This window comes from Chenopodium album, chromosome 18 (genome assembly GCF_948465745.1).
Source record: "Chenopodium album chromosome 18, dcCheAlbu1.1, whole genome shotgun sequence".
In the NCBI taxonomy this organism is placed as follows: Eukaryota; Viridiplantae; Streptophyta; class Magnoliopsida; order Caryophyllales; family Amaranthaceae; genus Chenopodium; species Chenopodium album.
This window is the reverse complement of record NC_137851.1, coordinates 45,368,312-45,440,400: the sequence shown is the minus strand read 5'-3', so window position 1 is coordinate 45,440,400 and position 72,089 is coordinate 45,368,312. Positions and strand designations below refer to the sequence as shown.

The window sequence follows — 72,089 nt, the reverse complement described above, 5'->3', positions numbered from 1 at the left end:
TGGAAATTATGTGAGGCAACGTGCTAGCAAACTTTCACGTGCAAATTGTGCACTTTTGGAGCCAGTTAAAATCAGGTGGGATTAGGTTATTAAGCATATGCTTTTTGTTATTAGGTTCTTGCATGTTAACAACTTATGGTTGTGAAATTAATAAGGTGTTTGACAGTAGTGCAAATAAGGCATGTAAGAGCAGTGGCCAAGCTAAGGCAAGGTTAAACACAAATCCAAAACAAGCTTCTCTAAAGAAACACAGTAAGCATGTTGTTCTCATTCTGTTTTTCAATTTGATGTGAGCTAGAAGTTGTGTTTAACTTTTTCTTTTTAAATGTATGATTGATTGTTGCTGTTACGTATTCAGAGGAACCAAATGGACTGTCAAGTATAAATTCAGAAGGTGAGGCATAGAAAATAGTTATTTCATAAAAAGAGATATGTTTGGCAAAAATCATTAGATCATTGTTTGGGAGTTGCCGTTGCAATGTGTATTGCTGATTCTAATGCTTTGTCAGGGTTTATTATAGATATGTTTGAAAATAGTGCAATTTATGTGAGGCAGCGTGCCAGCAAGCGTTCACGTGCAGTTTGAGCACTTTCAGATCCAAATAAATTCAGGTTGGAATAGATTATTAAGAGTGTGTTTTCAGGTCTTGGTTGTTAGCATATTAATAGTTCATGGTTTTGAATTAAGTGCCATTTGTTGATAATGGTGCAAACCAAGCACGTAAGATCAGTGGTAAGACTAAGGGAATGCCAAAGACAATTCATAAACAACTTTCTCCGAAAAAAGATATCATTGTGATTTTGAATATGTTATGATCTGTTTGTGGTATTTAACCCTTTTTTTAACAACAGAGGGAACAATTGTTGCCGTTACTTATTTAGAGCGGATAGAAAGACTTTCAAGAATAAATTCAATTAGGTTGGGATAGCTTCCTTTTGTGTTGGCTTTCTTTGTAGGATATAATCATGCTTTGCTTTATTTCTTTGTGTTATGTTTGTGTGTTCAGTGAAGAAGGTGAAAGTAGTGCGCAGGGTGCGCGTAGGAATAGCAAGAAGAAATCACAACCCAAGGCAAAGGTATCAAAACCTCCGGCTCCAAAAAAGAAGGGTAATCATAGGTTAATTAATTATTCCTATTACTGTTCCATGTTTATTAGATAGTTTGTGATTTTAAAAGTGATGCTAAGCAGCAAAACCAGCTGCTATTATTAGTCAGCCACTTCCACCAACTCCTTTACGGCTGGAGCCTGCACATTACTATCTTAAGTGCGGAGCCAAGAAGTTTCAATATGAATGGCTCCATTTTTGTTGTGGAAATGGAAGTATTCGGATTGCAACAAATGACTTGCCTGCTGAACTTCATTGACTCTTTACATCTCAAGATGAGGATGCATTGCATTTTAGACAGTATTCTCGGATGTACAACAATTTATTTGCATTTTGCTCTCTTGGAGGCGATTATAATGCGAAGACTTACAAGGGAATTTATGTTTTCTTACTGCATGGTCAGATTTATCACAACTTGCCTGATTTATTACCAGAAAATGAAAAGCCCAAGTACTTGCAGCTTTATTTTTATGATGCACAGTTTGAGGCTACACACAGAACAAAAAATTTTCATGGGGTTAGAAGAGACATAGTAGACATTTTGATGCGAGTCACAAGTGCAAACCCTTATGCTCGGTTTTTTTAGATCATTAAGAGAGCTGACCATAACTCATGCTACACAAATACCTATTAATTAAAGCACAGTATTAGATCAGCGAGTGTATAATGCACCATCAACTGATGAAGTGGCGGCTATATGGCCGGACAACATGTCTTCCAGTGATTACAGTAGTCTATATATTGTTGTAGCAGGCAAATCCAGTAACAGACATCGGATATATCACTATTATGGATGTTATGATCCCTTACAATATCCTCTTTTATTTCCATATGATGAGTGTGTGGTACCTGGTTTTTAGTGGACAAAGATTAGTTTATAAAAGGTTCCACTTAAGTGTCTAATAAGACTTATAAGTAAAGACTTAGAGTCGCCACCTTATTTTTATCCGAATAAGGACGGATTTTAAAACAGTCAATAAAAAAAATCAACTGTTAACTCCATAAAAAGAAATAAGGCATAGGGTTCGGGGTTTAGGTTAAGAGAATCGAACATCTGGAACTCGTCTTCCCTTCCGTTCTAAGGAACGGGCTCTTACTATTGCGTTGTTAAGAATCAAGTTTTAAGACATGTAAACCACATTAAAAAAAATTAATATAAGGTAGGTTTGAGCACCAAAGTTGCACTACGTACCGATCATAGCGAGATTTTGAATTCACTCACGGATCAAAACCTTCGTAGTTCGGACAGATGCCATGATTTAAATAACCAATTCCATTGGGTTTTTAATTTAGGTATTTGACATAAACGTTATTTTTTTGTAAGTGGGATCTTAGTGATCTTTGACGGATTCACTCATAAAAGTAAAATGAACCACCTTGGTTGAGGAAAATCACCCCGATTAGTGATCACCAAAAATGTCTTTTGAAGAAGACAATTCAACAAATGCGTCCCAATTGACGACTTTTTTAGTGGGTCAAGGTATTTTTTGGAGTGAAACTGTAAGGGTTCACTATATAATCTCACTTTGGGTTTCAAATTCACTCGAAGGTAATTTTTGTAAGGTTTTAAGGGTTATGTGTTTAGGCTTAATGGAATTGACCAAATAAAACACGACACCTGTCAAGGCCTTACTTCCAAATAAAAGGGAACAATAAACTATTTAATTATATTCGATTTTCAATTAATCCATCGGGTAATTATAATGGGATATAAGCTTATTTTTATGGAGATGGATAATTGTTACAACCTTATACAACTAAATAATTAATCTTAACCTCATGTTTGGAAATGAGGCCATAACCTTATATTAACTATCATTAATTATTAGAAATAAACAAGCAAAGTTATGATTCATTCTTGTGTCACAAAAGGGTTTGAAATAAAAGAGTTCACGAAATTATAAAAGAAAATAATGTTTGTTAAAACTTTATTTCTAAAGTCATCTTAAAATAAAATAAAAGATTCTTAAAATAACACTTAGAATTAAAGCTGGTTAAAACTCTTATTTCTAAAGTCATTTTTAAAATAAGATTAAAGACATTTTAATTAAAACTCCATGAATTAAGAAGTATATAGTGTAATATAGGTTTCATACCACCATTAGTTCTTTAAAAATAAATTAATACAATTTTTAAAAAGCAATTAAGAGAAAAACGTGCATATTTCATATCTTTGATATCTTGAACTAAAAAATCATTAAAAATCATAGAAAAATCGAAAAAATTATTGTGAGATATGGTTGGAAAGCTCTTGAAAAGTTCTAGCACTTGAGATAAATAAATGGAACTGATTCTAGTCGTAAGGGTTTTTTTACAGGCCATCTTTGGGTCGTGGTAAGTAATTCTTTACTCTTGAACAACCTTTGCTTAAACCCTTAATTCCTTAGGTCTTTAAGTTCACTTTAAGAAATAAATAATTCTTTAAAATATATATTAGGCAATCACATGAATGTATTAACCTTTCATATTTAAAATGCATTGTAAAGAGATGCAATGCAAAATGCAATTAACCCCCCACTTTATAACCTATCACCTCACCAATAGGCTTGGCTTTCTAATGTGGAGTAATGAGAGATTTAGGGCTAATTTAGCACCTAATATTGTCATTACCCCTATTGGTGACATCACATGAAACAAACACATTAGTTAGCATAATAATAATAATTAAGGAAATTAAGAAAGGAATAAAGATAATACCTCGAACTAGATGTAGCAATTTTTTGGATAACCCTTCTTACTTATCAAGGATGAAAGGATGATCACTCCTTAATTAAAGTGCAATAAAAGAGACTAAGTGATTTTTTTTGGAATTTTGAGATATTAAAGGGAATTAATGCAAAAATAAAGCTAAAGAACTTTTTTTTGATTTTTGATTAGAGAAAATAAACTTAAAAAATAAAGCTAAATCTTGAGAAAAAACCTCTTTTTTTTTGGTTTTTAATATAGACTTACTAATATTTTTTAATAAGGATAATAAAAAAAATAATGCTTGAACTTGAAATATTTTTGTGTTGTTTTTTTTTTTTTTTATAGAAATTAAAGATGATAACAACTCTTAAATAAAAATAACAATATCAACTTAATTATAAGATGCTTTTAATAAGCTAATAATTTAAAAATTAAGCTAAATTAGAGAGATTTTAACTAAAGCAAAGATTAGAGGAGAAAATTTTTTAGAGAGAATTTTTAGAGAGAGAATTTGTAGGATTTTTTGGTGTGTCTAAAACTTGAGAATTAGGGGGTATTTATAGAAAAATAAAGGGGTTAATTTGTAAATAAAAAAAGTAAATAAATTAAAAATCAAGGATTATTTTGGTAAATATAAAGATTTTGGTAATAATGAGAATCCTTGATATTAAATTCTTTCGTTTTATATGCAACAAACTTACTTAATCTGTTTTGCAACACTTAAACTGATAAAATAAAGAAAACCGTAATAAAATCAACTCTAATATTCACATAAAAAGGTTCTAAAATGCCATGGTATTACAAAAAAAGAAAATATATGATTAAGTTATGTCACAACTCAGTAATACTCACATGATATACGATAGCAGAGTGCCTAAATTTATTTAGTAACTATTATACTTACCAGGGTATTAAAACAACACTTATAAAATAAATATCAGCTCTGAGAAGTCATCTATGAAAGTTACACAAAGACATTAGGTTACAATACTAATAGGATTGGACAAAATATTTCAGAGCTTATAAAAAAAGTAAAAACAATAACCCCTGACCTTATTAGACAGTACATATAAATTTACCCAAGAACATCTAAACATACCGCAAAACCTTAAAAGTGCGAGCATTACAAATAATAACCCTTACTAAAAGTATAAAGTAAGGTAAATCATATAAAATCATAAGATTGACATGGTCAAAGTGAAAATACACCATGTAAAATCATACAATATTAAGTCATACGACATAAATTTCAGGTAGTCAAGAGTAAACTATATTCCCTTGATCGAATGACCTTAAAAAAAGGTGAACCCTTATCTTGCTTTACTCTACATAAAACACAAATTTATATTTATCATAGTCGTAAAAAAAAAAAGATACAAAACTAGATCAAAACAACAGGAAAACAAATAAAACAGAAGACCAAATTCACGTCGGCAACGTAAATTAACGTAATGGAAATTACTATTTGGAATAGTGTCAAATAGTGTTTTGAATAGTGAAATGCAATACATGACACGTCTGGAATCCAGCTGTCCCAATTAGCGTCAGATAAATATTGATTCAATTGGTCCAAATTGAAATTTATTGGATACAATATTAACTGCAGGGGATAAAAACAGGTGACGTTATTTAACTATTGACAATTGCTTATCAAATCTGACGAAAGAATACACAAACTAGACTGAGTAAACAAACAAAAAAAAAATTAAAAAAATAAAAAAATAAAAAAATAAAAAAATAAAAAAAAAAGAAAGAAAAAGGAAACAAACGTGAATGTCAGAACTATTAAGATACCAAAATGAAGATAATCATGCAACATCATTCACAGAAACTCAATACACGATCCGAATTTTCAGCTGTCTTTACTATTCATACATACTTCATTACTACGCGTTGTATTAACAAGTGTTTCCCGTTTATTCTCGTCCATACAATACTCAATTATCCTTAGATAAATATCGATGGGTTTGGTCCGAACTTATATTTATCGGATCAAGTATTATCTGCGGGACAAAAAGACAAAGACATTATAACAAGCGTACATAAAAGGAGGTCCCTTTAGCACTACAACATATAGTACCCATTTAGGTGTGGGGATGTTTGTCATTTCCTATGTTGGTTGGGCATGAGTCTTTAGAGTAGTGGACTTTATAGCTTAGGTAAATTGGTCATATAATAGAGTAGTGCACAAATCGCAAAAATCACTAGATAAAATAAAAAGAATAAAATTTACTCTAATAGTCTAAGTGAACATACGATATACTTATTGTACTCTAAAGGAGTAAACAACGCTTGTTTATAAAGAAAATGACATATTCCCCTGGCGAGACAAAAAATATTGTACTTTATACTATACGATTATTATACATATACATATAAATATACGGTCTAAAATACTTACTTTTTACTATAAAAAGAAATTACCCTTATCCAAAATCTCCACTCACCACTTAATTCTTATCTTCTTCCATCTTCCTCCTTACCCGAAAAAACCAAACAAAAAAAAACACTATTAAACTCGGCCACCATGTTTCAAGAAAACCAGGAAGATCAACCTGTCTTCACCTTTGAGGAAGACATGAGGATGATAAGGGTGTACTTCATGTACATTGTGGGGCTAGTGGTCCTCCTAATGGCTGTATTAATTTACTTGTTAATCCACAAGTAAAGCCCGAAATTACTTCGGTGGAGTAGGGTAAAAATACATGTAGTGTTAGCTGTACTTCTATATTTTGTAATTTAGTAGTTTAGAAGTACAAATTGTAACATGTATTTTGGAAATTATAAATAAAAATCATTATTATTACTTGTTTTCTTCGTTTTAACTAATAAAACAAACGTCATTAAGTTTATAAAATATATTTAGCAAAATAATAATAATTATTTGCAAAAAAGATAACTATAATAATAAAAGATAATTAATTACAAAAGTAAGATCAAAATTTGGTGTCTACAGAGTGTGGGTGGAGTCAAGGTATGCGGAAGATTTATAGGAGTTCACAGCAGGAAGCCTTAATGGATGTTAGCCCTATTGCTTCCTGTGTTGTTCATTCAGAGGAGGGTTTCATAGAAGAAGAAGCAAAACGTAAGTATTTAGTCGCAGGCAAATTGCTTTCCTAATTGAATATACTATAGTTGCAGTGCTGCATTTAAAGCCTTATTTTACATCCTAATTTTGCAAACAAGTGCAGTAGACTCTTCAGGGAGCTCTAAAAGGCATATTTCTCCAAGAGAATATTATGCCTACAAGCTACAGATTAGGCCAGGGAATATGCTTCTCCGTGGAAGCCGATGCTTTCAACAATACATTGTTGATATGTATGTCAAAATCGAAAACACAAGGCTTGATTTTTTCAGAAGAAACCAGCAAATGATACGAGTAGATTTGTATCAGGGGATTTTAGATATTGTTAAAGATGGGGAGAAAAGTGCTAGCAATATTGGTCGGCGAGTTATTTTGCCCCCAACCTTTATAGGTGGACCTCGTGATATGAAGAGGCGATACTTAAATGCTATGGCTCTTGTGCAGCGATTTGGCAAGCCATATCTCTTTTTTACTATGACATGTAATGCTAGATGGCGAAATAATAGTTGAGCTTGCTGAGGGAGAAGTTGCAGCTGATCGTCTAGATGTTATTGCTAGTGTGTTTAGAGCCAAGTTAATTGCTTTGAAAAAACAAATAATGGAAGATTTGGAAAGGTGGCAGCCATAGTTTATGTTATTGAATTCCACAAAAGAGGTTTGCCACATGCTCATTTTCTCATTATTTTAGAACATGGGTATAAACTTTCAGGTCCTTCAGATTATGATAAGTTTGTCAGTGCAGAAATTCCTTCAGCCGATTCTCTAGAATTGTGCAAAATCATTTTAAGACACATGATGCATGATCCTTGTGGTAGTTTAAACCCTGATTGTGGATGCATGAAAAAGAAAAATTGGAGAAGAGACCACTACTATTGAAGATGGGTTCCTATTGTATAAGAGGCGGAACACAGGAGAACATGTAAGGATACGTGGTGCTACCCTTGATAACCGATGGGTTATTCCTTATAATCCATACTTATCATTGTTGTTTGACTGTCATTTAAATGTTGAAGTGTGTTCTACTATTCAGGAAGTGAAATACCTTTATAAATATGTTTACAAGGGCCATGATAGTGTTTCTTTTAATATTGTTGGAGAAAATAATCAGGGTGTTGATGAGATTGAGAATTTTCAAGCTGGTCGATGGGTTTCTCCTTGTGAAGCAACTTGGAGAATATTTGGGTTTGATCTGTTTGAAATGACTCCTTCTGTTATGGTGTTGCCAGTGCACTTGCCCAATATGCAGATTATTTACCTAAGGTCTAATGAAAATCTTGATTCAGTAATTCAGAATGACAAAAGAAGCAAAATTGCTTTAGCAGAATTTTTTAGCTTAAACGCACGCATTCCTGGGGGTACAGGTCTCCGGTATACTGAAATGATTTCAAATTACAGGTAAGATAGTAATCATAAGGTCTGGATTAAAAGAAGTTACAAAAAAAATGTTAAACGGATGGCCTTTGTGGTTCCTGCAGAAGAAGAACGTTTCTTTTTGTATTTGTTACTTGGTAAGGTTGTGAGTCCTGCGTCATTTGAACATTTGAGGACTGTTAATGGATTTGGTACTCTACTTTTCAAGAAGCTGCAATCAAACAAGGTCTGTTTCAGGAAGACAATGCCACTAATGCCTATATGGAAGAGGCAGCAGAGGCACAAATGCCATCAGCAATGCGCCAACTATTTGCAACACTGCTCATATTTTGTCAGCCATGTAATCCGGATGTGCTTTGGGTTCGCTTTTATAGTTCCTTGTCTGAAGATTTCAAGCATAAATATCCTAATTGCCAGTCTAAGGTTATGAAATTAATTGTGAGGGAGGTAGAAAGCAGCCTAGAATCTATGGGGAAGTCATTGGAAAATTTTGGGTTGGGCCATTTGATAGATGAAACAGATGATAGAATTCGTGTTACAAAGGATATTGCAGATGCTCTAAAGGCACCCATTCCTCCAGAATGTCTTGATTGTCAAGGCAAGCTAAATGCAGCTCAGGCAAGTGCATTCAACAACATCATGTGCTATATCCAAGATGGCAAACCTGGGTGGTTTTTTGTGGATGGGCCAGGTGGAATTGGGAAAATTTTCTTGTATAATGCCTTGTATGCTGAGGTGCGCTTATCAAGGAAAATAGTCTTGCCAACAGCAACATCAGGAATAACAGCTTCTAACATTCCTTCTGGCAAGACAGCACATTCTAGATTTAAAATACCATTGGATTCGAAGATATCCCTTGCCTGTGATGTTCCTAAGCAGGAAAACTTGGCTGCTTTAATAAAAGAAACTGCTCTTATAATTGGGATGAAGCTTCTATGGAGCGAGAGAGAATATTGAATCTTTAGATCTATTGCTACGGGATCTCTATGATCATGACAAGCCTTTTGGTGGAAAGGTTATTGTTTATTGAGGAGATTTTAGGCAGGTCTTGCCTATCCTGCCTCGTCGAATGCAAAGAGAGGCTGTTGGTGTAAGTGTAGTTAGCTCCTACATTTGGCCTCTTTTGATTAAATTCCGATTGATAGAAAACATTAGAGCCAAAGAAGACCCTGTGTATTCATCTTTCCTTCTTGCTCTTGGTAATGGGCAGTTACATTCAATTGAAAATTCTTATGTTCAGCTGCCACAACATATTATTAGATATTATGCTCTGGATGAGGATCCTGTTTCTATATTGGCTGCAACAATATTTCCTGAAATTAATGTTCTAGGGTTTGATAGCAGCATATTTAATGAACGAGCAATCATTACACCTATGAATGAAGATGTTGATATCATAAATGATCATATGATTGGCATGTTTCCTGGTATATCTAATACGTATGAAAGTTATGACTCGGTGCTTGATGATAGCTGCACACTATACCCTACCGAGTTCTTGAATTCACTCTTCTCGGGGGGCATGAGTCCTCACAAACTTGAGTTGAAAATAGGCAGCCCTGTTATTTTATTGCGCAATCTAGCACCCTCTAAAGGCATGTGTAATGGAACTCGCCTTATTTGTAGGCGGTTCCTTCCTAATTCTATTATATGTGAGATATTGTCAGGGCATTATAAAGGCACATTCTATTTTGTACCTCGGGTGAATTTAAGGCCTTCGGCTTCTTCTTAGTATCCCTTTCAGTTTGAACGTAAGCAGTTTCCACTGAAATTAAGCTTTGCTATGACAATAAACAAGTCTCAAGGTCAGACACTGAATCGAGTATTAGTATACCTTCCACACCCATGCTTCCCATGCTTCTCTCATGGAAGCTATATGTTGCTCTATATGTGCCAAGAGATCTAACATGGTTACCGTGTATACACCTCGACCGCCAACTGCTGTTCGTGAATCAAGTGTTAAGAATATTGTGTCATATGATGTGCTTCGACTAGCTAATATCATTTAAATGTTATCTACTAGGTAAACTTAAGTTTATTACACTACTTTAAAATGCATAAATTGAAGCGGTTTACTTTGTTTATTATTATTTTATTTGATATATTGATTTAATTTTACTTTGTGTTTTTGCAGCCATTTTGAAAGGTCGGCTTGTAAAAGTTTCCTATTTCGTCAAGACATTGGCTTGAACAAGTTATAATTGTGATGCTTGAATTTCCTTTAGAAAAATGTTACATATTTTAGAGATATGTACATTAGCTAGAATAGCTAGGTTACTTAAATATGCCACCTCTTAAGATAATGTGTACATGCTTTCTAACTTTTCTCATTATATATAAATCTAAATTGAAAGGTTAATATCCTATTTAGCTAGCTTAGTTTAATACACTACTGTGTATTCACAACATTAAATTACAAATAGTACTTTATAGTAAATAATTAGCCTGAATAAGTGATGCATTTCTATGTTGTTTTGTAATGAAAAAATGAAAAAAAAGCAGGAAAAAAAAAGAAATACTGTATTTTCATATGTCAATACAAAAGTCAAAGTCACATTAGTCATATGGCTCAATTAAATTATTTACAGCTGGGCTACTTGTATCATTATACGTCTTGAACTATGAGAAACTTACTATTATCTAGGTAAAATGTATACATTCTTATATCCAGTGGACATTGCACAACTTTACTTTTCTAGCCAGTCAAAATGCTACAGCTATAGAAATAATCCAGTTTTAAGGTTTTTCTTGTTCTATATAAAGATTACTTCCCTCAGCTAAAACGTGCACGTGAATTCTGTTTTAAAGTTGAATTTCTTTGAAGATTATTCTCCCTGATTTCCAACTACTAAGGTAAGTGCATTAATGGTTGTATTCTTATATTCTGAAGTTACTGATTTACTGCTAATTTGTATTTATTAGCATGTTGTGTATATCTTATTTACTGTCATATTTTGATTTGTGTGGTTGTTGATGTGCCTTATAATATGAAACATATTTGTAAATTAGTATGTGACTGCTTACTTATCACTATAATGCAGCTTACCTACACTTTCTATATCAGTTTGCATATAATAACATGTCATATTTAATGTACTTCAGTACAGTAGATCTATTTGGAGGCTTCCTATGTTGTTGGCTATTATAGGGTCAATGCACTTATGGTTGCCTATATTGTATTAAATGCATTATGCATCTTGTTTATAAATACTCACTTTAAGAAAACTTTTTAGTAGTTTATGATGTTGTTGTCTTAGACTTATAAGCAATGCATCTATGTGTTCCTTACTGATTTACCATGACCCGTGTACCATTAAACAGTGACAACTATCTTCTAATACTTTTTTTTACATGCTTATGTATTAGATGAAGCCTCAATATGTTCCTTTAGACAAGCTAACTCCCAAAACCAAGAAATATAAGATCAAAGTTAAAGTCATGGAAAAGTCTCCTGTAAAATACCCAGAAAATAAAAAGGCTTACCAGAAACTTGTCTTTGAAGATGATGAGGTATATTGCTATGATGATTCAGTGCTTATTTTAACAGTTAAAACTAAATTCAATCTGATATTATTCTTGCTATACATATAGGATAACAAAATCAGAGGCACTTTATTTGATGATGAAATTGAGAATTTTCAGAATATATTGGAACATGAGAAGGAGTATATTATAGCACATGCACCGATAAGAAACACTAATGCAATGTATCGCCACTAGGAAGGTGACTACTATTTGTCGTTTGGAGGATCAACTGCAATTCAGTCATTGAATCTTAATACTGGTCCTGTTTTGCCAAACTACATTCCTATTGCTGAAGTTCCACCAATAAGTAGTGCTGATGATCGTTTTGGTAATGTTTGCTTTGTGATTTTGCATATATCTAACACATTTTATCATTTTCAAATCTTCATTAACTTGGTGATTATTACTGCAGACATCCTTAGAGTTGTTGTGTACTTAGAAGACATAAGAAAGAAAAAAACCATCAGCGGCTATAAATTTGATGTGCGCGATGTTATTGTTGTAGATGATAGTGTGCAAAAGTTAGTTGACATTGATACATACATACATACATACATATACATACATACATACACACACACACACACACACACACACACACACACACACACACACACACACACACACACACACACAGATATATATATATATATATATATATATATATATATATATATATATATATATATATATATATATATATATATATATATATATATATTTATTAAATGGCTTTTATTTTATCATGGCTTTTATTTCATCGCGTATTAAAATAATTACTTGCCACATCTACAAGCTTGGTGATGGGCTTGTGATTTCTTTGTATGGAGATCTTGCTACTAAAAACTGTGATCGACTATCAGCTTGGTGTGAATCTTTCATAATAATCAGGTTCCGGCACTTGCAGCCAGCTACTCATACTGGTTTTGATTCTCTTTGCTCATTATTGTACTGGTTATTCTACTAATTTCATACCTTAACACATATTTTATGACTCAGGCTTCTCATTGGCATCCTTTATGTCAACAACTATTTGATCCTAATCCTACTGGCCCAGAAGTTAATGCATTAAAGGCTTGGTGAGCTATTATACTTTACATCTTTAAGTATACTTTATTTGGCTACTTAATTCTTAGTAGTTACATATCTCGTCCAGGATATTAGAGAACCGGGATCGGCTTTCTGATCATATGGGCCATTAGCTGACTATCAGGAAGGCTAGCAGCTTAACTGTTATGATGACTGTTAAACATCTGAATAAGAAAACAGTAATTATTCATTGCTTTTTTTTGTTTAGAGCATCCTAATATACAATAGATCATTTTCACACATGTTTATTCTCTTGCAGTCTACTATAGCCACCGCATATGAGCGCCATTGGATTGAGATTACAATTCCAGATGCTAAATAGGAAGATGTTAATGCCTACATTAGATGCAGTGGATGTAGAAAACGCTGTGATAATGTGGAGATTGTGAAATTCTATTACGACGTATGCAATGCTCAGTGCACTGCAGAAAAGAGGTACATGTTTCCAAGCATAAGGCATTTGTTCTGCAATCTTTCATATTAGTAGCTAAATATGTTTCTTTTCAGAGTTAGTGTTAGCTTCACTGCAATTGATGACACTGGTAGTGTCCGCTTGACTGCATATGGAAAGCAATGTGAAACATTGCTTGGCCTTAAAGACACAGAACTCATACAAAAGAAGGTAAAGTCTTCTAATTAATGCTTAAGCATGTGCCAGCTACCTTGCATTGCAATTGTAATTAACTTTGCAGATCATCTCTAATCTATTATACTGTTTTTGCTATGTAGATGACAGAGTGGCCTGAATTTGAAAATATAGCTTCTGGATTAAAAGAAAAACCACTTAAGCTTGAAGTAGGCCCAACTGGTGCAATTAAGAAGGTTGACTATCTAAAGTGGGTTGTGAAATCAGTTTCTACTGAGTGAAGTTGTAACTGCTTATGCTTCGGGCTTCTGGTAGGAACACAGTTTCTTAGGTACGACTACATAGTCATTTTGGATGTGTTCCTACTGGACACCTTTTGCAAAAATGCTATATTCCTAGCACCTGTTTCATGTCTTTAAATCTTTCTTCAGTGTCATGTAATTCTGAGCTACACTAACATTGCTACTATGTTATATTTTAAAACTTGGTATGTAGTTTCTGCATGCTTATAAGTATCTGATCTTAATGTTATTATGGTTATTGTGTACTAAATGATATGAGTTTGGAGTAGTATATATCAGCATTTTTAATATTTATTTATATTATGTGTCTTTAACAATGCTATTTGAATTCATATAACTTAACTCCTCTCTTGATTAAGGAAAGCCAGTTATGCATTACTTTTATAGTAAATTTATCGCTTATTGTTATTTACAAAGTGCTGATAATACTTCCATTGTTATATAGTAAGAATGTAAATTCATCAAATACCAGCTCATTACCAATGTCTTTGAAACTAATATGCTTATAATGTGCTGCAAGACTTGCTTATAATTATCCATTACAACATACTATCCTAAATAATTTACGAATACTACAAATTGACTTAGCTGATCATCACATTCCATAACATGTAAACATAACACTGTTTTGATGTCACCTTAATATACTCACATATTCTAATTTAAATGTTAAACAAGATCTTTGTCTATTGATTTAATCATTTCAATGATTTTCATGAAATCTCTCATTGTTAAATCTATAGGAACTCATATACTTAATTAGAGATATGGTACAACAACTTTTTAAGAACCAGTAGCCAACACTTGCTGCTTTATGATCTTCATCTCTGTCACCTTTAGCAAGCACATCAGCTTCATTGTGATTAGTTGTTAATTGTCCCTCAACATTTTTAGTTGACATAGCTTCCTCAGTCATTTTACCTCTGCATATTGGGAATTGATTTGAATTACACAAAAGAGCAGTCTTATCAGAATTTTCTATAAACTTTCCTTCTTCTTTTTTCCTTCTTTTAACCTCCTTGATTCAGATATCTCATTTTCTACTACATGCAACTGCATCTTTATATTGACTATTTTTGTTTTTTGACATCTAATCAAAAACCCCTTGCATCAGATAATTGGCCTTGAAAATGAGTTTCTTTATATTTAAGTTCTTGTAGCCTATCTTTTACATTGCGCTTACAGCATGAAAGATGCTTCCTAAGGCATGGGAATTGATTTTCTTCTGCCATCTTAAGATGTAGAGCTAGGATAGCAAATAAGTTATTCAGTATGCTTTTGTAAAACCAACCAAGAAAGGCCAATTTAAACCAAATGAAGCTATAGAAAAAAGTTAACACTTGCTGGAAAAGCATCACACAGTAGTTAAGATTTTCCACACATTTAATATCTACAAAAATACAACCACACCAGCTTATTATCTAGAAGATAAAACACAGGCTCTCAATTGCATACTTATTATCAATCACAGTCTCTGTACATTTCTCTGTATCCTAGTAACACACAATTTAGACAACACTTACAGATGTTTACACTCCACAGAAAAGCAAAACCATACCAGCTGATTATACAGAAAACCAAAGCCAACATCTTAACTTTATTAGCTTTATTGGCTACAATTTCAGTATATTTCCTACCAACCCAAAAGGTTACTTAACATGTAATATACTGATATTAAATTATGCAATGCATTAAAACAATTCAAAATATAAAGAATATATCATTATACATAACTTAGAGTTACTCAAACTTTGTAGATAATGTTAACATATCTGAATGACCTAGCCAATTTCATGTACAAGCAAGCCTTCAATAATCTAAACTTCCTACCTTTGTTTGTGGCTTCTTAGAAAGCAAATCATTGAAGCAAGAAAATGGCATGTTTCATTGATAAGCTAATCATTATCGTTCAAACTCTATATGTTCCTTATTTCATTATAGTAATGCATTATTCCACGATGACGAAGAACCAATTCATATAATAATAGCAATATTAAGATAGACAATATCATATCCATCTAATACATATATAGCCACAATTATTGAATCTGGTAACATTAACCTATGCACAAATTTACATCTGCCTAATCATCCTAGCTGAATTTTTGTGATTATCTCAAAAGTTTAATCTTTTGTCTTAATTTATTGTTTCTTATTATCATTACTAACACTTTTTGATTAAGTTTTCAGTTTTGTTTATTTCAAAAATAAGCTCAGAACATAGAATATCATAGTCATTTCAAAAGCATAATTTTATACAAATGCAGCATAATTTCAAAAGCATAATTAAGTCAAACTTAACTAACTATCTGACTTAATCTTGGAGCTTCTCACAAGCATACTCATTTTAGTAACAATGTGTCATGCACTATTTTGTGCCTAATTACATATGCTTAGTTTGTATATTTTAATTATCATTGATCAGGCCCTGGGAAACTACTTATTATTGTGCATCTTATCTTATCAAAAAGGTGCAGTCTTATTGTGAATATCTCCTTTGTGCTGGTAATGTCAATGCTTCAAAGAAAGTTCATGTTGTCTGACAAAAAGTAGTGCTTCTTAAGGTATCTATTGATGAAATATTAGGGATATATATCTGTGAAACAAAGCTGCTATTGCTAAGCTACTTTGGACTTTAGCTTACAAGAAGGATAGGCTTTAGGTTAGATAGGTTGATAGATATTGTGTAAAAGAAAGGAACATCACATTATGCATGTTCCTAAGTCTTGTTCTTGGGCTTTTAGGGAGATCTTTCAGTGAGTTCTTAATTGGAAAGCTGTACCAGTACTAGCTAATTACTTACACAAAGCTCAATACTTGGTATAAATGCATCACATTCCAAACAAGAGTTGCAAGATTTTATAAGATACACAAAAGCAATACCACTACAATTTATTATCCACTAAACCAAACACAACATCCCAACTCCAGTTACTTAATCAGCTACAATCTAATTATATGAAAAGCACATTACATTACATGAAAAGCATTCATAAATCCTCAGAAAAATTACATGAAAAGCACAATATTAAACAATAGTGTTTCATGTAATGATGGAATTAGCTTTTCATGTAATAATAAAATTTTCTGAGCATTATATAATATACTCTTTAAATTGATTTTAGATACTAAGCATTCATAAAGTACATGAAAAGCACAATATTAAACAAACTAACAATTTAAACCAGCACAATCATATAATCTTCAAAATTATAGAATTCTTAACAAAATATATACGTAATCCACCAAGATCCATATCATTACAGCCTACTTAATTATATAATTTGGTTCCTTAGTCAAAAAAGCTTACATCAAAATAATTAAAGAGCAAATCTATCAGTACTTTCAAAACTAAATGGCCCCTTAATTGATATACTAATTAGCCACTATATAACCTAATTAGATTAACTAATCAGAATTAAAGCCATAGGCACCACTGTCAGATTGAGAAACTTCAGGAGAGTGATAGTGGTATGGATAACCAATATCTTCTTCTGAGTTATCATACCACGAATCCTCAAACTGCTCATTTCCTTCGTCTTCCTTCTCCTCCGAGTCCCTCCCTTGGTCAGGTCCGGGTTGCTCCTGCCTCTGCTGCACCAAATTAGCGTTTTCTACAGCAATTTCAAGTTGTTGATGCACTTGTTCAGCCTGAACAACAGCCGTTGAATGAATGACCTCTTTCACCTCAGCATCCTCGTCGTTAATCTCCATATCAGCCTCGCCCCCTTCAACACCAACACCCAAAACTTCTTTTCCTTTACTAGCTTCACCCCTGCTTTTAGATGACTCGCCTTTAAAGCGTACAATTCTCCTCATTCTGATTGGTTCCTCGTCACTGTCACTATCCACTTGAATAGCAGAATCACAATTATTACAGCCAACTTGAGGCCTCTTCCCAGTGCTTTTGCTCTCATCAGCCTTATCACACTCTGCTAATTTCTTATCTATCTTATCCATTTCTTTCAGCAGCATGTCCATCTTCTTAGTTACATCTAAACGGATTTCAACGAATGCTGAAAATCGATCCTGGACATTTTGTTTTGTTTTTTGTAAGAAAGCCCAGTACCAAACTGAAAATGAAGGCTGGTCACCATTTCCGGCCATGGTAAAACTTAGGTTAGCAGCGTTGGATGAAGACGAAAGGGGTTTTGATTTTGCAAGAAAATTACAGAGGAAATTTTGGGATTGTCTCAATTAAAAGATACTTTCTTTTTTATACAAATCAAACCGTCATATTTCCTTTCATGTCTTTTCGAATGTATCTGATGGCATGCAGAAGATGAAGAGTTACACTCTTTCACACAACGCACGTTTTCCTAGGACGTTACTTCAATTTGTAAAATCTAATGATTCAATTTTTGTTATATGTAGTACTACATAAGAAAACACATTTCTTTCTTATTAGTTTAGTACAAAGTACAAACTATACTAAACCGTGTGCTAATTTAACATGTTAATTTAATTCGTTTCTTTTGTTTTTTGAACAAAAAAAGGCGATCATATTGAATAACAAAATGAGTATTTAAGCTGTCTAACTCTTTTAAAGTACCGTATTCCAAATTACGAAAAGAAAATTGTTAATTTCACCCAAAACAAATACATTATTAATAAAGCATGATAAATTTTGTAGTGTACAAAAAAAAGAACAACAAACACACACACACACTCACCAAAAAAAAAAAAAAAAAACAAACTCAAAAACAAAAAATATATATCTAATATGTTACACACAATCTTTTTAAATTTTAGTAATAAATTATATTTGTTTAATAATTATTTTTTATATTTAAAATCATCTTGTGACGTTTATTGAATGGAGTAATTATTTTTATCTTCCTTATTAAAAAATATTTTTCTATTTGTATGACAAGCATGACATGTCTTATGTCACTATTAAATATGGGCCTAATGAAATCACTACTTATCCTACTTTGACTAACATTTATTTACCTAGCTAGACTCAATTTAGATCATTGGGATTAATTAGAAATGCTATAACGTAAAAGTATTTATTGGGCCTAATTATAACAATTTAGTTTTAAAGTATTTATTCAGTTTTAAAATACTTTTATTATTACTTTGCGTAGGTCGGTTTTTTTATTTTTATTTTTTTTTTGTGCTGTGAAAGGCTTAGGTACGTATTTCTAATTAGGCCCAATTAATTCATAAGCCCAATGAAGAAAAATACCAAACAATAATATTATTAATATTAATTAGATATACTATGACGGTTGTCATAAATAAAGACCTCCTTAATTTGTATCATTGGGTAATAAAAAAATTGTAAAAACCCTCTCAATTATAGCTTTGCAACGGATAAATTAGTAAATCTTAATTTTATTAAGGAAACATTATTCTTGTTTTTTTTTTATAGTAGAAAAATACTTTTAAAGTACTAATCCTCAAAAATAATCTTCAAAACTTATAAGACTATATTTCAATAGCATTATTTAAAATAGGCTAATTATAATAGCATGATATTCATTTGTGCTTTTGAATAGTGTGACTAAATGTACATTGTTATAAGTATTACCTGCTAAATACATAAGGACATTTGTAGAAAGTATTATGGATAAATGTAGTAAAGCAAAATCAAATACTTTTCTATAAAAAAACACAAATCCTAGCTCACCATTTAATTTTTTGCAATTAGGCTTTCATGGATAAATGCATAATTTCAAAGTCTATAGATAAGTAATAATATGAGTAGCACAACACATTAGTTCACACCAACTAAACATTCAAGACACAAATTTTACAATCATGACATTTTACAGCTAAATTATGCTAAGCTAAACAAGTGAATTAGGAAAGCTAGATGGACCTTACAACAATTAAAGCAACACATTACATAGTTAAGATAAATATATCCTACACAAGTACTACCACCTTAGATCGAACCACCATAGAAGGCATCACTTCCAGGTGAGTATGATGGACTGGAATGGTGATGAATTTCAGTACCAAGAAGGCTAGGCTTGGGAGTATAGGTGCTGGTTCCTCCCTCCTATTTCTGTTTTGCTTCATTTGCAGCAAGGTTAATGGAACACCCTCTCTTACGACTAGGTTGCTTATCTTCTGGTTCACCAAAACAAAGGGCAGCAACAACAGCTTCTAGCTCGCCTACTTTCTGTTCAAGATAACTAACACGCTCCTCCACCACTTCCGACTGGTATCCTTGGTTCTCTTACACTAAACACTACTATCAACCTTCTCTTTACCCTTACTTGCCATAATCACACAGTTACTTCCTGCACAACAAAGTAATATTTTGGAGAATGAATGCAAGTAAATGGATGCAAGTAAATATGAAATTTCTAGCACTTCACCTGTCTTTAATATAAGCCAAGAGTGTTACAATATAATACCTGGAGGTTAATTGGATGTGTCTTAAAATAACTCTCACATTAACATAATATTAAGAAGCTCTTTATAAACACTCATGGACAATAGTTTGCACTCTTTCAGTACATAAGTGACATCACTTTACAGCTCATATATATATAGCATATAAGTCATTCATAAGCTTTTCATTGTGAAGCTTATCTAGCTATACATAAGATGCTTTGGCAACACATCACCAGGGCACATTCTATCTGAAGTAGCTTTAGCACTATACATTATAAAGGTACTAAGCATACAATATAATTGATTCCAAGCACTATGATTAGATTAGACAAGGTAATGAATAAAACTAAGGAAAAATTGACATTTACTACCAGCGAAAGTACCTCGTGTACATTTGCTACCCGTTTAATTTTTTATTTTATTTTGCTACCACCTAAAATCAAATAATTAAAATTTCACTACCACTTTAAGGAATCCGTTAAGTTTCTTCAAAAAAAAAAAAAAAATAATAAAAAAAAATTTAAAATTAAAAAAAAAGTAACTCAGCCACCCTTCCCCTCAACTGCCGCCCCCTTCCCTCCCCCCTGCCGCCGGCGCGAACCCACCCCTTCCCTTTCCCCCACCCCTACGCAGCCAACGAACCCCCCTTCCCCTTCCCCATTCTCGCTGCCCCGACCCCCACCCCGAACCAAAACCACCCCTTTCCCTTTCCCCCTGCCGGAATCTGCCCCCCCAGCCCCGTTCCCCCCACCGAAATCGACCCCCTCCACTTCCCCTATCGTTTTCGGCCTTCCCTAGCCCTAAAACACCATAAGCGAACCCTAAATTCGTTTTGGGTGGTTTTGGGGTGGTGGTTTAGGGTTAAGGAAGGCCGAAAACGGTAGGGGAAGGGGGAGGGGGGCCGATTTCGGTGGGGGGAACGGGGCTGGGGGCGGATTCAGATGGGGGAAGGGGAAAGGGGTGGTTTTGGTTCGGGGTGGGGATCGGGGCAGCGAGAACGGGGAAAGGGGAAGGGGGGCTGCATAGGGGTGAGGGAAAGGGAGGGGTGGGTTCGCGCCGACGCTGACAGGGGGAGGGGTGGCAGTGAGGTGGAGGGGTGGCAGTTGAGGGGAGGGGTGGAGGTGTTGAGGGGAGGGTGGTGGAGGGGTGGCTGCAAGGTGGTTAAACGGTGGCAAAACCCAACTAACGGAAATAGTAACAGCGTAAGTCAGTTGGTAATGAAATAAATATTTTAGAGATTTTGGTGGTAGCAAAATAAAATAAAAAATTAAACGGGTAGCAAATGTAACACGAGGTATTTTCGCTAGTAGCAAATGTCAATTTTCCCTAAAACTATGCACCATTGTAAATCTGAAATGTAAGAAATTATTTAATTTAAAACAGCATAGCAACTCATACAACCATAAAGAAACTGCAAATAGAAGAACTTATATTGAATTCTACCCATCATACTACTCTTATTGTGTCCTCAAAGCTTAAACAACAGAATATCTAGAATCACTCACACTGACACTAGATCTATATCAAACACTGCAGGATGTCCTTCTCGATACTTAATCAATGCACCTTCGTCTTTCTGAACATTGTACCGAGAAGTAAATTCTTTAACACCACTTTGTAATTCACACTTAGTAATGAGCCCATCCTTCTTCACAACTTTCAGATTAGCATCAAATTGATCATCAAAGTTCTGAAGCAATACATTAGTTGAATCACCAAATTCACTTAACCAATTCTTAGCAAAGTCAACAGGGACATTCTGCAAACAATGAAACCAAAGTAAATAGAGTTATTTCATTACAAAAAAGGGTTTACACCATACAGCATATACTTCAACACAATTAATACTTAATAGTAACACATACAATTGCTCTTTTCTTAAGGTAAGCTGCAGTGCAAATAAATTTGAAATGTGGCTCATGACAGCTACGTGCAAGGTCATTAATCCATTCATTTGTCTCAATCATGTTTGTTGAACTGCCATGGTAAGCAGGTCTGTGCCCACGTCTCTTACTTGAACTACACTTATCCTTACCAATTCCAAATCCTTGTGCTTTTTTGCTTCCTGTTAGGCTTAAAATCTGGATGGTGAAAGAGTTGTTCCATGTATATGTAAACTTTAAACCATCCCTAGCGCTTATTTTATTATCTCTAACAAACTCAATCCAGCCACCCTCTAAAACAGTTATCCATTCATCTCCTTCTTCTTCATATGCCATAGTAGCTTCCCAAATTCTAGAATAACCATGCACTAGCAGATCCACACCTTGGAAGCCATCATATAAAATGTCTCTAAATTTATCAGGAATGCGTTGTAAATGAATATGCATTGGCAACATACAGTCCCAACATATTAAGTCAGTAGCAAACAAACAAAAGCAAAACAGAAAATAACCTTACCAAACCACATAAATTAGCTACATTTGTTACAAGCATATCAATAACAATAATTCAATAAATTAACAACTCATACCAGTTTCTCTTCTTGATGGGCCTCATAACGGATCTAATATATATGCATATACTTAGCTTCTTATCACAATTCAGTAGCTCATTTGTATTTGATATCAAAGAGTGCTATATATACAACAAAAACAGCGTCAGAAATTCCTATTACACTAAATGCAATTAAATATAGGTTTGACAATAAAAGATTTGCATAAGATTCTATTTTCAGAAACTGAAACAAATCTCAGTTTCAATATTCTTTCCCAACTGTCATCATAATCATAATGACAAGTCAAATAAGTTTCAACTGATCATAATGATCCATCTTATACCACATTAGCTTATATCCCTCTTCATGCACTACAGTCACTTTCCAATACCATACAAATATAGCAATATTTAATTCAAAATCTACTGAGCAGAATCATCAATGTATAAGTTTAATAAAATCAACCTTAAAATAGTACATGACATAGTTACTAAGTGAATTGACTTTAAAGTAAGACTCTAAACAAGCAATTTTAGTCAATTCATGCTTAATACATACTTGTTTTAATTGTGTACTGCAAACAATAAGTTTAGTTATTTGTGCAATAATTAGCACTAAATCCACAAAATTATTAGGCTCATGTATGCCATGCAAACCGAATAGATACATAATAATGTCTAGCAATTGATGCCTAAGTCAAATTGTCTTAGTCAATAATATTTCACACACGTTTACTTAGAGCAATTAAGGCATAAGTCAAATTGTCTTAGTTAATAATATTTCACACATGTTTACTTAGACATAATTAATTTCAAAAATTTAATGTTCTTCGAATTATACATTATGCATTTTAAAAATATCACTACATAAGATTCTTTGGTCAAGAATATTAATAAAATATGTTAATGAAATTCTTAATTCATAATAATAGCATTTCACACATATTTATTTAGACATCACTAATTCCTAAAACTAAAAGTTCCTCAAATTATACTTAGTCAATATTTCGCATGCTTTTTAACAATATCACTACATAAGATTCTTTGGTAAAAAATCTCAAAAAGAATTTCCTTCCTCATATTCAATAATACTAATCATGATAAGTGGATCAAAATAATACATATATAATAACTTAATTACATGAAACCTAATCTTCTTTTAAGAACTTCTCAATCATGTGTCGTGTAAATAATATTTTATCATAAAATAGATATATCTTATACATTTCTTATAATAATTTATAAATTCATACAAAGAGTTTAAAAAGCTAAATCAAGTAATTTATTTATACAACTCGCTAATAGATCGATAAATTCTATTCACAACATGGTGCGCGCGCAACGCGCGCATGCAACCGCACTAGTATATATATAATTGAGATCATGTGAGAACCAAGGTGAATAATATGAAGTTATGAACTAGGAACTAATCTCAGCCATTGATCGCACTCTACTAATGGCTCACATTGCACTCGCTCTCATTAATGACATTCTCGTAATTTTGTTGTTTTCAAACTTTTTTCCAGATCTTTTAACTTTTAAGGTAATTTCATTTACTTTAAGACTGATTTTATTTACTAAATTTTCATTTACTTTTGAGAAATGAAACTAGAAACTACTTTATAAAATTAAAATATTATAAAAATGTCATTAATGATACGGGAAGCATATGAGCTATCCGATTAACATGATCTAAGGGCCTAGATTAGTTCCTAGTTCTTATTTTAGCCTTGGTTATATATATATATATATATATATATATATATATATATATTGTTCCTTGTAAATGCTCATCTTCGTATCCAATTCTTGAAGTGGCGCATCAAGAGTTTTTATCGTGAAGATGGTTACTTATTATTTTTGTTTTCATTGCTTAAAAAAGTTTTGGGCTTAGTCTTGTTGGCCCATGTAATGTACTAGCGTGCTCTGAATTCAAGTGGAAGCAAAAGACAAGTCGTGTCGAACATGTGTCGATCATTCAAAAATGGAGACCATGGCCTGACCCACGTGATGTGCCAGTTAGCTCCTTCATTTATTTTTATATATTTGGTATGCTAGTTTTAAAAGGGGCTAATAAGTGGACTAGTTTGTCTGGCTAGATTCATGTTAACTTTTGAAAATGATGTCCATGTACAGCCCATGATTCATTAGGAGAAATTCTAGGACTCTAACTGTTAAAGTCATCTAGGACTCTAACAAGGCCAAAAATGTCCTTTTCAAAAAATGTCCTTTTCAATTTTTTGTTCCGTTTAGAACAAAAATTAATTTCTTAAAAAAGAAATTATGGCAAATTGAGTTCTTTTTTCTGCTATTTTCTCAAATGAAGTTCTCAACATGTGACAAATTTTGGCGTCAAAACATGGCGGGAACAAAACATTGGTGATGTTCTTGTTCTATCTTTTGCCGTTGATGGTATTTTTATGATGCCAACAAACTTCTTGATGGTATTCTTTTAGATACCAACAACCCTTGATGAGTTGATGGTATTCTCCAACAATTCTTGATGGTATTGTTTTAGATACCAACAACCCTTGATGGTATTCTCCAACAATCCTTGATGGTATTCCTTTTTTCTATTTGTCATTGATGGTATTCTTTTAGATACCAAGTATAATAATTTTGATTTCTATTTGTTGGATAATATAAATCATGGAACAACGAACTTCTTGATGGTATTCTTTTAGATACCAACAGCCCTTGATGAGTTGATGGTATTCTCCAACAAATTTTGATTTTATTGTTTTAGATATTAAAAGCTCTTGATGGTATCCTTGATGGTATAACTTTTTTTCTATTTGTCGTTGATGGTATTCTTGTAGATACCAATTACAATAAACTTTGGCGCCAATTTCCCACGCATGCTTTGGACTCCATTTGAGGAAATGGAGAACAAAGAACACTACCCTGAAAGAGTTTCCAATTTGATAATTTTTTTTTTAAAAAAAAAGCAAAATCTTGGGGTGGAGCTAGGAAGAGCTATCCATTTCACCTTTTCGCATTATCATAGAGCTGTCCTTGCATTGTCGTCTTTTTCTCAGCTTTTCAGTTAATTTTTTTTTTAATTTAGCAATGAGATGTACAGTAAAATTACCACAATACCCCTGTTAGAGTCATACACGACTCTAATAGTTAGAGTCCTAAAACTCCTTGAAAGTCCTTGCGTTGACTCCTTGCTTCGGTAAAATGACATGGGATGACACTTCATTCTATTTTTCAATTTTTTGCTTAAGAGAGATAAAGAGTCAGGTGACATGTGTAGAATTATAATTTTGTGTACTCCTAATCTCTTATACAGAAGTTAACACAACCAATAAAGGAGCTAGTTTTAAGATCCCTAACCCTTATTTTCTTTATATATATAATGGCTAAATATTGGATTTCTAGGCTGCTATCAGTTTGGAGCAAGGTACATTCTGTACATATTTAAACTTTATGCATTATTGAATGTTGACACGACATTTTTACGTATGCATATAAGGTGTTCGCTAAAATGCTTGTTTGGTGATGCAAAATATTGATCAAACATTCAGAATATCAGCAAAACATGAGCAGTTGAGCTGAAGATAAATGTTTCTTTCATGACTTTCGATTTTCATCTATTAGTCCATTTGATTGTATTTACTACAAGTAGCTAATTTCCTACAAAATGAAGTCGTGATCAATACATGGTTGTACTTTAGACACTGATTCTATATACTGTAATAATGACTATGCTAAATTAGAGAGGAAATAGAAGTGAATGACTTGATTCGCATTGATGGCTTCAACCCCAATATATACAATACAAGTTAACCCTAATATGATAGGATTAGGAAACTAGGAAAATAAGGAAAAGATATTAACTAGCCTCCAAAAGATACTAACAAAATATTTCCTAAAATATATCCTCAATACCCCCCCTCTCAAGTTGGAGCATGGGGATCGAAAATGCCCAACTTGGAAAGAAGATGATCAAACTGAGTCTTCCCAAGTGCCTTAGTAAAAATATCTTCCAATTGCTCCTTAGTGGAAACATAAGATGGAGCAATCAAGCCCTCTGTAATTGCATCACGAACAATATGACAATCAATCTCAATGTGCTTCGTACGTTCATGAAAAACTGGATTTCTGGTTATATGTAAAGCAGATTGACTATCACAGAACAACTTGATCGCCTTAGAGTGTTGGACACCCAAACTCAAAAGCAAGGCCTTCAACCACTTCAACTCATGTGTGGTTGAAGCCATGCAGCGATACTCAGCCTCAGAAGAAGATGTGGAAACTGTGGGTTGTTTCTTGGTCTTCCAAGAAATAGGGGATTTACCAAGAAACACAAGCCAACCTGTCAATGAACGACGAGTAAGAGGACATGCCGCCCAATCTGAATCACACCAACCCTGCAAAGTTAGGTCACTATCTGCACTCAACAAAATACCCTGTCCCGGGGTACCCTTTAAATAACGAACTACCCTCAGAGCCACCTCCCAGTGCTCAATGCGAGGCTCTTGCATATATTGCGAGAGAATATGCACAGAATACGCCAAATCTGGTCTAGTAACCAAGAGATAAATTAACCGTCCTACCAGTCTGCGATAAGACTCAGGATTAGCAAGTAACTCACCACTAGCAAGGCTAAGCTTGTGATTTTGCTCAATCGAAAAATCACTTGGTTTCGCACCTAATAACCTTGCTTCAGAAATAATATCCAAGGTGTATTTTCGTTGACACAAAAACAAACCCGATTTACTATGAGCAACTTCAATGCCCAAAAAAATTTTCAAAGGACCAAGGTCCTTCATTTTGAAACAATCACCAAGATAAGCCTTGAATACATTCATTGCAGCGGAATCATTCCCAGAAATAATAAGATCATCAACATAAACTAAGACATTAAGCTGCACATTGCCATTAGTATATGTAAAAAGAGAATAATCAGAGTAAGACTGAATAAAACCGTACCCTTTCAAAGCCGTAGACAGTTTTTCTAACCAACACCTCGGAGCTTGTTTTAACCCATACAAAGACTTCCTCAAGCGACACACCAAACTCGGATCTGAGCTCTCAAAACCTGGAGGTAATTTCATGTACACCTCTCATCAAGATCACCATGTAAAAAAGCATCATGAACATCCATCTGATGAAGCTCCCACTTAGAAGTGGCTATAGTGAGAAAAGCCCGAACTTTAGTCATTTTTGCAACCGGAGCGAAAGTCTCACTATAATCTATACCTTCCTGCTGATGATTACCAATATAAACCAAGCGAGACTTGAGATGTTCAACATCACCATTAGACAAAAATTTCATTTTGTACACCCATTGACTGCCTAAAGCCTTCTTACCGGGTGGAAGATGCTCTAAGGCCCAAGTCCCATTGTCTTAAAATGCCCTTATTTCTTCTTTCATAGAACGTTACCAACCTTCGGATTTCATGGCTTCTTTAAAGGATTTTGGATCCTTTCCCAAAACAACGGCTACAAGAAATTTGCGATAATTTACAGAAAACATGTCACAATTTATGTAGTGTGCCAGGGGATACGGAGTACTTGTAGTCTGATTGGAAGAACAAGACGGACTCTTAGCAATAACCGTGAGTGTATCAAAATCCCGAAGCAAAATCGAAGGATATTTTTCTCGAAAACCACGCCCCAATTCACTGTCATTGTGGTGCTGCTGCTTGGTGCTGTGCTACTGGGCAGTGGTAGATTCTGCCTGCTGCTCGGTGGTTTGCTGCCGGGCAGTGGCAGTGGCAGGGGACTCTGCAGCCCCCTTGCGGCCAGCACTGTTATGCCGCGGGGTGGTTGCGGAGTGGGCTGCATCCCCCCTTCTTCCATATTAAATGTGTCGTCATAAATTGCACCATTATCATTGTAACCCAAATCACAAGCAGCAAAATCCACATGAATATCATTCTCCGTATCACCGAAATTTGCATCAATATTTACATCATCCAAGGAACCAAAAGGAAACATATCTTTGACAAATTTTACATCACGAGAGACAAAAAATTCCTTTGTTTCAAGATCAAATAGCTTCCATCCCTTTTTCCCGAATGGATACCCCACAAAAATACATTTACGGCTCCTACTGGCAAACTTATTCCCCCTCGTCTTTTGATTGTGTGCGAAACACAGACAACCAAAAGTACGAATAGCACCAAAAGAAAAAGGTTTATTGAAAATAATTTCGAAAGGCTTTTGTTTTGTAGAATAGGGGTAGGAGTTCGATTAATCAAATGAGCTGCGGCTAAAACACACTCACCCCAAAAATAAATAGGAAGATTGGCTTGGAATCTCTAGGCCCTACAAACATTAAGAATGTGTTTGTGTTTTCTCTCTACCCTCCCGTTTTGTTGAGGAGTCCCAACACAAGAGGTTTGAAAGAGAATACCAAATGCAACAAAAATCGTTCAAACAATTAAATTCAAACCCATTATCACTCTACACAATTTTAATTGTTTGATTAAATTGTCTATCAACCACAGCAACAAAAGCCATAAACATCCGAAGAACCTCAGTTTTATCAAGCAACAAATAAATCCAAACGACACGGAATAATCATCAACAATAGTCAAGAAATAACGAGCCCCACACGAGGAAACATGACGATATGGACCCCATAAATCACAGCGTAGTTTTTCAAAAATTCTAGAAGCTTTTTTGTCACTCAAAGGAAATTTGTCTCTAGAATGTTAAGCACGAAAACATACTTCACAACCTTTTGCTAAACTAGTGTTATTATTGCTAATATGAGGAAGCAACTTAACTACCTTCTCAGAAGGATAACCCATTCTTCTATGCCAAAGATCTAACTCAGAAGTCGCTCCAACCACCAACACACGTTGCACCACATCCGGCTTGCTAAGATAATAGAGTTCGTCTTGCCTAAGACCCGTGCCAATCAACTCCTTCATTGGGTCCTGTATAGCACACATATGCAAGTTAAACTGTACAACAGCTTTTAATTGATCACTAAGTTGAGAGACGGAAATTAAATTGCAATTCAAATTCGGGACAAAAAGAACTCCAGAGATAGTGATTTTATCAAACAAACAAATAGATCCGGCCAAAGTTGCGAGTACACTGCCATCATTGGGCAAACCGACTGGGTATTCAATGTTGTAAGAGTCAAATAGCCAAGATTTATTTCCGGTGACATAATGAGTTGCACCGGTATCAATAATCCAACAAGTGTTGTCAAATTTACCATTGAGACGGATTTCTGGGATTTAATGTATTACCCAAAAAATGGCCATGGTCATGTTTTTTTTTTTTTTTTTTTTTGTAAAAAAAACTTTAACCTGCTCTTGATACCATGCTAAATTAGAGAGGAAATAGAAGTGAATGACTTGATTTTCATTGATGGCTTCAACCTCAATATATAAAATACAAGTTAACCCTAATATGATAGGATTAGGAAACTAGGAAAATAAGGAAAAGATATTAACTAGCCTCCAAAAGATACTAACAAAATATTTCTTAAAATATATCCTCAATAGACTAAGACTTGGGTTATGCCTGTTCTACACGTAGACACGCACGCTCAGATGATAATCGAGCTAGAACTACTTGGTGACCATATACTGACCGTAACGACGTGTTCAGATTATATATGAACTTATGAACGTACTAGACCCCTTTCCGTAGACGAGCTTTGGAAGCCATGAAGTGTAGTTGGTGATGTTGCCGGGCCAGTGTCTACTGCCTAGATGTATATCTGTAAACACTCTTCCCCCTAAAACAAAAAATGTCTAAGTTGATTTTTCTTGGTAAGTAATAAGCTGTAATTTTATTCTGTAAACACTCTTCCCCCTACATTTTTCTTTCTTGTGCAGATATGCTACAGCCTACTCATAATATCCTTATTGCTTAATCAACACAATTACTAAGGCAACATAGCGTGAGCTTAGAATATGACAATACGAAATGTACAGTACAGTATGTTTTTTTATAGGTAATTATCATTGCATAACATGACAACATATACATTTAAGCTCAACATTATTCTGTAGCTCACCTGTTTTTGTACAAAACAAATTTATAATAAGGAATTTCTGACAAAATAAGGAACTCTTAACAGATTTTTTTTAGTTTGTTTTGATAGTCCTTGAACATTTCATGGTTGAAAAGAAGTGACTTTCTCCCTCTTATTTCCCTTACTTTTTATTCTCATTTCAGTATGAGTCCTCCTCTGGTGGGATGACTTTTAGTGCCCAAGATTGTGGAATACTTTCGGTCACAGTTGAGGGATACTCGATTGAAAAGGTAACATTGACTAAATTCTTAATCTACAGAAGGATTGGATTTTCTCTGTTGTAAATCAACCAATTGAGCATAGATACCTCCATGAATGCTAACAAGCTCTTCATGGCTTCCAAGTTCACATACTTTTCCTTGGCTCATGACTGCGATATTATCTGCATCACTTATAGTTGAGAGTCTGTGAGCCACTATAATTGTTGTTCGACCTTGCATGAGTTTTTCAAGGGCATCCTGGACGAGCTTTTCTGATGAAGTGTCAAGCGCGCTTGTTGCTTCATCTAAAAGCAGGATGGATGGATCTTTTAGTATTGCCCGAGCAATTGCCACCCTTTGTTTCTGACCCCCTGATAACTGGGACCCTTTTTCTCCCACTCGAGTATCATATCCATCTGGCATTCTGCTTATAAACCCATGAGCATTTGCTGCTTTGGCAGCCTTCATTATTTCGATTTCTGTTGCCTCCTCGTTACCATAGCGTATATTCTCATATATTGTGGTGGAGAACAATGCTGGCTCTTGCTGTACTAATCCTATCATACGCCGGAGAGACTTCAGATTCAAGTTTCTGATGTCAATCCCGTCTATCAAAATTGAGCCAGAAGAGGGATCATAGAATCTCATCACAAGGGATACCAAGGTGCTCTTTCCTGATCCACTCTGACCCACAACTGCTAGACTCTTTCCTGCAGGAACATTTAGGTTGAAGTTGTTGAGAACAAGTATTTCAGGTCTTGTTGGGTACTTAAAACTGACATTTCTGAATTCTATATCTCCTCTAATCTCTGTTACCTTAGTTGATTTGGGATCATCAGAGTCGATAGCTGTTTTCCTTTTGAGGATGAGAAATATTGATCCTAGTACATCCGATCCCTTCATTATTACGGGTGTAAGAGCAAGTGCTTCAGCTATTGAAAAGGCCGCAGTAATTAAGACCATGAAGGACTTTATAATTTCACCAAAGTTGCTTTCTCCATGTTTTAGCAGAACAGAAGCATACCAAAGGGTTAACCCATATGAACTGAATGTAAGGAGTAATGATATGCCGTACCCTAAACCTGATATGTGGCCTCGTAGAACAGCTTGTTTATTTGGCTTGTTCAAGTGCATAGAAAATTGCTTTGAGATTTGCTCTTCAACTCCAAATGCAGCAACTGTTCTGATGTTTGAGATCGCTTCTCCAGCCAAAGCATTAGCACGATAGTACTCTTTAGAATAATCCCCACCAAAGCCTTTCAGGAAATATTGCTGCACAAATGTAAAACAAAAAACTGAATGTCAGAGGGAAAGGAAGTTGACAGAATGAAAACTTGGACAATGCTATATGTAATAATTCATGTGTCTGAGTGTCATATCCAAGTTAACTTTAACCAGAAAAGGTTGCTCCTGCTCAAAGTTAACATTCAAATATGGTGATTTTATTTTTATTTTTAGAAATATTTCAAGCACGTACTTGGTTAGATTTGTCTCAGTAATTTTTCTCTAAAGTTAGATTCAAACTCATTTACAGTACCTTTCTTTTTCTCTCTACTTTTCCCTACCTTAATCTACACACCCCATACTAATAAACTCAGTTGGGACAGACAGGGACGAATGGACTATATAAACTTAAAGGTGAAACAGATGGCTCTATTCCATCTTGGTTGTACCTAAAACATCACATTTCTAGCAGCTCTGAAAACCCACATTAGGTTCCTCAATTCTACCTGGTGCTCAAATGCATGTGACTTAAACACATAAATTGTAACTCTTGTTTGATGAGTACATTAAAACAACATCTCTAACCTCGGCTATGGAGGAGCCAATCATCAGGGGAAACATGGCAACAGTGACAGCTGCAAGGCGCCAGCTTAACTTAAATGCAATGAGAAATGATGCTGCAATGAGTGACATATTCTGCACAATTGTTGATAGTCGATCAACAAGAGTTGTCCTAACAAGTGTTGCATCGGCTGCTAACTTTGATGTCAATGAACCAACACTATTTTCTTCTATGTCAAACCACCCAATTTCATTTGACAACATAGCTGCCATGAAGAGAAAAAGGAAGAAACATAATCAATAACATGAATGAATCATATGACATAATTATAATACTCCCTCTGTCTCACACCTAAGTTAACATATACTTTATTGTATCGGAATGTCTCAAAATTTATTAGACATTATTTTTTATTACCTTAATTTTCCTCTTATTTGGGACCCACACCCATCCTAATTTTTTTTTTCCCTTTCAACCCCCCTCCCCTTCCCCTCCCCCAAAACTCTATTCTTCATGCCTTATGCAATGTTAACTTAGCCTAAGCAAGAGGGAGTAGTTTGAGTTCTAGACTCCTAGTTGTAAAACTGAACCTGAAAACATCAGCTTGCGAATACGAGTGGTGACTCGTTCTCCCATTAAAGTATAGAAGTAGTGCTGCATTAGATATATCGGAATAGTAATGAGTGCAACCCCAAGGAAAACAAATGAAGTTATTCGAACTTCATGCTTGATCTTGGAGTCATCATTAGAATAGAAGGCCGTTAACATATATGAGATACCAAAGGCAAATAAAGGAGCTTGAATTCCAACCAAAACGGCCCCAACAGACCCAAGAACTGCATTGGGAAACTCTGATGCATTTAACTTGATAAGCTCCTTAATGGATGGCTTAGGATATGTAGTGATTGGATCTTCATTGTAATTACTTAGTTCCTGCTCTCTAGCAGAAGTTGATTTTGGGTCTTCCAAGGGATGAACGTTCTTGTTGTACTCAGAATAGCTCAAGGTTTGTGAACTTTGCTCATTGATTTTTTCGGTTTTATCCAAGTTGTTTTCTGAAACTTGTAGTCTGGCTAATGCTGCATACTCTCCCCCTTTTGAGATTAATTGTTCATGAGTTCCTAATTCAACTACACTTCCATTCTTGAGAACAATAATTTGATCAACATCTCGAATAGTGGACAATCTATGAGCAACTACAATTGTTGTACGTTCTGACATGATCTCCTCTAGTGCTTTCTGAACAACATGCTCTGACTCCGAATCAAGAGCACTTGTGGCTTCATCCAGGATTAATATCTTTGGATTTCGTATCACAGCTCTTGCTATAGCGATTCGTTGTTTTTGTCCACCAGAAAGTTGAGTTCCCCCTTGCCCCACCTGAAAGCGATGAGCATTACAGCTGTAAATACAAATGCATCCTATACCATGAACTATGGAACCCTGACTCAGATTCATGGCATCTGAATGCCTGATATGCTTTCAAGTTCCAAATACTGAAGTAAGTATAGAAAAATCACAAAATTTTGATCTGAGTGAAACCCACCTGAGTATGATACCCATCAGGTAAAGACTGGATAAAAGAATGTGCATTTGCAGCTTTGGCAGCTTCCACAACTTGCTGTATACCAGCTTCTTCTTTACCATATGAAATGTTCTCTGCTATGGTTGCAGCGAACAAGACTGGTTCTTGATTAACCAATCCCATCTGTTCTCTCAACCATTTTAGCTGCAGATTTTGTACATCATGCCCATCCAACAGTATATGTCCTGGTATTAATTGTCATATTAAAACATAAAGGCCTAGTTTGATGTTCACAGTTTAATTAAGTAATATAATAACTTCAATTTAATACCTGAGGAAGGGTCATAGAAGCGTTGAACCAAGGAAATAATTGTGCTTTTTCCTGAGCCACTAGGACCTACGACAGCAAAACTCTTTCCAGCTGAAACTGAGAAACTCAGACCTTCAAAGATCATTTTAGACCGTGAAGGGTAAGAAAAGCAGACCTCACAGAACTCAATTTCCCCAACAATCTTCGGTAATGTAATTCCAGAAGCAAATCTTTTAGAGGAGCCACTATCAGTTTTAATCATGTTAATTATATTTGCAGCAGCAGCCTGAGCTTTAGCTACAGCAGCGATACTTGGAGCAGCTTGACCAAGTGCACTGCAAAAGCCAACAATTAATTCTGTTCAGAAGAGGCATGATTAACAAGTACATACTACATATTTGCCTGTCAACAAAGACTTACAATCCACTGAAGATGATGTTCAGAATTGTTGTAAAGGCTTTGCCTCCATTCGTTTGACGATGTCTGATAAGTATGCTGGCATACCATAGAAGTAAAGACCATGTACATAACAGAAGTCCGTAAGTGAATCCAATACCAAGACCTTTTGCAAGTCCACTCTTCTTCCCGAAATCAAGTGCTTTCTGAAGTGATCTAGAGTATTGTTCCACTGCTCTTGTTTCTCCCACAAATGAATGAACTGTACGAACTTGTGAAAACACCTGATCCATTATAGACAAAAAAGAAACAGGAGTTTTTTTTAATTAAAAAAATAAATAAATAAATAAAATAAAAAATAAAAAATCTAACGTAAATGCAGCAGTTTGAGTAGTTGCAGGAAACTTGCCTCTTCAGCAACCTTGCCAGATTCAGCATAAGCAGCTTCAGCCTTTTGTGATAAAGTAGACATAATGACAGTGTAAACTCCTCCAGCAATAGCAAGTAAAGGAACAGCAGCCAAGGTGAGAAGTGCAAGCTTCCATACTGACAAGGAGCCTACTATGAAACCCACAACAAATTGAGAAAGGTAGCGCAAGCTATGTCCTATCTGCAAGTTGAAAGAGTGTAAAAAGGAGGGGAAAAACTCGAAAAGCAGTAGAGGAATGAGAAAAAGACTTACCTTTTCACCTATGGCATCCTGTACTAGTATTGCATCACTAGTAATGTGAAAGACTAAGTTTTTGTTCTGGGCTCCAGTGTCAAAAAAATTTATATCCTGTTTTAGAACAGCCTCAAGATATTTCAAACGCAGGCGCGCTGTTTGTCTTTCTCCTGTTTGCATCCAAAATGCCACTCCTGCAAAGGATTACACCAGGAAATTGTCAAAGAGGAAATGAGAGAAATGTCTAGAAATATATATTTTACTGAATTATATAAAGCTAAAATAACCAGAAGAAATTTACCTAGCCACGAACTAAAAAACGTTATCAATCCGAGATAAATCATATACAAAGAAAGCTGTAGATAAGAATCAAAAACAAAGATTGTAAGCAAGGTATAAATCATTAGAGTCATATATCAGTTCTTCAAGATTCCGAAAGACTAAAATATTGTGCACATATATAAGGACAGCAGTTGGCACAAAATGGATGTCAGCCAAACAAACGCTATAACTTAAACTAATGTGTATATATTCTCTTAGCATGCATAATGAAAATAACTGCAACGTAAACATGACATTTTTACTCAAATAACTCTATTACTGTAACAAATACGAGTAACAAATCTTTCTTATCTTAGGGAAACTTTTAATACTCCCAATACAATTCTAAATGCTCTTGAACTTTCTGAAAATGACAGAATCCGAAGGAACAAATGAACACAAGCAAAAGACAAACATAAAAGCAGATAACAGTTTTGCTAAAAATGGAGGGATATCTAACATCTTAGATATAATAAAAAGTCATCACGTACCTGCGAAACACGGTCAGACATTTTATCAGGATCTGCTCCTAATTTTCCGAGAGAATCAATCATACGGCCGAACAGCACAAAGAAAACAGGTAGCACAGCACCATGAACACAAGCTGCAACGCCACCAAAAAACATCAAGAAGTAGTCCAATGTATCAGCTGCAGCAAATAACCCAAAAAAAGACACTTTTTCTGAGTTAGTTGTTGAACTGTTGGATGGTTCTTGGACATCTTGGTCCATATTTTGAGTAATTTCCTCCATTACCAAAACTAAGTTGCTAAATCTGCAGCAAATTCAGAGAGATAAACTTATGTTTAAAGTAAAAGGTAGAGCATGTGGATGTCTTTTGCTGGCAATAAATGCACAAGGGTAATACAGTTGGGAAACTATAATGGAAGTAATAAAAAGGTAGGCCTTGTGAAATTGGCCTTTTTCATGTTAATTCTCAATACCTATTTACATTCATTTTTAAAGTTGGTCGTACTAATACAGTAATACTGGTTGATAGTGTTGGAAGAAGCAGTGGCGGATCCAGAATATTCAAAATGGGGGTTCAATTTTTTTTTTTAAATTATGTAACCCAAATGGATCACGTTGATTAATATAAATTGTTTCGGCAAAAAATGAGCAAACCGGGCCTTAAAGGGCTGCTTGTGGTTCTCGGATTTGGGCCTTAAATGGACCTGCAAAATGAACTCGGACACCCGGGGGTGGACCCCGGGGTGAGCCTCCGACGCCCAAGTTAGATGCCAAACAATGTGTGTTTTGAGAGGAGTTTAGGGAATAGAGAGTGAAGGAGTGTAGTCATCTTAGTGTAAGAGTGACCCCCTTTTTATCTTTGGCCCCTTGAAAGGTATTTCTAGTAGTACATGAGATGGTTGTGTGAACCCTAGTAGTACATATGTAGGCCATTATGAGCCATATTAGTGCATTAGGCTTATTTGGGGTCATTTAGGCCATTTGACGCCCTTTGGCCTTATATGAGTAAAATTACCCTTGACTGAAATGGGTACGATCATTTTAGCACCCAAACACCCATTTTAGCACCCAAACATAAAAATTTCAATATTTTTCAGTATTTTTTCTTTTTATTTCATATTTAGCAAGTTAGTCTATAGACATCCTCCGTTCATCGTTCATTTAACATTGCAACATGGGGGTAATTACGTTTCTCAAGGCACAATTTAAACCTTAAACAACTTTAATTATATAATAATAACTATAATAGTAATAGTAATCAAGACAAGTCTAACAAAAACTCAAGTGATTAAAATTACCATATTATCTTTATACATTAACGGTAATTATGGCCAAAGTTTATAACGTTCGACTCAAAAAATAATCACAATATGTTGCTATAGAAGAGTGTGTGAATATGTAGTGTAAAAAGTGCAAATGTGTATTTAAAAAAAACGGAGATATGTGTAAAAATGGGAGTTAATGTATCATTTACCATTATATACGAAGAAAATGTATGATTTTCTTAGAACTTAAAAATTTCTATTGTCTGATATTATCTTTTAGGAATCAACTAGCTTAAATCCCGTGCAATGCACGGTTGTTAAATACTTTTGAAAATAATATTATAAAAATTATATAGATTGAATGACTCATGTATTAAATGGTGTATACCAGCAAGAGAAAATATTTAAATTACATGTAACATGGATAGTTTAATATTTTTTGAAAGGAATTATATTTTATATAAAACAAATATCATAACTTAGATATAATTATTGATTTATTTTTTTATTTTAAGAAGGTACTTTTGGAGGGAAAATTTTTAATGCAATATTGACAAGTGTTTTTTTTTATTCGCTTTTAGTATCATGTAATTGATTGATTTACTTAAAATGGGAGAGCAAAAACTAGTATATGAAATAAATTATTTTTTAACTTACCTTAAATTTCATAATTTTTATGCAAAAAGGGAATGTAAGTGGAGGAAGCCCCAGTTTCTCTTATGTAAGTGCTCCCCTTCAAGTCTTTATAGATCCGCCAGTGGGAAGAAGCCAGAAATTCTGATCAGGAGTTTAAGGATCATAAGTTCAAAACACATTGGCAAGTCATTTTTCCCTTTGTTCATTAAAACAGGACCCATCATTTAAATCTTGACTTACTTGTAACTTGTACGTTCACTTCATTGACTGACTAGATTAATGCCACAGAAGGTAGATGGACTAGTTTGCACAAGATTGGGTACGGACACAAAATGGACACGCACTACTCTAGATTAGAGGAGGAATTTATTTGAGTACTATTCCACATATGACGAAGCTGTTGAAACTCTCCTCTCCTCTTCTTTCATGCTCTCTTCCTCTCTCTATCGTTTCTAATTTTTTTGGCTGTTAAAAGAAGAAATTAGACTATTTCCGACCATGTTATCTTAATTTTCTTTAGTTTTGCTTGTTTAAATAAATCTGTTTGGGTCGTTCGTCTCCTGTGATGGAGTATCACCATTGTAGAAACTATAAAGAGAGATAAGTGATAAATATTTGATAATATTAATTGTATTGATTGAATATAAATAAGCCTTTATATAGGCGACAAACAAACTAACTTAAGCTTAATCAAAGGAAATAAACGTGAGATCATGCCCCACTAAACTTACTGCCATCCTAATTACTAGATAATGAATGCTAGGATTTTAACTAACATAAACCACTAACTTATTGTTTCGGGTAAAACAATAGGACCTTGCCGAAGGTCCGAAGAAGTGGTGAAGACTGGGCTCGGTCCGAATGATGCTGGGCCGAGGGTTTCCTGCACAACAAACACACGTAAACTGGCCTCAGGGGTTGTGCCGAGGAAGGCCCCTCCGATGCCGAAGTCAGTACAATGTGTCGAGAAATAGCTATGCAAGAGAATTAATTGCTTGAGGCTATATGTGAATGAATGATAAATGGTGCAATTGAAGGTTTTTATACCTTAGCATAATGAGGAGAAATGGGCTTGGAGTCATATGGGCTGACCATGTTGACTGGGCCGCTGACTTGACTCTGACTTGGCAGGATTGGAGACCTGGGCCTTGACCTTGGCTTGTAATTGAATCATTTATGGATCAGGCCCAATTAGGCTTAATTGGACCCAAACACTTATTAATCCTAATTTTAAGCAAAGTCAAACAATAACTTTAAATCATTAATCCCACGATACATCCAACAACCATATGATGGAGTCGCACCGAGTGTGCTAAACGCAACCTAAATTTACTTAACGCAACCCCCTTTTCCCTTAGGTTTTTCTCCACCCTAAAAAAACCTCTTAAACTTAAACTTAAGTTTTTTCTCCTACACGTGATATTATGTTAAAACAAGATGCAGTTTATTTATTTATTTATTTTTATTTATTATTTTTAGGGATGTGACTACAAAAATCACTTAGAATTAACGTTGAAAATGCAATGAATCATTATTTGACATGGAACGATAGATTTTAATTAATTTTTTCGCTTTTAATTTTTTTTGAGCTCATTTCTGTGCAAGTTGTGTGAAATAGATAGATACTAAGTTAGGTCCTGTGTCATGCACAGTTATTTTAATTACCCCATCTTTTTTTTTGACGAATTGATTATTTTTATAACATAAAATATAAAAATTGTTAAAATATCTTGAACAAAATTGAACATGGAATATTTTATCAAAATCATATTCTTAAAAAATATTCCACCAAAATTAAATGTTCTGAAAAAAGATTATATATTTCCTTATTATTTCGTAATTAATTGTGTATCAATATAAGAATAGTAAATATTATTGTTCATTTATATAGTTGAAAAAAAATAATTTTTTATTTTTTAAAAATAACTTCCTTAAATAAAAATTAGTAATCTAATTATTAAAAAATTAATATGCTAAGAACACACCAGAAATTAACACGTGTCATTATTGATGTGTCTTTTAGTATATAAGTTATTATGGATTGATTGATTGAATACAACACATGACCTTCTAATATCCTTATACTAGGTTAGACCCTCGTTTCATGCATGGAGATTTTTAATACTACCTCCTATTTTTTTTTAGTTGCAACTTTGGGGTATTATTTGTGAGATATAAAATATTCCAAAGTTCCAATTAAAAAAAATCGGAGGTAGTAATTAATTTTAAATTAACATTGTGTAAGGTTTTTTTTTTTTTTAATGCATAAGTGGGCCAAGCCCTACAACCAAACAAAAAATTTAACATTGTATAAGTAAATTTACATATGTAAATATTATAATGGATTATAAAATATTCTATTTGCCAAATAGATATTTTAAATATGCATTTGACTATATATTGTATCGTGGAAGGATATGTCAAATATTTTATTTATGTAAATAAGAAATTATGCTTTATAGTTAAGTTTATAGTTGGTAATAAATATAAGGACACATCAAATTTTTTATTTATGTATAACTTTGTTTTTTATATGGAATTTATTTTTAAAAAAAAAAAATCAAAATATAAAGGACACACAAGAAATGACACGTGTCATTGTTGATGTGTCTTTTAGTATATAGTATTGATTGATTGATGATTTTCGGACATATTGAACAAAGGCTATTAGACTATTCCAGGCAGGCAGGCACATTGAACATAACAGTCTATTTCCCTCATATTGAGCAAACAAAAGCGTCTCTTTCTCAAAAATTGAACAAAATAGTCCAATATGTTTTGTAAATATTGAACAAAATACATTTAACTGATAATAATCGGAATCGATAAAACCATACGAGTACTTTATTTCCATTATATCAGATAATCATTGGCATTGAGCAACTCATCAAATAACAAAGGTGAAAGAATCCGAAGTTGTTGATGGGTTTCTAATTTACAAATTTGTACAGCATAAAAGCTAATATATGACATAAATTATAATAAGTAACTTATTGTTATAAAAGCTAATATAGGACATAGATTATGATGAGTAACTTAGGGCCTATTTTTTTCAGCTTAATTTCAGTTTAGTTCAATTCAGTTTAGGTCAGTTCAGTTCAGCTCCAATTAATTTAGTTCAGTTCATTTCAGCTCCTAATTTCCTTCTCTCATAAACAATTCATTTAAGCTCTATCCAGTTCAGTTTAATTCAGCTCCAATTAATTCAGTTCAGTTCAGCTTAATTTAGTAAAACAAAACATGCCCTAATGTTATTGCAGCTAATGAGTAAAGGGTCTATATAACTCTCCATAATAACTCTAATTCTTTTGATGTACATAGTGTGCAGAATGATTGTACTGGACTGGTTGCAAGCTAATACAAACAATAATCAGTAAGATTAGACATTTTGGATAATATATACTTCGTATGAAATAATTGGTCTATTTCATAGGACCTGTAAGAAATTTCAACGGCTAATCAGACCAATTAAAAAAAAAAAAAAAAAAAAAAAATGCAACCATTTCGGGCCATCCATCCAAATTAATCAATCTCCTCATTTCATTCAACTCATTCAATGTAATTATAACCATTTTGTTACCAGCCTTCCAAAACAGTCTCCGGCCCCAGTTTCCTTCAATCCATCGAAATCAAAATTCGCCCCATCATTAAAACAAAAGGTTGTAGAGTAATCGTGTAAAATTGTGTTTATGAACTTAAAAATTAAATAATTGATATTTTAATATCATGAATTCTTTAAGAGCATCTCCAATCAGTTGCGGATTTAGGATTTCCAATCAGGGGTAGCGCAATAGCGCATAGTTATTTAAGAACATTTAGAACTAAATTATAATCGAACTTTATTTTAGGGATTCAAATCATATTATAAAATTCCCTCAAAAATGATTAGCAAAATAACAAACTGAGTGATTTTTTTAATGCAATGCAATGTGTTAGTATATTGTTGTGCTACTTATTAATTAACAATCTGATTTTGAACATGCAATTCGTTAAACAAACGATTGTTACAGGGAACACATCTCATTCATTTGACGAAGAACTTATTCAAAAAACAATACTAAGATATATTATACATATCAATATAATTACAATAAAAATAAAAATAAATAAATAAATAAACTATATAATAGTATGAAGTGTCAAATTATTTTATTTTATTTTAATTAATACTAGTATTTTGTACTCCAATTTATACCTAAATTATCATTACGATTAATAAAATACTCCATACTCCGTAAATAATTTGTAAATTCGAAAAATAATCTTTATTATTAAGAGTAATGGAGAAATTTAATTACTTGTAATCATATTAATGCTTTTCTTATACCTTGTAAATAGTAAAAAAATAAAGTGTAGGGGAAATTTTGATTTGGAATTGAACAAAGAGCAAGGGGTTAAAATACTTGAAAAGAAAAAACTCAATGAAAAAGAAGAAGCTGGGATTCGAACCCCTTATGGCCGCACAACACAAAGTTTTATAAATTCTCCTTTTAACACTGAAGCAATGCTTGGCATTTAGGATATATACAGTTTTAAATTTTTTATTTCAAAATTCTAGAGGTAACACATGCTACCCCTTGTGACTATGTTGATCCCCCATTGTTTCCAATGGTTTATTATAGGTACTTACTTGCAACTTTAAAAAATATTAAAGCAGTAGCATGACCATTGGAACAACATTGACAGTCCTGTTTCAATGAGCAACACTGCTCACTTGAGCAACACTATTTGAAAATCAGCAAATACAATTTTTTTTTAATTTAAAAAATTATGCAAAATTAATTTCTATTAATTGGGATACTATTCTCTATAAAATAGTTTAGCATGCAAAATGCTATGGAGTAAATGGGTAAGTTATGCAGCACTTAGACTCTGTTCTTTTGAGCTTTTGGATAGAGCTAAAAAAAAGCTCAACATACCAGAGTAAAGTAGAGCAGAGTAGGCAGAGCAGATTTCAGCATTATTATTATTATTATTGTTTAATTTTTTTTAGATTTTTTTACTTTTTATAACATTAGAAAATGTGTTAAATAATATAAAATATTAATTATTATCCTTAAATATTTGTTATTATTATCAATTAATATTATATATAATTTATTATTATAAAATAATAATTATTATTATACATAAATATTAGTTATTATTAATATATATTAATAATTATTAGTTTTATTTTTATTAAATACTTTAGCAGGGCAAAGCAGACTAGCAGAGGAGCAAAGCAGCTCAAAAGAACAAGGCCTTAATATGTATGATTTGCATAAGGTTTTTTTTTTGGAGGGGGGGTTTCATCTCAATCACACACTTTTTTAAAAAAAAGAATAATTTTTCTTAATCAGAAATTGCTTTTTTTTTTTTGTGGTATTATTTGTAGACTAAAATATAAACATACTATTTAAAAAAGGAAATTTTGTTAATTACTACCTCAAAAACAGAGGCTTTGTAAATTACTACCTATAGGCGTCGTTTGAAGTGCGCTTACGTTAAAGCATGTTGTGATATGCTTGGCACTCATAGGAAGTGGGAATTGATGTATACGATTAGGGACAAATAAAGTAGGGAGCCACCAACAAGTTTTTAAGGAACTTGTAAACCGTTCACGGATCATTTAAGGCAACCACGAATAAGGGACAACGATAGGCAACAACGATTGACCCATGAAGGTTACACCCCATTCATAATCCATGAGATTACTAACTCCATATGGTTCGGAACCACTAAAGGAGGATCGGGGATGATGGTACGAAGTGAGTCATGGAGTCTTATTCGCCCGTATTGGCCTCTACTCGATTCTTATAGCGAAAAGTATTCCTGCGATCTTAAAGGCATGCAAACAAAGATTCAATTTGCTCCAAACTAACATTAGGCTAAATTGGTTGAATATTAATGTAACATATAATTCTAAAATATTTGTGATCACTTGATTAATAAATAAGATTAAAGGAACCTAAACCGGTCATCCAAATTATCTTATTAGGCGTTATATTCAATTACATATTCCCTTGAAACATGCAATTTGGTGATCAATAAATATATAGTAGAATAAACATTAATATTGGAAGCAATTTAACAATAAATTATTAGTCAAATCAAATAATAAATTAACCTAATCATTATAGTAGCAATATTAAAATATAAGTAATTAAATTAATTAATTACTCACATTTCACGCGCTCCTTTAAATTGCTACATCATAAATAAATTGTTAGTAAGTTCAATAAAATATAAATTAAATTGAAACAATTAAATTAAATAAAAAGTAGAGTTGATTTGGTCCAAACCTCAGTCAATTACATCTTTCACACCTTGGTTTAAAGACGGAACCTCGGGTTAAGTATGGACTCCTTGGAGTGCTTAGGGAAGGAATAATGTAATTAGAAATACAGGTTTAAGGTTAAGAATATGAGAGAAATAAGAAAATGATTTTTGGTATAGAAGAAAGGAAGAGAGAATGATTTGGTGCCCCAAACTGTAGGAGGGGGGTATTTATAAAGAAAATGAGTAGAGGGAACACACGGAACCTTAAAAAGAGAAAACCCTAGTTTTGGGGCGCCGTGACACGGCAGAGGTTGCCGCAACGCGGTAAAATGTGCCATGAGACGACAGAAAATGCCGTGTTGCGGTGCAATAGCTGCCTGAAATGATAAAACGCGTACAGGTTTTACGCGGAGAAAACACGGGAAAATCCCGTGACACGGCACATGTACCGTGACACGGCAGAAAATGCCGTGACGCGGTAAAGTCCACCATGGCACAGCACGCGGCGCCGTGTCACGGTGTACCTTTTTTTCCCGTGACACGGCAGAAAATGTCGTGACACGGCAAAGTCCGCCGTGGCGCGGCACGTGGCGCCGTGTCACGGTGTACTTTTTTTTTGAAATGTGCGAGCAAATGCGGAAAATACACGAAAAAGGCACCGTGACACGGTGTAGAGTACCGTGTCACGGCATTATGCACCGTGCCACGTCATTTATTGCCGCGTCGTGGCATTTTAGCTGCTACGCAGTAATTCCAGTTTTCTTACGCGTTTTTAAAACTATGATAACTTTTGATCCGTAACTCGGAATAAGGCATATAATATATCATTGGAAAGCTTATCAAGTCTACTTTCCAACCCAATTATAATCAGGTAAAAATAATTTGTAGATTTTAAGATATGGCCGTTTTAGTAAAAGGGTGTCGGTTTTTGGCCAAGTTTAGTATTTTGCTCATATCTTCTTCGTTTTAAATCGAAATTGGGCTTATGATATATTGTTGGAAAACTTATTTCAAGGCCTATCTAACAAAATAATAATTGGATCAAAATTATAGGCCACAAAATCAGTTTCTCTCGGTTTTGTGATGTGGACACGAAAAGTGAAAAGCAAGTTATGGTGTAGGGAAATGAGCTCGGAAATGGATTGGTTTATGAAATGTATTGAATGGAAATATGGATTAAGCACTCCAATGGTTAAATACTCAACCCAAACAATAATGGCGGTGAAAGATTATTAAAACATGCAAAGTAATAAAGTAAGCCATAAGGAATTGAAAGGAAGAAATTACTGAAATTAATTGAAATAGAAATCGTACCAAGACGGCGGAATTACAAAGTAGTCGAGAACAAGAGTAAGGTAGAGAGAAAAGTCTAGAGAGAGAAAGTCTTAAGTAGAGAGAGAAAGTAAAAGGAAAGAGTAAGTCATAAAATTACAATCCTAAACGTACTTAAACGAAAATAATTAACGATCCTAATTAGAAACTAAGTGCCTCAACATCTCAGCTCCTCAGAAACACGCGCCCGATCGGGCTAAGGGCCGCCGATCGGGCGCGCCTTTATGCTCGTGCTCCTTGCTGCGCACCTCGCCCGATCGTGCTAGGCCTCGCACGATCGGGCGCGCCTAGCACACGAGGCTTGGTGCCTTGCCTTGCCTTGCCCGATCGGGGCTATGCTTGCCCGATCGGGCCCTTGTGGCTCCTCGAGATTTTGGACTTGCGATTGGGCTCGACTCCTCGGCCCAATCCGGATCTCCTCTTCGAGTCTTGAATACTCGGTATTCCAAATACCGAGCCCTTAATCACCGGCTCGATGGCTCTAGCCGGCCTTGGGCTTCAACGACGGTCATGCCCCTCCAATGCTCGTAGTTTCTTCATAAAATCCCGGGAAAATGCTCCAAAGGTGCAATTCCCTACAAAACTCAACCAAAACTACAAAAACACTAGAAAACGCATATTAGTAACAAAAGTGGCTCTAAAGAGCCAAAAACACTACTAATTATGACTAAGAGACAGGGGTAAAATACTATATAAAATGGACATATCAAACTCCCCCAAGCCAAACCTTTGCTTGTCCCTAAGCAAAGAGCTCCTCAATGAACAATAAAACATGCCCCACCCCAATATAAAAATCAAGCACAAACGATTCAAGGCAAATCAAGTGAACATGCTTCAAAATCAACCAATCTTATTCATCTAATCACCCTTCCTCCCCAACAATTGTCAAGTAGAGCAAACCACAAGAGCATATAGAATTCAAGACTAGCGCTCACACACTCAACTCTCATATATGTGGCGAGTAAAAGATGTACTCGATCGCTCTCCGTCCCAACCCCTTTATGTGAACAATGCCCTCCCAAACTCACTCACTCGTGTGTTTAAAATGACATACACTCAACCTATTAGTCGACTCGGAATATGTCAAATCATAACTTGCATTGATAAACAACACTTTCACATTTACACAACTCTATGCACAAGGTCGGAAGGTCTTTAAAGCTTGTAATGTAAGGCTAGGGTAAAGGGTAGGATAAATTTAGGGAAATATGTGAGAGAAAAGCTATGCATTAAGGGAGCCAAATCCTAATAAACCCATGATCAAAAATAATTATCATACACATCTCCAACATAACCAACTCCAACAACAATCCACCAAATATACTCCAAACAATATAAACAATCCCAACTCTTACAATATCACTCATAAAAATATGATAAAATGGAACTAGAGTGAATAACAAACTTTGAACTCAAACTTGAAATATTTTCATTGAAACTCAACTTTTTTTTTCTTTTCTTTTGATCAACCTTCACTTAGAACATTTGAACATTAAACACTTTTTTTTCTTTTTGCACTTTTTTTTTCTCTCTTTTTTTTTTTTTTTTAGAAGTTCACTTTCTTTTTTTTTTCAACATATTTCTCACTTTTTTTTTCTTGAACTTCTTTTTTTTTCATCACACTTTTATTTTTCCAAGGATATTCAACTTTTAAACTCATCAAAACAAAAATATGATCAAGAACAAAATACTTCTCAAACCCACCCAAATTGTGCAAATAATGTGCACACTACAAACTCCCTCACCTCACTCACTAATAGCTCCCCCAAGCCAAGCTTGGACTAGTAACCAATGGGGCAAACATGGCTTGTAATGTGGCTAAAAACAATAAAAAGTCAAGGCAACAACATGGGTAGCAAGAAGGGAACAAATGTATCTATATAAATCTGAAGGCTACCTAAAAGAACAAATGCCTTCGTCCTCCACATGTGCATAATATTGAGTCATGAAACACTACTCATAGTTGCAAACCAATACTCAAATTCATTGACATACCAGGAACTAACACACATTCCTAACCAAATCAACTAGTCAAACACTATATTCACAAGTAGTTGGACAAAATTGACGCAAGTTTAGGAATCCAAGTGATTAAACTTCAAATCATGATCAACAAATCCACAATGCTCAAAATCAAATACAAAGAATCAAAACAATTTTTCTCAAGTATGGGGCACAGGGAAGCATGATTTACAATTCATTGGTTCGTATTTTTTTTTGATTTTTTTTTTATTTTTCAATTTTTTTTGTGTTTTTCATATAAGGAAAGCAATAAAACTAAACTAGAAAGCAAATAAAAACTACACTAGAAAGCAAATAAATAGAGAGAAAGGAAAGAGAGTTACCAAGCGAAAGATTACCCCCCCCCCCCAAGCCAAATCAAGCAATGCCCTCATTGACTTGGGAGTGTAACCTACTCCTCATCCTCATCCATCCTCGAATAGCCGCTACCACCATGGCTAGGACCGGCCCCTCCATGGCTCGAACCACCACCACCATAACCCGAACCACCTGCAAAATAGTTAGGGTCCACATTCCCCCCAAGCCCACTAAAAGGAGCATCGGTCCCATATCCATGGACCGATGAATAGTCCACATAGGTACCGTAGGCACTTGGGTCCGTGTATCCCCCTTGGGACTAGTAAGATGAAGAAGATGAAATAAGGAGAAAATGAGGAAATAAAAATAAGGGGAGCCGTGACTGATGGCGCGCCCGATCGGGCAAGCCTCGCCCGACCGGGCGAATTTCCAGAAATTCAAAACAATAGTTGCGCGCCCGATCGGGCGAGCCCCGCCCGATCGGGCGCGAACACGAACCTATTTTTTCGCCAAATTTCTCGCCCGATCGGGCGAGCTTCGCCCGACATTTCTTTTCCTTCACTCGATTTTCCACAAAAATGCTCCCGATCGGGCAAGCTTCGCCCGATCGGGCGAAATAAGCCCAGAAATCTGCCTTGCTTGCGCGCTCGATCGGTCAGATTCGCCCGATCGGGCGAATTTTCTCCGATTTTTCAACTTCACTTGCGCGCCCGATTGGGCGAGCCTCGCCCGATCGGGCCCGTACCAAGCCCTGGAGTTCTCCGATTTCTTTTCTTCTTCAAATTTTTCTAAGTCTTTTTACCTGTCAAATTCATACCTGTACAACAACACTTATAAATGGTAAAATATCACTCTCCTCACCTCTCTAAAATAAAAATAAAAATAAGAGAAAAGGAAACTAGTCTAGAAAGCAAGAAATACGGGTTGCCTCCCGCAAAGCGCTGGTTTATCTAGGTCCCGCACGACCCTCTTACCACCCTTGAGCTCATTTTGGAAGTGGAGTTAGGAGAGTCTCCTCCACATCTCTAATGGTAGCACCTTCATGATACACTTTCAACCTTTGGCCATTTACCTTGAACTCTTCACCCTTGTCATTCACCAACTCCACCGAACCAAACTTGTTCACCTTTGTGACAGTGAAGGGACCGGACCACCTAGATTTCAACTTTCCTGGAAAAATCTTTAATCTAGAGTTAAAGAGGAGAACCTTATCACCCAGTGCAAACTCTTTTGGTAGGATCCTCTTGTCATGCCACTTCTTGGTCTTCTCCTTGTAGATCCGTGCACTATCATATGCCGAAAATCTAAACTCATCCAACTCATTGAGTTGGAGAAGTCTCTTCTTACCCGCGGCCTTAGAATCCATATTAAGCTCTTTGATCGCCCAAAAAGCTTTGTACTCCAACTCTACGGGAAGATGACATGCCTTGCCATAAACTAGTCTATAAGGTGAAGTACTAATCGGTGTCTTAAATGCTGTTCGGTATGCCCAGAGTGTGTCATCAAGCTTCATACTCCAATCCTTCCTAGACTTGGCTACAACCTTCTCTAAGATCGCCTTGATTTCCCTATTAGAGACCTCAACTTGACCACTAGTTTGGGGATTAACTAAGCCCGGTTCTATGATACACACCATAATTCCTAAGTAGGTTATCCAATTGTCTCTCATGGAAGTGGGTACCCCCATCACTAATAATAGCTCGAGGAACACCAAACCTGGGAAATATGATCTTCTTAAATAACTTGATGACTACCTTAGAATCATTTGTTGGTGAGGCTATGGCTTCTACCCACTTGGACACATAATCTACGGCTACAAGTATGTATCAATTCCCATTGGAAGATGGGAACGGCCCCATATAATCGATACCCCAAACATCAAATATTTCAACTTCAAGAATCCCAGTTTGGGGCATCTCATGCCTCCGCGAAATGTTGCCAGTCCTCTGGCAAGAGTCACAAGCCTGCACAAAAGTGTTAGCATCTTTAAACATGGTAGGCCAAAAGAAGCCTGACTCATTAATCTTAGCCACCGTTTTAGTGGGGCCATGATGTCCACCATAGGGTGAAGTGTGATAGCTTGTAAGAACACCGTGAACCTCCCATTCGGGAACACACCTGCGAAATAATCCATCTGCACACTCACGAAACAAAAAAGGATCATCCCAAAAATAATGTTTAACATCAGAAAGGAATTTCTTTTTCTGTTGGTAAGACAAGTTAGGAGGTAGAGTACCACCCACTAAATAATTAGCAAAATCCGCATACCAAGGGTGATGCTCTACTACTGCATACAGGTTGTCATCAGGGAACGAATCATCTATAGGAAGAGAATCCTTACCCTCATCATACCTGATACGTGACAAGTGGTCTGCCACTACGTTCTCTGCTCCCTTTTTATCTTTTATCTCGATATTGAAATCTTGGAGCAAAAGAACCCACCGGAGTAGCCTTGGCTTGGATTCCGCCTTAGCTATTAGATATTTCAAAGCTGCATGGTCAATAAAAACAATGACTTTAGAACCAACAAGATATGATCTAAATTTTTCTAAAGCATATATAACAGCAAGAAACTCCTTTTCCGTGGTGGCATAGTTGATTTGGGCCTCATCTAAAGTTTTGCTTGCATAATAAATAGCATGCAAAACTTTATCCTTCCTTTGTCCAAGCACGGCTCCTAGAGCAAAGTCACTTGCATCACACATGATTTCGAATGGAAGGTTCCAATCGGGTGCACATATGATGGGTGCCGATATCAAAGCCTGCTTAATCCTGTCAAAAGCCGCAAGACACTCGTCAGTAAAAACAAAAAGGGCATCCTTAAGCAAAAGCTGAGTTAGTGGTTTAGCAATTTTAGAAAAATCTTTGATAAAACGGCGATAAAACCCCGCATGACCCAAGAACTCCTAACTCCCTTAACATTAACTGGGGGAGGTAATTGCTCAATCACTGAAATCTTAGCTTTGTCTACCTGTATGCCCTTATCAGATACAATGTGACCAAGGACTACTCCCTCTGTCACCATAAAGTGACACTTCTCCCAATTTAAAACCAAGTTGCATTCTTCACATCTTTTCAGGATTTTAGCAAGGTTAATTAAGCATGCATCAAATGAAGAACCATAAACACTAAAATCATCCATAAAGACTTCCATGATAGACACTATGAACTCAGAAAAAATACTCATCATGCAACGTTGAAAAGTAGCAGGTGCATTACATAAACCAAAAGGCATTCTACGGTATGCAAAAGTGCCATAAGGGCATGTAAATGTAGTCTTTTCCTGATCGTCAGGGTAGATCGGAATTTGGAAAAATCCCGAATACCCATCCAAATAGCAAAAGAACTTATGATTTGCTAACCTCTTAAGCATTTGATCAATAAAGGGGAGAGGGAAGTGGTCCTTTTTAGTGGCGATATTTAATCTACGATAATCAATGCACATACGCCACCCTGTAACAGTTCTAGTGGGAATTAATTCGTTTTTATCATTTTTAACAACAATCATCCCACCCTTCTTAGGAACCACCTGTACAGGACTTACCCATTTGGAGTCAGAAATAGGATATATAATACCTGCATCAAGTAATTTCATAACCTCTTTCTTAACTACCTCTTGCATATTAGGATTCAACCTCCTCTGGGGTTGAATACAGGGTTTGTAGTTGTCCTCTAAGTGTATCCTGTGCATAAAAATCAGGGCTTATACCCTTGAGATCATCAATACTGTACCCTATTGCCCTTTTATGGGTTCTTAGAACCTCTAGAAGTTGGGAAGTTTGTGGGTCATCCAGTGCAGTACTAATGATCACAGGGTACAATTCCTGCTCATCAAGAAAAACATATTTTAAATGAGAAGGGAGAGGTTTTAGTTTAGGTTTCTTCACCTCTGCAGGTTTTGATTCCTGAACCAAATTTACTACCTTCACACAATCATTAGCATCAAATTCCTTGGTGGCAAGAGCTCTTTCTATGTCATCCACCTCCTTGCTCCATATGCTCATGTCACCTGCAGACAAATTTCCACAAAGAATTTCCTCCAAGGGGTCCCTTGCAAGAACCTGTAGTAAGCTTTCCTCACGAATATCATCCATTGAAGCACATCAATTAAATAATAATTTTCTTCAAGCATGGGACCTTTTAAAACCTTCCCTAAGTTAAAAGTGATATTATCATCGCCTACAAAAAGGGTTAGTTTACCATTTTTAACATCAATAATGGCTCTTGCAGTATGGAGAAAAGGTCTACCTAATATAATGAGAATTTGCGTATCCTCAGCCATGTCTAAAACAACAAAATCAACAGGGATAAAAAATTTACCAACTCTAACAGGTACATCCTCTAAAATACCTAAGGGGTATTTAACAGAACGATCTGCCATTTGCAAAGTTATATTAGTAACTTTTAAATCACCCATATTTAATTTAGAACATACAGACGATGGCATCACACTAACAGAAGCACCTAGATCACATAATGCTTTATCAATGAAGACATTTCCAATATGACAAGGGATAGAAAAACTACCGGGATCCTTTAATTTAGGAGGGGATTTATTTTGTAAAAGTGCACTACATTCCTCAGTGAATGCTACAGTTTCTACTTCATTAAAGGCCCTTTTCCTAGTCAAAATATCTTTCATGAATTTAGCATATGCAGAAACCTGAGTAATAAGTTCTGTGAAAGGAACTGTTACCTGCAAATTTTTTACTACCTCCAAAAACTTACCAAACTGCTTATCCAACTTAGTCTTCAAGTGACGGTTAGGGAATGGTAGCTTGATAACTGGTGGTGCTTCCCTACTCTTCTCCTGGGGTGCATCCTTCCCTGAGGTTGTACCCTGCAATGAATCATCAGAAATATTAGTATTAACAATTTTACCCTAGAGCCCTGCAGGGGCATTTGGTACAACGGAATCAGGATTAGCAATATCAATTAAATCAGGTTCATCCTCTTTGGGCATTTGGGGCCCATCGTAGTGTGAACCACTCCTTAGGGTAATTGCATTCGCATGTTCCGTAGGTTGAATTCCCTGCGCTGGTAGGGCTCCCTGCTGACGAGATTGAAGGGTAGAGGAAAATTGGGCAATTTGGGTGTCCATGACTTTATTATGGGCTATAATAGAGTCAATTTGTTGGTCTCTACTCTCCATATGCTTTTGCATACTGGTCAGCATTGCTCTAATTTCTGACAAAGCAGGGTCAGAAGATGTAGTAGGGGTTTGTGCTGGGGCTTTCTGGTTAGCATGAGGGTGGTAATATTTCTGCTGTGGAGGGGGTGCTTGTTGTGGTTGTTGTGGAGGTGGAGGATTTTGAACATTGGTGCTACGGTAAGATAGGTAGGGATGGTTCCGGTAGCCAGGATTGTAGGTGTTGGAGTATGGGTTATTTTGCTTGTAAGTTTGGAAAGCATTAACTTGCTCCATTGAACTCCTGCAATCTTGTTCATAATGACCTACACTTCCACAATTTTCACAGAAAGCATCGTTAGCATTGTTAGTAACAGCAGAAACATTAGCAACAGAATTAGGAATATTAGTACTAAGATTATCTAATTTCTGGCAAATAGATGTAAGCTGGGCTTGCATAAGGGTTACTGAATCAACATGGTGCTTGCCCTTATTTGCATAACCTCTAGTATTCCCATATTGAACATTGTGTATTGCCATGTCTAATTCTGCTCGATTCATCAATTCAATATTGCTAAACATTCACAATCAAATTACATCTGCTCGATTCATAATCTAATTGCAAAGAATTAAAACAATTCAATAAGAAATTATCATGCAATATCAATAATCAATAATAACAAATTATCCCTTCATATTAATTATGGATCCCTATAAACCCTAGAATTAAACTACTCACACATAATTAAATCTAAAACATGCAAAGTAATAAAGTAAGCCATAAGGAATTGAAAGGAAGAAATTACTGAAATTAATTGAAATAGAAATCGTACCAAGACGGCGAAATTACAAAGTAGTCGAGAACAAGAGTAAGGTAGAGAGAAAAGTCTAGAGAGAGAAAGTCTTAAGTAGAGAGAGAAAGTAAAAGGAAAGAGTAAGTCATAAAATTACAATCCTAAACGTACTTAAACGAAAATAATTAACGATCCTAATTAAAAACTAAGTGCCTCAACATCTCAGCTCCTCAGAAACACGCGCCCGATCGGGCTAAGGGCCGCCGATCGGGCGCGCCTTTATGCTCGTGCTCCTTGTTGCGCACCTCGCCCGATCGTGCTAGGCCTCGCACGATCGGGCGCGCCTAGCACACGAGGCTTGGTGCCTTGCCTTGCCTTGCCCGATCGGGGCTATGCTTGCCCGATCGGGCCCTTGTGGCTCCTCGAGATTTTGGACTTGCGATTGGGCTTGAATCCTCGGCCCAATCCGGATCTCCTCTTCGGGTCTTGAATACTCGGTCCAAACCTCGGTATTCCAAATACCGAGCCCTTAATCACCGGCTCGATGGCTCTAGCCGGCCTTGGGCTTCAACGACGGTCATGCTCCTCCAATGCTCGTGATTGTTGTATCAATATATATTGTTGCTTGATATATTATATTGTTATTGCTTGATCACGCCCTCTCTTGCAGGTTTAAAGGGAATTTGTATTTGTAATCACGCTTAATAAGATAATTAATAATTTTATTTAGGCTAATGTGATTTTAATTCAAGTGATCGCCAATAATAGATTTGTTTGTGCATTAATATTCAACCAACATAGATTAAACAGGTTTAGGATTAATATATTGATTGTATGTTAGTTAGAAAGCGCACATGAATATGAGAAGAATAAAGTAAAGGCCTATTTTTAGGGCAGGTTCAATCTCTTTTGGGTTGGATTTGTACCTTCATCCCCGAATATCCAGTCATGGTTTCAGACCACTATGCAGTTAGCGATCTCATGGATCGTGAAGGGGTGTAACCTTCACCCTGTGAACGGTTTACAAATTCCCAAAACTTGTTGGCGACTCTTTTGCTCTAGCTTCCTTCCCTTTGGACACCACCATGGTTAAGTGTATGATCACAGTGGGGCTCAAGTGTGGGATGCTTGAAATATTCCCTACAAGTAGTAAATAAAAATTCATTATATTATCCAATAATTTAAAAAAAAATATTAAACATAAAAAGAAAAATAAACAAATAAATGTTTGATGATGCAAGCTACTATTGTAGCCAACCAATGTGTAACTTTGTAGCTTGAAACCTTTGTAGTTTAGAAATCTGATGTGGCAAGACAAGCTACAACATATTGTAGCTTGCCATTGCCATTAGAGATGAAAATCCGTTACAAAATGAAGATATAAGTATAATTGAACAAAATCAATTATTCAATTGAAAATAGTAGTAATGGATCTACAATAAAATGAATAGTTGAGTATGCATATTGATGGAAAAAAGAGGGAAATGCGTCGATTGAGATGGGTGTGCTAGCCCGTATGCATGCTCAGCATGATGCCATGCCTTGTTAGCATGGATACTCGGCCAGCTCGCCGAGCACATGCATGCGATGCATGCTGGGCTTGCGGCAAGGACTTAGCCCTCGCTTTGGCTAGGCCACCACATGGCTAGGATTTTCGCACTTGTTGACTTGTTGTTTGACTGATTTTTCCATCTTGTCGATCCCTAAATTCAACTCGGCTTTCAACGCTCTGAGCTCGAAATCCGACATTTGTGTTCGTAAAACTCTATTGACTCATTTAATCCTTCGGATTAATTCGTCGTTTCGGTTTGGTTACACAATTGGGTGTGACCCGAAGGGTTCAGTCAAGATAAGCTGTAATATTAATTATGCATTAATAATACTAATCGGAAGCGGCCTCCAACTAGACATTCCGATCACTTGACCTCACTAAATAATTAGCTTCCTCATAATTATGAACCCTCTATCGAAATAATACTCTTGTTCGAAGGAAACCATTTCTTTCAATCTCCCAATTGTCCTTCTAGACAAGTGTGATGTTTGTGTGTAGCCTGTTTCCTATGTCACTTAATGTCTCTTCATGAATTATAAGGTAAGATTCTTCGTCATCCTTATTACGTCTAGAAGTGTTTCTCGATTTCCGAGTTCAACTGTCAATAAGCAGATGATTTCTAAAATCCATATGAGCACGGCCATGCATTTTCACAGTCTCGCTCTTCAAGAGGCCTTGTAAAACAACAAAGACATGTTCCCTATTGTTAATAGGGGGACATTCCCAGTCTTGCATTGTTAGCTTCCCTTACTAAGAGGACCTAGCCGCCTTAGTGTTGCCTTTATAATCCCCTTGTACGGTAGACGTTTGACAACATCAAAACGGACTAGTACTCAAACAAGAGAACTTATAATACTCATGGTTGAGGAAAGAGGTTCCGATACCCATAATGAGTAATATACTTATGACGATTGTTAAATCTCTTAAAGTATTCTCATAGGTCGATCCAGTATAGTTCAAACAATACATGTGCAATGATTTATGACATTCTTGTCCTTGTAGCACAAGAAATAGTTCTATAATTCATACTACACACTAATCTCCTGCGGTCATTAGTCGTCCAACTTTCAAATGACCTCGATTAGGGATAATTTCGATATAATATTCAATGTTCACTTAACAGGTGTTTCTTTATCCAAGACTTGTACTGTCTTGATACCCTATTTTGAATATTGTCAAATCGAATGGACTTATAATTTAATTCTAAACCACAATTAAAATGTTTGTGGAATAATTAGTAAAATTTTACTCCACTATGAAACTTTTCAACGTTTCATCTTATGATAAACGGTTTTTCCAAATGTTTTAAGAGTGATACTCTTCACAAAACATTTATAGAAAACACACCCATATCTAATATGCTTGATTTCTTTATGCGATTGTGAATGTTGTGGTTCACTTATTGTTGCATAGGATTAGTAACGATTACTTTGTAAATTTTAGTATCTTCATTATCGAACACTTTCAAACTAAGATGATAAAATTCGAGTGTGTTATGGACTATATGTGATTTATGATTTATTGTCCAAGTGATGGCTCACACCCATTTTCATGATTTGAGATCTTCAACTTGACAACCTACAATCATCAAAGTTCAACAACGAACCATCCATTGAACAACTTCTTTATTATTGCCTTTTAAGGCAACAATGTTCTCAACATATATTTTAGTCTTCCAAATGATGCTTTGCTTGGATTTTATTCCAACCAGCTCACAAAAATTTGGGATACCCAAACTGTTTGTGATCATGGAAATTTTACCTTAAATTTACGCACATTACACACGGATGCTCGTCCATGTTACCATTCTCAAGCCACGACGCTTCTTAGCTCGTACTTATGAATGACTTTCCTTGTTAAGGATCTAATCCTTGCTAAGGTTGTGCTCGCAACATCAATTCTCATGTTAGGAAATAAACTAAACTTACCAAATACCAACGAGATTTATTTTAGGAAAAGATTTGATGTATTTTTTATTTATTTATTTCTATCTTTTATGTTTTCCTATTTTGATGAGGATTGTAATTAGGAAACTAGATAGATTTTAGGAATATAATCAATCTAGGATTATTTAGGCTTGGGGAGCAAGTAAAATATTCTAATTGAAGTGGGTTTCTAGGTTAGCCTATATAATAGGGTTTAGGCTTACTAGAAAATTAATGATGGTTGAATTGATGATTTATTGAGGAGGAAAATTATCAAAAGGGTTATTGTCTTATTTTGTAGGAACTTAATAAAACAATATTTTGGTTTCAGGGGAGGAAATTAAAATTTCTTCATAAACACTTGTCTATTTTATTATCGTGTTTTGCTATTTATTTTACATTGTTTTGAGGATGAGTTTCCAAATCGTTCCATTGCAACGATCCGTTATAACATCTCAAATTTATAAATTTGTTGCCATGAATCAAGGACTCATCCTCTTTACTTATCTAAGTACTTTGGATGTTCCTGATCATAATCTAACAATTCATTACTTAGATTCAAGTTGATTGGTACTTTACACTTCACATGCTCTAAGCATGTAGATCGTGTGATGATTTCATATCGTAGCATACATGATAGATTCAATTGCAAAATTATTCCCAATCTTATTCCATTCATTTGACCTTTTAGATCATCCAGTTTCACTGAGTCTTGCTAAATTGTTTGCTATGTGATACGGCTAAAAGTCCTTACTAGAGTCTTTCTTCTTTGACTTAGTATTAGCCTAGCTTATACTTAGTTCAAACATTTACTTAGTTTTATACATATGGGTTGAAGCCTTTCCAAGTCCTTCATGTTTAACACGGTAAATTCCTTTACTCGTTTAAACATTTTATACAATAGATTTTAATTCTCAATATGTACTAAGTGTCGCCTTTCGCTTGGTCTATTGTTGAAAATACTTTCAAATCTAAACATTTAGAATTTGATAGTCATTTCACAATAGAGTTTGTAAACTTCTTGTTGGATCTTACAAGATTGACTCTTGCTCTCACTGAACTTCTTATCCATAAGAAAATCTATATTTCTCCATAAGCCAAACCTTTTATTAACTTTATGAGAAAACACATTCCAATTCCTACATCTAATGCTTCCCTCAATACCACAATGGATTTCTTGAGCTTGCTTTCAAATCTAGTATTTAGATTTTCAAAATCAATAGACTATTTCAATAGTCTCTTCCAAAATCCTATTTTATGAAGGCGGTTTTGGTATCTATTTTGCCATATTTCATACGCGTAATTTTGCTAGAATAATCACGAAAAGACTTCAGCATTCCAATTATTGAATATATTTGTATTAAAATTAACGCCGTGAATTAATTGTATCCTTTTCAACCAATCTAGTTATGTGTAGGAGTTTATAGGTACTATAATGCGGAAAAAATAAATCTTATTATAAAGCACCTATCCCAAGATCGCATGTATAACACACAAAACACACCTAAGTTGGCCAAACCAATCAACAGTTCAACAAAAAAAAAAAAATGTTCATCAACATAAACATACCAATCAGCAATTCAACACAGCAAGCTATGCATCAAAACAAGTAGCAGGGAGCAACTTAGTACAACAGTAGCCGACAAGGAGTCGGAGGAGACAAAGAGTGGCCAAGGGTGGTCGCCGAGGGTGATTGTGAGAGAAGAGTAGCCGATGCCCGATGGTGGACGGTGGAGTGAGAGTAGAGTAGTGGAGTGAGTCGGTAAGAGAAGAGAGTGAGAGAGGCATGAAAGGTTAGGTTTTTTTTCCTCCATTTTGGCTTTATGTATGTAGGGTAGAAATCAGAATTAAGCTAGGCTATAATTTGAATATGGGCCGTAATTCGATTTGGATTTTGGTTTTTTGGTTTTTCAAATCTTGAAATCGAAATCAAACCGCAAAACACAATTTTTTTTTTTTTTTTCTTCTCAAACCGTTCCGAACCTTATAAGAAAAAAACCGCACCGTATTTTTATTTCGATTTGGTTTCAAACCACATTAGTTTCATCTCTAACACTTATTGCCAATGCTAGTCCAAAAACCGCAATGTTGGATTTGGCCTAGTAGACTTTTTGAGTGCTTTTGGACACCAAAAAAAAAAAAAAAAAAAAAGGCTTAGAATTGCATATCCAAAGTCAACTTCAAAAGAAAATTTTTGCAATCCAGGCCAGACCCTACTTGGTGAGTTCGTGCCGAAAACTAAAGCCCGAAGCCCGTCAAAAAATCGGGGTGGGACCTGTGCTGACATGATCAGGTCTAAATTGTAATCTCTCTCTCTGCCTCTGTTGAAGCAGCTTTCTCTCTTTCTCTTCCTCTGCTCAGCCATCATCACCGCAGCCCAGCAGGCAGCACCCTCCGGCCTCCGTCCTCCGTCCTCCGTCCTCCGTCAGGTAACTCATTGCTCACCAGCAGCTGCCCTTTCTCGAGGACATAAAAATTATGTTATTAATTCATATTTTTGTTGGTGGGTATTATTTAGGGGTTAGTATGGATTACAGCAGAAGGCGTGATTTTTTGTTTTGTGGTTCGTGTGGGACGTTGTTGTCATTGGATTCAACTAGGTATGCTCGCTGCTCTTTATGCCGTACAAGGAAAAGCCTCAAAGGTACCTTCTTATTATTATCTTCTCAATAATGTTGCTGTATTGTCAATTGCAATTTCCTGTTACCCAGTCGAGCTTTGTCTAGGCACAATATAATTCATTTGGATTGTTTTTGAAGGAGATTGTTGAATGTGATTGAATGTACTTGGAACCAAAGATGGGATAGTTTGTAATTGATCAAAGATGAATCTTGGAATTTGTTATATACATCCGGGTTTACCGTACACCCAATTAATCCAAGGATATTTTTTGCTCTTCATTTGATGAATCATCAAAATGAGAACAAAATACTCATAGGTGTACGATACACCCGGGATGTATACAACCATCTCTCTTATATGAGTTTAGTATAATTAGCAAGTGTTAGTGCAATATTTGGTCTGAATCCCTAACTAGTCGAATTGCTCGAATTATATCGTTATTGGTGTGTAGTGGACATGGAAGCTAAAACATGGAAGTTTTTATTTGATATGAAGGATGGTTTCCTATTAGAGATAGAATGCAATTAGATTTTACTTGTTTGACATTTGCAACTACTTTGCGTACATTCTATACCATTTTCTGCTTTCTTCTTAATTGATGCATTATGAGCTTGTGGATTCATATAATTCATAAGCATTTGAAATATATATTTTTGTTGTTGATATGACAATTTCTATGGATTCTAGAAAATTTTAAATGAACTTTCAAAAAAGTATGTATTTCTATTAACAATTTCAGAAAAACTCTTTCCTTCTACTATCTAAACCTGAAGAATTTTCTTATGTTCAGTGCTAAAATTTTCCAGATTGCATGATATAAGTACTACAGCTTTGATTATGTTTATGAAGTTATGAACTAAGTCATCACTGGATACTGTTACTGTAATTATGGCCTTCTACATTTTATGATGAATTTTCTTGCTCAAGTTTGATCTTCTAACAATGTGGCATTTATGATGTTTTCTGATATTTTCAGAGGTTGAAGGAAAGGGAACATGTTATTCTGTTTCAGGAGAGGTATGATTATTCTCCTCACTCTTCATTCTTATTTCATGAGGCTTATTTTATACCTAATGCTTAAAACTTATCATTAACCGCTAGAAATACGCGGTCAATGAACTCTATGCATTCTTGTCACTATCAGTCTTGTTTGGCATTTCAATATTACTTGATAGTAAAATTTCAGCTGATTGTATGAATTTCAAAGACTATTTTCTTCAAAAATCATTGTAGTGAATAGAAAAATGAAATCTCAAAAGAAAAAAAAATTAAAAAGAATCAAGAAGCATCCAAATCTCAATTAATGCCTCCATCTAAGTAGTTCTACAAGACAGCACAGATACTTTCCTCATTTTGGCTTCCTCAAGGTTCTTAACAGAGTTAAAACCAACCTGAGGTTTGTGATGATAACACCAAGTGTATATGTCTAAATACTCTCATGTAGTTCACATAACAAACAAAACTTTTCCAAGAAAGAAAGTTTCTAGATGATTACCTAAATATTAAAAATTGGTGGTTAGGAGCTGTGAATTTTTCTTCTGCTTGAAATGTTTCATGGTCATGAAGTAAGATGGTAGGTACTATATACACCCCTTATTGAGTTGTTGGGTACACATGTGTGACAGTTGAGAGATGGCAGGAGCTAGGTGTATGTTCATCTGAGCTAAAATTCTGTTTTATTCCATGTGTACCTTGTATTTAACTGTTTATTTGTGAGCTATGTAAGTAATGTGTCATCAGCTTTAATATATGTTGATAATGTATTTCTGACTCAAACATAATTTATGAAAAACTTAATTGGTTCTGATAATCTGTTAGTTATCCATAGAGATTAAATAGACAAATGTTATTGGCAGACTGGGATGTTAGTGCTATCCTTTGCAGGACGAAGGTTAGCTGGTTGATAAGGGGTTGCACAGCAGTACATGTATGCAGTGTTTGAAAAGCGCGCCTAGGTGTTGAGGCACAAGGCAGTAGGGGGTAAGCGCTTATTTTGACCTAGGCGAGGCGTTTTTAATAAGGCGCTCCAAAAGCGCACGACGCGCACCAAAAGCGCACTTGAGGCGCACATATGGTGCACCTGAAGCAGATTTCTGCCAATTTTTTCAACTGTTTATATGGCACGCCTTAGGCGCACCTAGGCACTGCATAACCCTCATCGCTTCAGCGCGCCTTGATCTTTTTTATACATTGCATGTATGTGTCTGAGTACTCTTATGGAGCTCACAAACAAACCAGGGCATTTTAAAGAATTCTAGTGCATTGTGTGAAATTCCATTCTTCTTACAAACCAACAACAAATGTGTTTATATGGTTAATATGGGTGTAACCCAGGGAGGCATTGCTGTACATTAGTCTCTTATCTTTTGAAGCTGTAGGTTCTCTTGATGACCTCTAGTCCACGTGTTTTTTGTACCTGTGATCAAACAATAATTCTTTTCATAGGAATTGGACAGTGCTCCTACATTTGAATACCAAACAAGTTCTCTTATGAGGATCTAGCCCATTTAACTAGGACTGTAATATTTACTACTGGTTAATCATTGTATGTCGGTTTATTTAGAATGCGATTGATCTTTTATACTCACTTACAGAATTGTATCTCTACCACCCCTTCTCATGCTGCAGTAAAGTAGTATACTAGTGAGAGTTAAGACAATATACAGCTCAGTACTTTGTGGTGCCAGGCATGCAATATAACATAGTCTGCCTTGCAACATCAAAAAGCGTCCTTTTTCCTCAACATTATCACTCAACCTAGGTTTTAGGCCCGTTCTGGCACATTCTATTTGTTTTGTTTATAGAATGTTGTTAACATGTACAATGTGGTGGTGAGACTGAGAGCAATGACTAGTTGTAAAGTCTTGAGAACATCGTTTTTGTTCCATCGATTGCTGGGCTGACTGGTGATAGTATTGTAAGTTTGTAACATGTTAGAAACTTGTGTCTCTGATGCAAAAGAATGACATCCTCTTAAGAAATATGTTGTTGCTGCCTAGGTAAAAACTGTGTATGTTTAGGGCCTCTTTAGAACTGGTCAGTAGTCGCTTGAACTGGTATTTTTATCTACTGCAACATGATTCCCTGTCCAAAATTAAGTTTTTCAAGCTGGTGTCTTTATAACCATAGAAAAAAGGGTTTTAAGTTTGTAAAATCAGAGGGAGCTCTTCATTTCTGCACTGCTTTCTTCTGGGCAATTCTGTAATATAGTGGGTGAGTGTTCCTTTCATATGCTAGAACTTTTGCTGGCTATTAGATGGTGGTAGATGTTTCTTTGGCATAACCATTGTTTTTCAAGTTTCCCATCATAATTCTGACTTTAAAGGGTACCTTTTCAAATTAGCTCGAATTGGTAGTTTTCCTGTCTTTGTTGTATCTTTTAGGGTTTGTTGTGTATATGATATTATGATTTGAAGTTTAGAACACTTGAAATAAAAAGACTACCCTCCCCCCACCCCATCTCCTCTTTTACCAAAAAAACTAAAGATTAATCCTTTCATATTCACTTTTCTTAGGACCCTTGATTAAAACAAGCTTTCTACAAGGCTATGGAATGTTCAATTGATCAAACTTGTTTACTTGATTTATCTGGGTTTAGCTGACACTTCCTTGGGTAACTCTTATAGGATATTAGAAGGGCATTACAAATGGAGCCATTCGTGAAGGTCGATGGAGTAATGTCTGGTGACGTGAAAGTGCAAAGACAAGAGGTAAATATGGAGCTAAGTGAGACAGTGATGAAGACCTGTAAATATTTCTGGAATGTGTTCTGATCTCTGTATTTGCATGATTTTCCTTGCAGATTAACCAGCCCTGTGAAAAGTGTGGACACAGCCCTGTTGAGCTAGTTGATTCAAGACAAGTAAGCTCTAAAACATGTTTACTCGTGTATTGCTCCTATATAACTTTTATCTTTTGACTCAATTGCCCATCTGAGTGCTGAAATTCACTGTCTACAGACGAGATCAGCAGATGAAGGACAGACTAATTTCTACGAGTGCCCTTCATGTCGACACCGATGGAAGGAGAACTCTTAGCTGTTTTATTTTTTCTGTTTTGGTAAGATGGAGTATATTTTGGAAGCTACATTGTTGGTTGTCTTCTTGGAGCCATTATTTGGTAATTTTGCTTGTAAAAGTAACTAGTTAATTGTTAAGGGGGTTTGTTTTAGTTTTTTTCCATTGTTAATTTGGATTTGTATTTTGCCTTGCGATTTATATTGTTTGTGTACTTCGTATTCTTGTGGCTATGTGACCGACTGGCTCATCAGTTTGGCACATGGTTGTAACCTTCCGCAGCAAGTTAGGAGCATTGTGAAACATCTAGTTTATGTACTAGTAAAGTACATTTTCTTATTTTTCCATGTTTTTACTCCGTACTCTTTTGTGTTTTTACTTTAACCGTAATTCCAAAATAGTATAGCATATGGTTGCTAAGTAGTAAGTACCAGATTACCAGTTGACTAGGGGCAATAGATAGTTGCACCACGTCCTATAAAATGAACCTTTAGTAAAAAAATATAAACATGAAAAAAAAAATGAACATTCAATAATAAAAATTGAACACGTAAAAAAAAATATATATTTAGTACTAACAAGTGAAAATGTCTACAAAAAATGATCGTTCAGTATATTAATAATGAATTAATTATCATATATTCAAATAATTGCTGGACCACAACCTTAAAAGTGAACATTTAATAAGAAATAATTAAAACGTATAAAAATGAACATTTAGTAATAAAAGATGAACACGTAAAAAAACAAAGAACATTTAGTAAATAAAAAGTGAACATGTTAAAAAAATATGAACATTTATTAAAATGCACATTTATCATACAATCCTAGAATAACTGGACTATACCTAATAAAATGATTTCATAAAAATATATGAACACATTAAATTAAATGAATACGTAAAAAAACGAATATATCAAAAAATTATGAACATTTAATATATTAAAAATGAACATGATTTTCATATATTCATATTATATAATAAATAATAACGAAAACTAAAGATGAAATATATCCTTAAATTTTGTTCATTTTTTATGTACTAAATGCTTATTTTTAGTGTATTAAATGTTCATTTTGTACCGCTTTATAAAAATGTTCATTTTGTACTAAATATTCAATTTTAAAGTACTATGTTTTTTTTTTTTTTTTTTTTCAGAAATTACACACACAAGTTTGATTGTAATTATTTTGACTCTAAAATTTTGGATATCCACCTTAAATCTAATCTTGCTTCATCATAAAGACAATAATTATTGATGTATAACATGATAAATTTGAAATTACAAACGAAAAATTGATAAAAATCAACAATTTTAAAATATTCACATATTTATATTATAATAAAAACTCAAAATTACCTAAAGATTTAGATCGCGGCGAAGATGATGACGAGATTGCTTCAATGGTGATGAATTGGAGATTGCCCAAACAAGTTTAATGATTGATAGAAAGTGGGGTAAGAAAGAAAATTAACTTATAAGGAAAGGAAAAAAAAAAGGAGAAAGAAAATTTCGAAATGAGAAGATAACGAAGGAGAGAGAAAATTAATAGGTGTAAGAAAGAAGAAAAGAGGAGTTAAATAATAAGGAAAGGGGAAAAAAATGGATGTTCATTTTGAAGCACTATATGTTCATATATATGGCTGGTGCAGCTAGTTTAGCTGCACTAGTGTGTAGATAAGAATTTGCAGACTAGAGGTGTGCTACACTCATAGGCGTTATGGGATTCATCCATAGGCTGCACATGAAAAATAGTGTCGTTTATATTATGGGATAATAGAAAAGAAACCTTCTAACATGAATTTAATCGCAATTTAGAATTTCTTAAAACAAATAAACACAAAAAAAAAAAAAAAAAAATAAAAATAAAAATAAAATTAAAAAAAAAAACTCCATATTGGTTTTTATTTTTTTATTTTATGGTAAAAGCCCTAACTAGATATTAATTTTTATAGTTTTGTTTTTTTCCTTTTTTTTAAAGCCTAAGATTAGGAGTTTGGGGAAAGAGGAAGGAAATTTCATCTCTAAAGCAACCTTAATTGAGCAAAACCTGCTTGGGTTTATGATAAATTGATAATAAACCTATTTAATTACTCTTATTAGCTATTTCAAGGCTGCTTTAGTCTCATTGTTTTAGAGGCATATCTTTCTTTCTTCCTGTAGACACCTAAAAATGTCTCCCCAAAACCAAACCCGATGATGAACAACCTTTCACCACCATTATTGGTCGGGTTGAGTATCTAATCTTTGGAGTGCTTAATCCATATTTCCATTCAATACATTTCATAAACCAACTCAATTCTTAGCCTATTTCCCCACACCATAACTTACTTTCCACTTTTCGTATCCACTTCACTAAACCGAGCTGAACCAGTGATGAATACCTTTCACGTCATTTGATTATCGAACGAAGTGAAAGTGTGGAAAGTCTAGTGATGTGGATGTTTTTTATTAAAATATCTCTCTTTCTGTTTTTGAAAATATTTTGGTTTACACTCTATTTATGAAAGTAGCCAGTCCAATTTAGTTTGGTCTATGATGAGGGTCCAATAATAGTGTAGTTGGATTGGACTCGAAAAGAGCTTTCCAACAATATATTATAAGCCCAATTCCGATGAATAATGAGGAACTTATGGCTAAAATACTAAATTGGGCTCGAAATGAATTTTATATGCGGCCCAATGATCTAGAGGAGGGCCTATTAATTATTATTCCTAAAGTTATTAGGACTGATTTTAATCTTCTAGAATATTTAGAAGGTTCTTTTTTAAATTCTAATGGAATTAAGATTAATAATTATATTTTAAAGAGTTTTATTTGAAATAAAATGAGTGTTTTAAGATAAACCTAATTTTAATTTGATAAACACGTAATTTGCTGCTTAATCATATTAAGAAGAGGATTTCGTACAAAAGCGCGTTTTATCTTTTAATGAGCGCCAAACGACAATGTCTGTCGCCTGGCGCTAACGTCTGTCACTTGACACTAATCTTGTCGCCTGTCGCTGATGTATGTCGCCTGGCGACAGATGCCAGTTTTATTCCGATTAGGACTTGATTTGTTTTCGGACTATTTTCCTATAAATAGGGGTCGTATTTCTCCGTTTTCATCATTAACAATCATCAAGAATCAACAATCAACAATAATCAACAATACACAATCATCTCTTTTTCTTTCTCTAAAGCTAGAAGCTTTCTCTTTCTTTTTCTAACCTTCCCTCTTACAAAATTCCACATTCACAAGTTCTAGACACACCTAGCCAAATTCGAAGTTGCCTTCGCCTTAGACGTGAAAGGTTATAATTTCTGAGGGTTTGGTCCCAAATCTCTATTTCAATTATTTGATTTAATTGTTTGATTTATTGTTTTCTTGAAGTTACTAACGCGTGTATTTTGTTATTAGAAAGAGATACGAGGCATCGAAGTAAGTAATTGCTTTAATTGTTATTTTGATATAGAAATCATGCTTAGATTATTTTGTTGATTCCTAGTATCATGTTTAAGGATAACTAATATTTCTAATATCGTGCATGTTATTATGATGCTTCCTATTTCTTTCTATATATCATGTTAATATCATGCTAGGGATAAAGCTTTGATCTTTAATGTTTAGTGACATGCTAGGATTTGTTATTAATCTTGTTAGTATCATGCCTAGGATCTTGCTAATATTATTATTATGCTTTAATGAGATTGAGATTATTATTTTGATGATGATTGTTATTATAATGTTGCTTGGTATATTTATTATTGTTATTGCTTGATCACGCCCTCTCTTGCAGGTTTAAAGGGAATTTGTACTTGTAATCACGCTTAATAAGATAATTAATAATCTTGTTTAGGCTAATATGATTATAATTCAAGTGATCGGCAATAATAGGTTTGCTTATGCATTATATTCAACCAACATAGATTAAACGGGATTAGGGTTAACCTATTGATTGTATGCTAGTCAAAAAGCGCACATGAATACGAGAAGAATAAAGTAGAGACCTATTTTTAGGGCAGGTTCAATCTCTTTTAGGTTGGATTTGTACCTTCATCCCCGAACTTCCAGTCATGGTTCTAGACCTATTGGAGTTAGCGATCTTCTGGATCGTTAAGGGGTGTAATCTTCACCCTGTGAACGGTTTACAAGTTCCTAAAACTTGTTGGCGACTCTTTTACTCTAGCTTCATTCCCTTTGGACGCCACCATTCTTAAGTGTATGATCACAGTGGGGCTCAAGTTTGGGATGCTTGAAATATTCCCTACAAAACTTGATACACTTTCCAACGATATATTATATGCCTTATTTCGAGTTACGGATCAAAAGTTATTGATGAGAAGGAGAACGGTAGGTCGTTGGACTACCACCCCACCCTATCAAACAATATTTGTAACTTAACAAACCCCTATTTAGTGTAGCGGTAAGTCAAGGTCGAACCCAAGGGAATGGAGGTTAAATGCACGATGCCAAAATTAAGCTATTCCGAAATCTAGAAGGGGTATATGGTAGAAACTAAGGCTAAGCTAGACGATGCAAAAGACTTGTACTAAATGAATGCTAAGGCACTAGGGGAATGGATCCACATGCATCAACGATGAAGTTCAATCAACTTGGGGAATTTACCAATCAATTCAAGCAATGTGAGGGAAAACCGAAAATGCAACCAAGAGAGTACATCAAGCTATTCTCCTAGAGGTCTAATTAGCGTCAACTACATCAAACACTAGCTAGGAAACATCGCAAGATATCTCAATCGAGTAAATGTAAGCCACAAATCAATGGTCCGTATCAATGTGAACTCACAATGCAATCTAGTGTGAATAACTAGGGTGATCAAGCCTAATCAAGCACACACATGCACAAAATCAATCAACCAATTTAATCACATCATCAACTCAATCAATGTCCCCCAAATTAACCTCAATTCATCATCAATACATGCTTCACCACTACCCTAGCAAATAAACTACTCATAATCCATAAAGAACAACAAAATCAAAGCTAAACTAATCATCATTCTCAAATTCATCAATTGAAATCAAATTGAAACCAACAAAATCAATCAAACTATCAATTAATCAAATCAAACAACAATACTAATGAAATCAAACTTTGAATTGCATTAAAGAGTAAAGAATCCTTACAAACTTGATAGAAATCAAATCAAATGAAGCAATCTTCAATCATCAATCATCAAACCCACACTTTCTCTCTCTAAAAATGCTAAGAACTAATGTTTTCTCTCTCTAAAATCTAATCTAATCTAATTCTCTTTTATGAAGATCCAAACTTGTCTCTATAAATGGAATGAAATAACTAACAATCCCAAGAGGAAGTTGGGAAAGACGTCCAAAAATAGACCCACGTTGGTGCGGGCGCTCGAAGGAGAGAGAATGGTGCGAACGGGAACACACCCAGGATGGTGCGCCCGCACACACCTGATGTGCGGCCGCACACGACAGATGTGCGGCCGCACACTCCTCAAGTGCGCCCGCACATAGCTGCAGCTTCCTCCTTTCTTCTTTGCCCTTGCTCACGAGGTGCACGCATCCTAGATGATGATGATGGAGGACAAGGTAGGCAGCAACTTCCTTGAATTTCTTGAAGAAAATGAGCCATGAGGAAGGCATAAACAAGACTTTGAAGCATGCTCCTTGAACCTCTCATTGACTTGAAACTTCTTGCACAAGCTTTAGGCATGAAAATCAATGGAAATCTATGGAAAGGAAGCCCGGGAATCCTTGGACAATCAATCACAACCTACAATCAAAGGATAAAAAGCAAGTAAAAGGGAAAAATAGCAAGTAAACAAGAAAAAGCACGAAATAGAGAAACTAACTACAAAAAGCACGAAATGAAGAAAACAAGAATAAAACTAAGGGAAACTAAAGAAAAGAAAGATAAAAAGAAATAAAAATCATCCAAAAAGGAACCAAATGAGTGCCAAAAATGTCACTCATCAAATTCCCCCAAGCTAAACTTTTGCTCGTCCTCGAGCAAAACAAAGCAAGAAAAAGAGAGGATGAAAATTTTATTGAAAACGAAAAAGAAAGACTTAAGATAAGAATGTACACTAAAACTCATTGTCGTAGGAATCACGGTTGTTTTTAGCTACAACAAGCCCTTTAAACCCCAAAGTCGCCTATGAGGACGAGTGAGGTCTCGTAAGGGTATCCTAAGAGTTTGACCCATAACTCTCCACCAAACATCAATGAGGCAAACCATAGAAGAAAAAGAAAGAAAAACAAACCTTTACGAAATGAATCAACATAAAGACTATAAAGCAAATGAATGACAATCTTTCTCAAGTAGTTAAGGTATGCACGTTTCAAGATATCCAAGGTTGATTGAAACATAGGGTATGCTAGGCATAGGAACTAGTTATCACAATTCACTTTCATCCCAAACAATCTTACCGCGTTCTTCCCACTAGTCTCAAATCTCCCTTTAGTGAGTGTCCCAATGATTCCTCGAAGGAACCGAAAAAGAAATATTTTAAGGCTAGTCGACATCTTGACTATGCATCCCCTTTCCTTAGGCAATGACCCATGATGCCCTCCCTCGAATAGTGACTCAACTATCTAGGTCAAAAGGTCTTTCCCCAAGGTTGTAACGTAAGGCATAAAGGGTGAAGGTAGGCTAAAATTTAAAAATTTGGTGGTTTTCCTAATAGTGAAGCAAAGATTGCGCATATCTTTACACCAAGACTAAGTTGTCACCAAACAAAAACAACACCCCCAAGCTTACTCGAAGCTATACTCACAAAAATATATACAAAAAGCGTGAGAACGCTTCCCCCCAAGCTTAAATGGAGCATTGTCCTCAATGCTCAAAAAGGGAGAAAACTCACATCAAAATATTTTTGAATTTTTCATTTTTCACTTTTTTTCTTTTTTTTTATAAAGATAGTGCTTTGTCCTCGCCTCTTGTAACTTTGGACGGCTTTTTCAACTTTTGCACTTATTATATGTCCATGCCCTTTATAATGTAGGATGGCTTTTACTCATACTCATTTGCCATTATTCACAAAGAATTCAAAACACAAACATGCTTTCATAAAAACCAAACATATCAACTTCTCCACCACAAACTCCATCAAGTATGATCAATTGCTTCACCAAAAACCAAGAAAAGAAAGAAAAATGAAACAAAAGGCCAAAGAACTAAAGATGTGGCGTGAAAAGAAGGTATAAGGCTCAAATGGATGCAAGAAGGCAAATGTAAACCCAAAAATAGAGAAAATAACAAAGTATAACAAAAATGAAGATACCACCCCGAAAAATGTGCCTTTGTCCTTCCTAGATAGTTCGGTCTCGTGTTTGAGAATCATACATCAAGCTTTATTAGATTAGGTATGCATAGTCAAGGATCCACGCCGCTCAATCAAAGAATGTTGAAGGCTAGAAAAACAAGTAACCTCACAAGGATGTGGCAAAAACTCACTAATGGTGTCAAATCAACTATGGGAAGCAACTACCAACGTGCTACAAACAAGTAGAATCCGGCTTCATGATCCCTCTAGTTCAAACCAACTACCCTAGCATACACTATCCTAGAGTCAACCAAACATAGTCTCAAACCGTGCATACCTTTACAACCTAGGAAGAAAATCATGCAAAAGACAAAGTCCAATGTACAAGGTCCAATTCAAAAGAAAAGTGAAAATTAAAGCCTCAAAATTATACCACAAAGAAAAAGAAAGGAAATAAAAGAAAGAGAAAATAAAAGAAAATAAAAGCGAAGTAATGGAACATAGAAAAGGAAAATAGGAGAGATAACATGAAAGCACTAGAATGCAAGTTAAACACATAAGAATCCCAATCGACAGACAAGTGATCGAATGACATCATTGTCATCGATCCCAAACACATTACGTGTTAACAAGCATTCATCCTCGAACCATTCAACATCCCCTAAACTAAACCTATTCTATGCAACCAAGAAAAATAAAGAGAAAAATAAGAAAGATCTCACCGGCTCCAAGCTTAGCAAAAATAAACGAAGTAAGTAGAAGCCACCTCGTTGC

At 35.0% G+C, this 72,089-nt stretch overlaps 4 protein-coding genes across 4 annotated transcripts; 3 read left to right on the top strand and 1 right to left on the bottom strand.

The window, feature by feature from the left end:
* The first annotated feature begins 6,771 nt into the window (after positions 1 to 6,771).
* On the top strand, positions 6,772 to 9,208 carry LOC145592214 (uncharacterized). The gene is made up of 6 exons (XM_081648671.1): positions 6,772 to 6,880; positions 6,987 to 7,331; positions 7,387 to 7,437; positions 7,590 to 7,650; positions 7,727 to 8,241; positions 8,460 to 9,208. Exons 1-6 carry the CDS (start codon positions 6,772 to 6,774, stop codon positions 9,206 to 9,208), a joined length of 1,830 nt encoding a protein of 609 aa, XP_081504797.1.
* A 112-nt stretch (positions 9,209 to 9,320) lies between these two features.
* Positions 9,321 to 9,983, top strand: LOC145592212 (uncharacterized). The gene has a single exon (XM_081648670.1). It carries the CDS (start codon positions 9,321 to 9,323, stop codon positions 9,981 to 9,983), a length of 663 nt encoding a protein of 220 aa, XP_081504796.1.
* A 20,409-nt stretch (positions 9,984 to 30,392) lies between these two features.
* Positions 30,393 to 36,569, bottom strand: LOC145592446 (ABC transporter B family member 13-like). The gene is made up of 10 exons (XM_081648894.1): positions 36,245 to 36,569; positions 35,734 to 35,788; positions 35,451 to 35,626; positions 35,178 to 35,378; positions 34,793 to 35,052; positions 34,394 to 34,707; positions 34,084 to 34,307; positions 33,128 to 33,917; positions 32,561 to 32,802; positions 30,393 to 32,023 (listed from the first exon to the last, which is right to left on the bottom strand). Exons 1-10 carry the CDS (start codon positions 36,503 to 36,505, stop codon positions 30,800 to 30,802), a joined length of 3,747 nt encoding a protein of 1,248 aa, XP_081505020.1. The 5' UTR covers positions 36,506 to 36,569; the 3' UTR covers positions 30,393 to 30,799.
* A 23,167-nt stretch (positions 36,570 to 59,736) lies between these two features.
* On the top strand, positions 59,737 to 64,418 carry LOC145590924 (uncharacterized). Its single transcript, XM_081647313.1, has 6 exons — positions 59,737 to 59,864; positions 59,954 to 60,079; positions 61,034 to 61,074; positions 63,684 to 63,767; positions 63,860 to 63,919; positions 64,017 to 64,418. The coding sequence occupies exons 2-6, from the start codon at positions 59,962 to 59,964 to the stop codon at positions 64,092 to 64,094; spliced, it is 381 nt and encodes a 126-aa protein (XP_081503439.1). The 5' UTR covers positions 59,737 to 59,864; positions 59,954 to 59,961; the 3' UTR covers positions 64,095 to 64,418.
* The last annotated feature ends 7,671 nt before the right edge of the window (positions 64,419 to 72,089 follow it).

Excerpts from the sequence above, each read along its gene's own strand:
- LOC145592214 (XM_081648671.1), top strand. The coding sequence starts at position 6,772 with ATGCGGAAGATTTATAGGAGTTCACAGCAGGAAGCCTTAATGGATGTT. Across the intron at positions 7,438-7,589 it reads TCGTCTAGATGTTATTGCTA|GTCCTTCAGATTATGATAAG; the intron begins GTGTGTTTAGAG and ends ATAAACTTTCAG. Across the intron at positions 7,651-7,726 it reads TCAGCCGATTCTCTAGAATT|AAAAATTGGAGAAGAGACCA; the intron begins GTGCAAAATCAT and ends TGCATGAAAAAG.
- LOC145592212 (XM_081648670.1), top strand. The coding sequence starts at position 9,321 with ATGCAAAGAGAGGCTGTTGGTGTAAGTGTAGTTAGCTCCTACATTTGG.
- LOC145592446 (XM_081648894.1), bottom strand. The coding sequence starts at position 36,505 with ATGGAGGAAATTACTCAAAATATGGACCAAGATGTCCAAGAACCATCC. Across the intron at positions 33,918-34,083 it reads CTGATGGGTATCATACTCAG|GTGGGGCAAGGGGGAACTCA; the intron begins GTGGGTTTCACT and ends CATCGCTTTCAG. Across the intron at positions 32,803-33,127 it reads TCGCAAGCTGATGTTTTCAG|CTATGTTGTCAAATGAAATT; the intron begins GTTCAGTTTTAC and ends TCTTCATGGCAG.
- LOC145590924 (XM_081647313.1), top strand. The coding sequence starts at position 59,962 with ATGGATTACAGCAGAAGGCGTGATTTTTTGTTTTGTGGTTCGTGTGGG. Across the intron at positions 63,768-63,859 it reads TGAAAGTGCAAAGACAAGAG|ATTAACCAGCCCTGTGAAAA; the intron begins GTAAATATGGAG and ends TTTTCCTTGCAG. Across the intron at positions 63,920-64,016 it reads AGCTAGTTGATTCAAGACAA|ACGAGATCAGCAGATGAAGG; the intron begins GTAAGCTCTAAA and ends CACTGTCTACAG.